Source organism: Adiantum capillus-veneris, chromosome 4 (assembly GCF_014529385.1).
Source record: "Adiantum capillus-veneris isolate H3 chromosome 4, ASM1452938v2, whole genome shotgun sequence".
In the NCBI taxonomy this organism is placed as follows: Eukaryota; Viridiplantae; Streptophyta; class Polypodiopsida; order Polypodiales; family Pteridaceae; genus Adiantum; species Adiantum capillus-veneris.
This window is the reverse complement of record NC_140934.1, coordinates 1,729,980-1,802,068: the sequence shown is the minus strand read 5'-3', so window position 1 is coordinate 1,802,068 and position 72,089 is coordinate 1,729,980. Positions and strand designations below refer to the sequence as shown.

Here is a 72,089-nt window from a genome sequence, read left to right as displayed (position 1 = left end):
AAGTTGTAGCCTAGGAAATTCTCCAAAAAAGAAAAAGCAAAAAGAGGACACCATTGACACGTTGCCCAGCACCTTAGACACACGTAGTCTCTGAGATTTCAGGCGCAGGTGCTTCCTAAAGAATGGTGGTTGGGCAGGGTGACGAAGAAGAGAAGCAGCAGCAGGAAAAGGAGCTGGCTGCATCAGTCCCCCCTTTCTTCTTCCTCTACAAAGATGGCTATGTGCAGCAATGCCCACTAGGACCCTTGCCTCCACCATCTCGCGAGCCCGGCCCCGATGGTGTTGCCTCCAAGGACCTAACCCTCGATGCCCGCCTTGGCCTTTGGGCTGATCAGGACACCTCCTAATCAGGAGTGGCATGACGTTGCAGGATGGTCTGAGGGAAACGGACACTTGGCGGCTCAAAGTTGCAGCTTGGCAGCTCTGTAAGAGTTGTTGTTGATCAGTTGCGTTGCTGGGGAACTTGGTCCGATCTGCCTGACGTGGTATGCAAGCTCTCTTTTGGCTATGGGCTACAGTCTGTTGGCTATTATAGCTGTGCGATTAGCTCCAATCTTATTCTAACACTCGCTCTTAAAGAAATCTGAATTCCGCTAGACCTTGTGAACTCGCATAATGCAGTCAGTGAGAGAGAGGTTTATACAAGAAACATGCATGTAGCCATCCACGCCGGCGTGGATGGCTAGAGGAAATTGATACTGTAAACAATAATTTCCAATAGAAACGTGCCTCTAGCCATCCACGCCAGCGTGGATGGCTACATGTAGTTGCATTTTATATCAAATAAGTATCACAGTTTGAGGTCATGTCACACACGTGCCAAGATGTGTGTGAGTTTGAGTCGAGAGTCGTTCATTGGCGCAATAACCTGTCCAATGAGAGGCAAGAAGTAGCCAGGATGAGTAGCCCTTTGTCCACATTTGAACTTCAAGTAGCTCAAAATGCTTGTGGATTTGAACATTAAGCATGGGTGACAAGATGAAGATCCTTATAGCTGCGCTAGTCTAGTTGGCTACTCAACTCGCACAAAATATGATTACAATACAGATAGTTGCCGCTCTTGTGACACAAAGGGCATTGGTCTTGTCTGGGTAACCGTGTTGTGTGATGAGGACTAAGTCTTACCCTTTAATTTGCATTGTTCAATGATAACATATTTATTGAACTTTTAAGTGCATGAAGACTTCTCTGTCCTTGACCCTTTTAGTTGATATTCTAATATAATTTTCTTACTAAGAGAACTTTTGCATGCAACAAGAGTGGCAATTTTGTTTACACGAGTAGTCTTGGTTGGCTTTCATGAGGTGCCCTACAAAAATTCTATCGTCTCTTCATTGCATCACAAAAGGATGAGAGAGCATGTATATATATATATATATATATATATATATATATATATATATATATATATATATATATATATATATATATATATATAGAGAGAGAGAGAGAGAGAGAGAGAGAGAGAGAGAGAGGAGATAGTTTTTCCAAGTTTACCAAACCTGATGGCTAAAGATATAACAATTGGGGAAAATTTTCATTAACACACACCAAAAATTATAAATCACATGACCTGAATTGACCTATGATGGCACTCTTTTATCACAAACAATTGCACATAGCCGTCCAGGTTGCCTTGAATGGCTGCTAGTGCTCTTCACCCAAAAATCAAAGCTAGTGCTCACAATCTCCTTTCTGTGTTACCTTCCATTACCTATACCCATCCCGTGTAAGCATACATGATGGCTACAACAAGCAATAGAAAGAGATGGAGATAGGATTATTAAATTTTATTTTTATGAGATACCAGGCATTGTTTCTCTCAAGTTTCAAGATATAAAAATGTGACATGCTCTCATTTTGTCATTGAAAACATACTAGAGAAGGGAAAGAAAATAATTGGAGATATGACTCTTCATGGGCATCTGCCATTGTAACATGGTGGCTATTCATTCCAATTTTTCAACTAAATATTTATTGATGTCTTGTTTGGAAAAGACATAGCTTGGTTACAATGAAAACAATGTCCTTGCTCTATTTCAAAGATGATGAAGTAGGGTGGGTGGCAAAGTTTACTCACTCATTACACTTTATGGTTTTTCACCATATTGTTGTTGGCTATCTTGATTATATCACACACGGGTACTACAATCCAAACTGGATTTTTTTAATGGATTGCATTGTCATTTACATCTGTGTGTGTGTGTGTGTGTGTGTGTGTGTGTGTGTGTGTGTGTGTGTGTGTGTGTGTGTGTGTGTGTGTGTGTGTGTGTGTGTGTGTGTGTGTGTGTGTTAGATTCCTCGCTTGGTTATTTTCTTGCTCAAAAATATTTGCTCGCCATATAGTAGGACTCGAAAGAATGTACCAAGAGGCTGAAGCTCTACAACTAAAGGAAGTGAAAGAAGCTACAAGGAAGCAGAAGACCAAAGGCAAGCCGAGGAAACGGCTAGCAAGAGAAAAGCCATGGATCTCCCCGACCCACCTCACCACCTCCGGAACAACAAGACTGTCCCATGCCTAGCCCACCACCATCACTAGCAGGCAAATATACCAATGAAAAAGAAGAGCCTGAAAAAGAGAAAGATTATGAGTCCACCCAACAAACAGAATCTACACAAGAAGCTGACCACCCCGATGGAAAAAAGGAAAAAGAAGCCGAGCCAAAACCGGAGCAGGCAGCAGAAGAGACTCAAAAACCAGAAGAGGAAAAGACCAAGTTGATCTAAACAAGAAACTGATAAGGAAGTAGATGCAAAAAAAGAGCCTACCACTGCACATAAGAAATAAACTAAGCCAGAGAAAGAAGAATGGTCGGCACCTGAGGAGACAACAAGGGTTGAGACAACACCCTCCACTTCTACTCAGCCAGAAACTGTCGAGGCATCAAAGCCTCAGGATGGCCAAGAAGAAGACTGACCATTTACCTCCACACAAGAACCACCAGCAATTACGACACAGCAAGAAGCAACACATGAGGCTGCAGGCACATCCCAGCAGGCAAGACAGGAAGAGTGGCAGTCAAATGATGAATTAATAATACAGGTCAATGAATATGCATGTTAGATGCAGGAAATGACGGAGAGACTCCGTTCAGCAGCTTTAAACCCCAGCACAAAGGACAAGGAACTGGAAATGGTGATCGACGCTCTTCAAGGAGAGCTAGAAGACAGGATGACTGTCATTACTAATCTCCAAAGGCAGGTGCAAGAGCTGAAGGCAGAAGCAGAACAACATCAGTTGGCCAGAGATAGGCAACAAAAAGAAATGGAGGAGTTAGGGTGATCTACTCACTAAACTGTCTGATGCCTACAAATCAAAAGACGAGCAGTTGACAGAAGTTACAATTGAACTTCTTACGACCTCTCTGTCAGCTCAAAAAATTTAGGTGCAGTTAGATGCTGCCAATGCTTCTCTACAATATTCTGAACAGAGAATCAATGATTAGGCCATTTTCTTACGACAAATCAGAGAAAATCCAGCCGTAGCCTCGATCAAAGGAACTGACAAAGTCTATAAAGCACTTGAAAAGAAAAACAAAGACCTAGAATTGGAATTAAAGCTCGAACAATCACAGCGCAGGGACCTGGCACTGATGCGGGTTCAAAGAGAGGAGGAGCTCCTAAAGGAGATAGCAGAACTCAAACATATATATCAACTTCTCAGAGATGGAAAACCAGACACGCAGGAAGAGGCAGGGCACTTCAGAGCCGCCAAGATAGACATACCCTCGGTCTCTTTTGCTGAGTTTGAGACGCAGTCCACAACAGAGCGGAGTGATGTTGAGGATTTTCAGGTTCAAATCACACATGCGGACACAATGCCAATGGTCCAGTTGTTAAAAGCTGAAGAAGACGCACTAAAGGAGAAGATCACCTTAGAGATGGATGAGCAGTGGAAGGCCGCTATGGATTGAGAGTTGAGAGTTTTACACTCTGTCAACGTCACTCAACTCACTCCCAATCAGATCAACGCTCAATGGCACCAACAATCCCTGCCGTACCCTCTCATGAAAGTAGAACTATTACAGGTGAAAGAAAGGCTGTACAAGGATATGCAAGAAGATGGTGCAGATAAAGACCACCCAAAGTGGAGGTTAAGCTAGCTGAACAAGAATCCAAGATACCTGATTCTGTTCACAAGAGCACTTGCAGCTCTTCAGAGAGATCCAACATTCTGTCATGTACCCAGAGTAAGGACATGGCAAGCGCATGAAGCACTGTAAAAGAAGAGGCCAACCTGGCTCAACTTCCCTAGGCTGCCAGCTCCAGAGAGGGGCCAAGCGACGGAGGAATACATGGTGAAAACCCTAACGGGCGCCATGTCTTTCTTCAAGAGTCTGCCAGATCTCTCATGTGCATTGTTATATAAGATCTGTAGGATGCTACTCACATGTATACAAGTTTTTAATGAGCCTGAGCAAACAAGAGCCCCATGGCTCTCATTTTTGGAAGGAAACAAAGGCTTACGCTACGATATAAGTGGGCAACCTTCAAAAGAGGTCCTTTACGGATTCTACGTCAGATGCATGTTCCTGCCATCGAATACTATGCTAGCCTTTGAAGAAGATTTCTACACTGGATTCTTCACCTGGCGAATGAAAATATTTGCGCCGGTGATAAGCAACCTAACATCCAGGTTTATAGGCTACTCATTGGTGGAGCTGAAGAATCAAGTCATAATGCAATTTCTGCAAGTGCCCAACAAAGAACGAAGAATCAGACACCAGAAGGCACTGGACGCGCTTAAAGACCGCCTCGCCAGCCGTCAACCCGAAGACTACTTCAGCCCATAAAATTGTGTCAAGGGACGACACGGGCGAGGAGGGGAGGAATGTTAGTAGCAAGCTAACACGGACACCATTTTTCGGAGTTCTCTTTGTAAACCAATTATTATTTTGATAAATTGAGAATATTGTAACTCCTATTTTCTCGGATAAACTTTGTAATTAATGAGCGGGGGCTACAAGCTTCCAGATTGTATCAGCCAGTCATTTCCCAGCTTTGGTAGAACTCCACATTATTAGTTTTGACCACCCAAAAACCTTGGCTAAGGTATAAAAGCCAATTTTTGTAAGTTTTTAATAAGTTTGCAAGGCTTTTATACCTTGGCTAAGGTATAAAAGCCAATTTTTGTAAGTTTTTAATAAGTTTTTGGATAAGAAATACACAACGTGAGCTAACGGCGCTCACTTCTCTCCTTCTCACGCTTCCTACTCTCTCTCCGGTTGTCACATTGCGATTGTGTTTGTTGCATTGCAACCGCAAGTAAGAGCTCTACGCATCGACGTAAGCATTTCACAATATTTTGTAGCTTTTGGCGTCGCCAACCTGTGGCCTAATTTCATCATAACTAGGAATTTATAGTTTTAAATAAAAAAAATAAGCATAGGCAGGGTATTGGGGCATCATTGCTAAGCATTTAGATGCATTCTGGGTCGAAAACGACTAGGTCAAAAATCCACTGCTGTTAATAATCGCGATTTTGGAACTTGACCTGAAGTAGGGTATGAGACCATAGGCATGTGTGCTTAGGTCTTATAAACTTGTCCTAGAAGTTTTGCTACGTTTGGAGGTCATTTGATGCTGTAACGGATGTGATTTGCTTGCCGATGAGCGATTGGCTTTTGGTGATTTCAGTCACTTGAGTATAGCTTGAGTTAGATGCGAGTTGTTAGTTGTTTTCCGAGAGATTGACAACCTCTTGTAGCCTCTATGCACTAGTCGAGTCAGCTTCGTCTCATGGTTTGACAAATTAATCGTGGTTCGCGCTAATACTGCAATAAGATAGGATGGTGAAGTTAGGCATGCATCCCACAGCAAGTTACTTTCATAGAAAGTGAAAAGCGGTACTCTTTCAGGTACATCTTTGTCGTGATAACTCATTTAGCATGCTCATGTGCGTTTTAAATGGAGTCTATACACTAGATGGTTGCAAATGGACAACAATGTGCAAAATCGAGATGTTATTCTTAATATCGTTGAACCTCCTACCTTACCGCATGAACCTAAACGTATTCTCGACTATCATGAGTTACATACGCATCATCATGTACGTCAACAAGCCTTAATCAAGTGGAAAGATCGACCTGAGGAAGATGCTACTTGGGAAAACATTAGTGTTCTTAAGAAGAAGTTCCCCACTTTTGTTTTTGAGGACGAAAACTCTTCTTTAAGGGGGGAGTAATGTAAGGACAACGGCAAGGTTGGACTAGACATGGGCAAGGCCGGGCTAGGCAGTGTAGAAAGGGAGTCCAACTAGGGCAAAGGGCTAGGAGCCATGCTATATAGTGGGTGGTTGGGAGGTGGACTCCTAGGTACTAGTTCCCCTTGTCCTTTCAATTCAGTTGCAAAGGCAGTTTCATGCTGATCTTTTGGATCAACCAAAAGTTGATTGTATCCCGAAAAATCATCTAAAAAGCTGTAAGCTTCTTTTTCTACAACTCGTTTAAAACATGCTCGATGATTAGAAGAGGGTAGTTATCTCTATTGGTGGCTACATTCACTTTTTTGAGATTGACACATACTCTTAATTTTCCATTTTTGTTGGGTACCACCACAATTGGAGACAGCCAATCTGTGTTTTCAATTTCATAAATGAATTTGAATTCCTTGAGCTTCTCTATCTCTTCTTTGATATTTTTGGCAATTGTTTCATTAAAGTATATGGCCGTTGTCTACTTAGTTTTGCATCATCTCTCATAGGTATGGTATGTTGACAAATTTTTGGATCAACACCCTTGAGGTCTTTATAAGACCAAGCAAAGATATCTTGGTATTCTTTCAGTAAGCTTAGAAAAAGATCTTCTTTTTCTTCAGTCAAGTCATTCACAAGGTAGGCAGGTCTAGGCTCTTATCTTGGTTCGGCTAAATCTATTTTATTTGCATTTTTAGGTCCTTCATATGACTCACGATGCTTTCTTAGTTCCCTTACAAGTTGTTCCACTATGATCTTTTGGTGTTGGAGAGTATATTTCTGTAATGGGATGGAACACTCATTACATCTTTATTCTCTTCCTTGGTTGTTTCCATTTTAGTGGTATACACCTCCTTTAGAGTTTTCTTCAACTCTTGATATTTTTTCTTTCGTTCAACCCGTGTCATGGATGATTCATCATCCTGGTTCTTAGGTTTTGATTGAGTTTCCTTTCTCATTTTCCTTGATGTTTTGATGTTCCTTGCTTGTTGTTTGAAGGATATCTACCCGTGATTTTAACTTTGACACAATCATGTGCATCTATCTACATCAAAAACTGTGTTCTGCTAGAAACTGATGGCATAGGTCTAGATTTCAAGTTTTTTGTTTCTCTTTTCCTTCTATACCATTTCTGTCTTCTTGGTTTATGGTTTGGAAAGTCAAAAAAAAATTCATATCCTCCTTTTAGGAGTAGTTGGGCTCTCACATGTTCTTTTTTTTCTCTAGAATCATCGGATGTAGCTGAATGTTCTTCAAACTCATCATCAGTAGCATCATAATAGAGGTCTTAAAAGACTTGTTGAGCTTTCAGTAATTCCTTGGGTTCTTGAACTTTATCTTCAATTTGAACGGTTGAGATCATTTGTATGGGAATTATGTCATAACCATCCTCATTGTAAAATTGAGTAGGCATAGACGTATTCACACACACATCCATTGTTACCAAAATTTGAGTCCATTCAAATGGCTCAAACAAATGCTCCAAAAAGGGTTTATGTATATATGCTTCATCTGTGCAATCCCTTTATAAGATACATTCTTCTCGTTTTAAACTCTCGTTTTCTGAGGCTCCACACATTCAAATAGGTGTATCTTTGTTTAACCAAGATGGAAGCTTTGATTCAGCTGAAGAGACTGAGTCAAATTCTTGAATGGGTATTTTCATTACATCTCTATAATTGTGATCTTTCAAATTAACCCTTGTGATTGATCTCACTTGCTTCAAGTACAGGTAATTGTTTCCACAATCTTAAATTAGCTATACTTGCCGCATGAATGGCCTTTCCAAAATGATTTCATAATTAAGTTTCTTTCCAAAGTCCACTTTTGCAAAAGTATATTGATAATCAATTCCATAGAAACTAACTATCACTTTTTCAAGCAGTCTTAGGGATTTTTCTATGTGTCCATCCGCCAATTGTAATTTTATTCGAGTTTGTCTAATGGTTGGTTTTCTCCATGAATTCCCATACTGCTTTGTGGCTATGGCTAAGGTTGCCTCACTGTCCAGTATTGCCATGGTTTCTACATCATGATAACTCATTGGAAGGGTTGTGTTTCTTTCTTCCCCTTCATAGTATTCTTCGATTTTGTTCATAGAAACGGATCTAATCTCCTTATTATCCAAGTCATGTTTCAATTAACCCAAATTTTTTGCAATTAGCCCTGTTATTCCTACCTTCTCTAGAGTTTTTTGTAAATCATTCCATAAATATGGTTTGATTTTTAACAATTCTGAATGGATATTCTCTACCTCTAGTGTCTGTTCTACTCTTTTTACCTGAGTGGTTTTGCACGCTATGGACCCATCTTTGTTGTCTCTTAAGTAAGAGGGTAGTGTTTTTAGAGTCAATGGTTTTAGACATTCCTGAATCTTCAAAACTGCAATCCCATACAAGGATTGTATATCAATGTCTTTATCAGGAGGTAAATTGTCTAACCAGACTTCCTCTATAGAAGCCGATTTCAAAGTTATGCTCCCATCATTAATCTCTCTCAATTTTTTCCAAACATGTCCTCGCCAACCTTTCTCCACAAATGGAATCCCATCTAAAGCATCTTCACTATCAGGCACTATGAGTTTTGGCTCTTTAGTTTCAAGGTGGAGTTCTACCACAAGCTCCTCAGGTTTTGCTATACTCTCAAGCTTGGGTTTTTGTTTCTCTAGAATTTCTTGAGTAATTCTTACCAAATTTTGATAAGCTTCAAGCCTAGATGGTTCCATATCTGGAGAAGGATAGTTTTTCCATTTGTTTCCCATATTTTGGCATACTTTAAGTCTTGCTTGGAAAGCTTCCAAGGCTGCATTGATAAGCTCAAAAATTTTGTCTACCACAATTGATCCTCTAGATTTTATTGTGGTTTCCTTGGTTTCACCCTCAGTTTCTTTCACTTTTTCTTGGAATAGATTTTTGGCTTTTTCCTCAATTTCTTTCTTTTGTTTCTGTTTTCTCATCTCATATCTTTGCCTTCTTCTTTTCTTGATCTTTTGCGCGAGGAATTTTTAGTATTCTCTGATTCATCAGAGGAGTTATGTTTCTTTATCTTAGCTTGGGCTCTAGTGATCACTTTGATTGGAACATGAGGTTCACTTTGAAGAGTTACTAGGTATCACTTGGACTACATTCACCGCTGCTTTTCCCTTGTTTAACTAATTTTTTGGACAGTCTTCAGGGAAGTGTCCTCCCTTTTTGCAACATTGTGTACAAAAAGCTTCAACTGGCTTAATGTTCTTGTCCCGTTTTGGGCATTCATTTTTCCAATGATCATCTGCACCATAATTATGGCAGTTTCTAGTCTTTGGCTTAATCATGGGTCTTACCATTGGAGGTCTAACACCTTGATTAGCTACAAAGTACATCGGTGTAAGTTCTGGTATAGCATAAGTCACACGCTCTTCCATTGAAGGTGGATGTGAATTATACCACTCTCCTTCTATCATTACAGTAGATGGCTAGGCTCAACATAAGGTGTAACAAGCATTAGAGCTTGTTCATCTATGACTCCTTTTGAATGCATGTACTTTAGAGGCACTGCATTATGTCTAGGAAATGAAGGTTGTTGACCCAACACTGATTGTGGTCTTTCCATACCCATTGGTGGTCTTTGTGATGGGGCCATATTAAGCTGATACCTGTACATGGGTTGTCCTTGTGGTCTCATAGGCACATATTGAACATTTCCATCATACTTTGGTCGGTAATAGCACTCATTGGTCTCATGGTTTTTTCATTTACCCTCAATAACATACCATTTTTGCGGCGTAAGTGGTTGTCCCTGTTGAGGTATCCCTTGCCCAGGTCCTCTCATAGGAGCTTTCTGCATATTATTCATCATTTTGTTCATCCTTTTGAGCATGTCTTCTATGGTTGTAAGTAGTGCTGCAACAGCTATTCCCACTTATGTTGGTTTTGTGGATGCTGTTTTCTCGCTTTGAGTATCCTTAGGGACATCTCCTTCATTGAAAATATCACAATTATCTCCCAAGTCAATAGCATCTGATGCACACTCTCCTAGGGTCGTATGCTTCTTGCTATGCAGTATAACATGAAGTTCCTTATTGACCAATCCTTCTAAAAACAATGACATTAAACTTTCATCTGTTGCTATTTTTAATTATGGGCATCTTGCAATGTATTGCTGCATCGTAGTTGCACAATCTCTAACAAACTCACCTTGTTTCTGTTTGAAGCTATAGATTTGAGCTACCGTGTTATGTTTGATCCTAGTTTTGCAACATGCAGCCACAAATCCCTGAGCTAATGTATTTAAATCCATGATTTCTCTTGGTGGAATGTTTTCAAACCATGTCAAAGATTTTCCTTCTAAAGTCATTCCAAATCCCTCAGAGTGAGTGTGGAAATCAAATATGCGTTTTGCTCTTAGCACCTGCTTAAAGCTAGCTAAGTGATCATATGGATCCCCAGATCCAGTGTATTTTTTGACCCATTTTTGAAAATCAGCTGGTCTGACATGTCTGTTTGGCTCAACTCCAACTCTTCTGGGAGTTGGTCCTATGTCAAGTCCTTCAAATCAATCTGTTGGAAATAGTGACTCACGTAGCCCTGCACTGGCTCTAATGTCACTCGATTTTCTCGGTGAGGTAGGTTTGGGTTTTTTAACATTGTTCCCAAAAGATTTCTCGTGAAGTTCCTCTTTTGGAATAGGGTCAGGTCCTTGCCCCAATATCCAATCTCTTATAGAGTACCCTTGGTATCTGATCTGTTCTACCTCTTTAGGACTCATCAAAACAAAGTTATTATTATAACAATTCCTAAATAGGTAAGTGGTAGATTTGCTGGATCCTTATCCTTGATCTTGAAGATATAGATGATCTTCATGGGTGTCAACTTCCCTGGCTTGGCATGAGAGGTCCATAAAAGATCATTGACATTCCTATCCTCCCAGCAATAGACTCCAATCCTAGGATTATCAGTGCTAAGCCATTTCAAAGGTTTCAGATCAACTAAGTAATCAAGTACTAATTTGGATCCGATGGAACCCAAACTTGACCAATGACTTTGTATTATGTTTCTCTAACACTATACAATCTCAAAAGTCCAAAATCTTGTCTCTGGATAATCAAGCATCTTCTTGCAATTTCACATCCCAGGAGCATGGATGCAGAACAGACCCTGTTGGATGACCACTTTGTAGAGTTAACGATGACTGATGAGGGATAGCAACAAACAAATCTCATAAGTACAGTTGAGAAAGGACAAGAGCAAGAGGAGGGAGGATCTTCTAAGAAGAGAAATGCTGCAGAGGGAGAGTTTGACAAGGAGATAATTTCAAATGAGGGGAAGCCCACACAAGAGCGAGATCACACAGATCAAGGGACTGACGAAGAAATAAATGTTGAAACTCCCTCTGCGCTTAGAGGGTTTCAGAAGGAAGAAGTTTATGCAGAGGGAGGGGCTGAGAAAGAACACCCTAATCCTCAAGCAAAGCACACCTCTATCACAATTCCACCTATTGAGCTTGAAAATCAAGAGTCATGGAGGCCTAAAACACAAACAAATTATAGCACATTAGAAGCTAATTCAGGTTCAATGTAGTCCTCAACACTGGAGACACAAGAGTCTCAAATAGCAAAAGAACAAGAGAAGAAGCTTGAGGATGTCAACATTGGAAAAGACAACCTCCACGGCAGGCAAACCCAATATGGACCTTTGCTAGATCTTGACATGATTGTTTTGGTAATAACCAATGTAAAATAATATGAAAGTCAACCTATTGTCTAACTACTTATTTGTTTACAAAATGTTTGCAAAAACTAATTATTTTGGACGTCAACGGATTGCTGTTGTTTCAGGAGCCGTATGATCCCCACGCAGAACTTGTCAACCCGCGCACCTTCAAGATAGGCAATCACAGAGCCATTGTGCATCAGAGAACCGAGGAATTTATACAGGTTCTACTTCCAAGGTTCGGGTTGCAATATGGTCCTCTATGCTACAGAGAAACCTCAATCCCCTTGTAGATATGGTTTGCAACATAGCGGGAATTGAACGTTCGCAATTTGATTTTTTGTATTCACAGAAGGAGTGTGGTTTCATTGACAGCCACTACCACCCTACCAAACTAGATATATTCCTATACTATAAACTTTTTTTTATAATCCATGTCCCACATGATGATATCAACACTTTGTTGATAGATGACACACCCCATAAGGGCTTGCTAAATCCACCGGGTACCACTCTCTTCCCACCCTCATTTGAAGGTCATGAGCATGAATTTTATCTAGAGGACATTTTGATCCCTTATCTCCAGAATTTGTATTTCAACCCATTGACTGTTTCAGAATTTGTACTTATAAATACTCTCGGAAATGTTGATTATGTACACTAATATGATTCTTTGTACTTCTCAATGTGGTGGCATGAAAATGTGTGTGTGTGTGTGTGTGTGTGTGTGTGTGTGTGTGTGTGTGTGTGTGTGTGTGTGTGAGAGAGAGAGAGAGAGAGATTATACTTCAAACTCTGCATATGTTGTTCAAAATATACACTGATCACACTTCCACCTAAAAAAGGGACAGAGGTAGTGAGACAGTTTCATGTTACAATTGAAATAAAGATATACCCAAATTGTGAGAATCATCTCACAATTGAAACAAAAGATTTAAATTGCAAGAAACATTGAAATGGAAGTTATGAATATAGATTTCAAGTAAAGAAGAAGTTACGCCCAATGGAATTCATTCAAGTTACATTGGCATGATTTGGACTCGGCCAATTAGTTCTCTACAGATAATCTATTTTCCCCTTCGTTGCATTACTTTGCGTCCATCAATTAAGAAATAGAATTGTGAGGGTTCGTTCTCTGCGATCTCGTCCACGATGTCGTGCCGAAGTTGCAGAAGGTTGCATTGCTCTCTTATTGTGACCACTATCACAAGGTCGAGCTCTTTGTCGAATACCTCCACATCTATGACACCATTGTTCTCCAGGCCTGCCAACTCTTGATCAATAGGAATAAACTTAGAGTAGCTTGCAACAATTTGAGAGCGCTAGTATCAGAAGGAGATGAGAAGAGATTATATGCCAATCATGTACTTGGCCACCAAAGTGTCCATTGCAACCTCGCAATGTATATCGTCAACCTATTTAATATACCACCCTCTATCAAGAAGCTTGTCACAAAAGCAAGCCTCTAGAGATTTACATACTAACATTGTCTTTGCAACATGTATGTGGCAAGTGTGAAATAGTTTCACAAATAAACTTATAGGACAAAAATTAGCAATCTTTATCAATTTAGTGGGCACTGAATTTCGTAGGGACCTGCACATCCCTAAACAGTTTGCTTCTGAGAGCTTCAGACATTGTGGTGTCCGGAATTGTGGCCAGTCAATACAACTCCAATTGGTAGGGAGAGGGAGTTTAACCAGAGTACCTTTTTTATTTTTGATTTTTTTGGTTGAGCTAGTAGAAATGCTCATAGAAGAAAATTCCCTCATTTGCAAGACTCTTGCTAGTTCTTCCATCATATGGTAAAACACCAATGTCAACGTGGATTACAGAGATAAGACCTATAATACACTCCACTGGCTCCCATTTCTTCAATAGACCACCTAGTTTAACTATTGAATAGAATTTAGAACTTTTGAGAACTTGATCTACCTCTGTTAATATTGTTCTATGTCTTCAAAAAGAAAAAAGAAATTAAGAGAACAACAAGGTCTGAAAGAAAGAATAGAGTTGGAAGGCTATGAACACACTTATGTTTGCATTGAGGATGATAAGTCAATGAAACCATTAGCAATCACATCGGAGTAACTATAGACATGCTGTACCAAAACCTCCTTAACAGTTTTCTTGCCCACCTCCACTTTGAAATCTAGCACTCGTGCTTTCCATGCTAAGTGAAATAGATTTGATGTTGAAGATATTTTCCTCCTTCCTGGTTGCATAAGAACTCAAGAACTTTGTATACTGTCTGTTGTTGCCATTGACTACCTATATTGATGGAGTTTGAGATAGTGATAGAGTTTATGGTGCTACTTTGCCTCCTTGGGAGACTAATGGCGAGGCTGGCTTGGGAGAGAGCACAACAACCCCTAGAGCTATTAGGGAGGGAAGAAGAAGAAGAAGAAACCTTGGCTCTTTCTGAGTGGTAGAAGAAAGCATTAACTTGCTTGCAATGGAGGGAAATTCAATTTTGAACGCTTGGATAATGGAACAAGAGCTTTTGGTGGCAAGAGTATGATACATTATCGTAGCTATCTTTCAGTACCTTAACTACATTGAGACCTAGGTCCCACACATAGATACCTTAACACCGTAAAAAAGAGGTTTTACCTAATGTTTTTCCTGTTTCTTTTGCATGTTTTGATTTATTTCTTCCTATTCCTACGTTAGGTTAGCTTTTTGTTCATTGGATGCTCCTCCTTTTCTCTCTCCTCAATAAGGCCCTCCAAATGACGTCCCAAATTCCCTAATGTATTGACACATTATGGATGGATTACAATGATGGATTTTTATTCCATTCTAGTATGATTTTTTTTTCTATGTAAACATTGGTAAAAGGGTCTCTATGGATAGTATCGCAATAGTGCAAGAATCAAGAGCATGCGTAACAACAAAAAAAACTCGTCATCGATATCAAAAATATGTTGCACGAGAAGAAAATGGAAGCTACCATTTTTTATAGCATAAAATAAAATAACTGCTTCCATACCAATCATCACATGCATCATGATGATGAACCTACAAACGCTTTGTGAGACCTAGAAGTCCTCGTTAGAGATGGTTCTTATTTGGTGAAATCACCTCACTTGCTTCTCAAATGATTCCCACTATCTCTTGGAAGCACACCTTCAGAAGTTCCAGCATCTATTGGAGCTTCTATAGTTCATTACAAACAAAGCAATCAATTCATATCCATATCAAGCCCAAGACCCCCAACTATCTAATTGGTGCTATTAAGCCGTTGATTATTCAAACTGGGCCAAATTTCCAACTAAGCAACATGGTAAGCCCATGGGAAATACCTAGAACAATTTGACTATTACAACAACAATTGGCTCAAGATATTGTGAATTTAGTGTTACACTAAGACAATTGATTGAAAATATTGCCTTCATTGGAATCATACCCGTAGAGATTCAACACAACCAACACAAGACATTCTCAAATAGCATGCTACTTGGTAACTACAAGGTGACATTCACATTGGACAAAGCTTTTCTACCATCACAGTTTCCTATAAGTGCACAATGTCTATGACAAAATCTTTTCTCCATTTGATTTATCGTACTCAAAGATCCACTCTTCCATCCAAAGGCTCCACAAGCTGGCAAATAGCAAGTTTCTTCGTTTGGATGATTTGTCAATCTCTACATTTGCTTGAAGGGTTTTCCCTTGACACTGAAATACAAACAAGCCATTTTCAATTCCCTTTGTGCAATCATGTGTGTCAATTGTTTTGGTTGTCTACTTTGATAGCTACTTCATTTCGTGTCATCTTATGCCAAACACATGAAGCAATTGCAAAGAGCCAAATAAATTCTTGAAGGACACCCAAAGAGAAGCACCAAAAATTTAACAATCATCTTCAACATCAAGAGGAATTTCATATTGAAATTCACAAGCACCAATGGTATGCAAGTCTTTCAATCCCTCAAATCGAATGTGGTTGAACTGCAAGAATCTTTTGTTTTACTTTTTGTTTGGGGTAATAACTGTGTTGCTTTTCTTTTACGCGGACAGTTCTGCCAAGGGTGGCTTGGAAACAAGCAAGCTAAGTATAAGTTTAGCCATTTTGGCCCTTAGAAAGTCCTCTCAACTTAATAGTGGCCCATTTAAAATCTTTTGAAGCGGTGGTGTTTTGAAGAACAAATATTTTCTTTTGTGAACCAATACCTCTTGACTTTTGGCTCCATTTCTGTGGGTTTACAGTCACCCAGGCATGTGTGGTGCTCAAAAATCTAGGCAAATTTAAACCCCTCTTCTGAAGATTTGAAGGTGCTGCTTTCTATGTCTAAAACTTTTAATAAATCCCAAAGTGATCTTTTTTTTTTTGGGCTGAAGATAATGCAGCAATATGTGCAAGCAAGAGCCTACCCCTTCACATTCTTGTCCCAATCCTCCCTGTTCATTTCTTAATCAATGCTTTTCTCCTGCAGAGGCTTATGCCTTCCTCTGCCCTGCTCCGAGAAATTTCTTTAGGTAAATGGTTTCTATGTGAGCTTGATCAAGAGGAATACTCCCATGTTTTTTTAGGCTCAACCACCACTTAATATAAGCTTTAGGTCCAAGGGAGAAACCCACTTCAGATACTTGATAGTCAAGTGGAGTGCTTTTGAATTCGTGCACTTGCTGCCAGTTACACGTATTTGTACCTATAGCAACCAGCGAGGTCCATCAGTGCCCATTCTTATCGGCACTTCAATCATTGGGTTTTTTCCCTTCTCCATCAAGTTACCTAAATGTTTGATTGACAATTCCCTTTTATCAGCAAACGAAGAGTAGATACAAAACTCTGATAAGACCATTGATAACAGTCGTCCCAATCTTCTGACAATCCCCATACTCAATCTTAGTCATGGCCCCATCCCTAATCTCAGCTTGAGTGCGGGTCACATGTGCTATTGCTGAAATGTACCATAGCCCTCAAGCATGCAGCTTCCTCAGACATCATTACACTTAACTCAAGAAATTCTGTCAGCTGGTATATAGCGTACATATCTATCTTTTGGAGTTGAAGATCCACAATTCCTCTCAATTTTCAAAGAGCTCATGTTGCTTACATAATGGAACATGCCAATCCTCTACCAGTCCCCATACTCTGAAGCAGTCTCAGTCAGGGTTGGTCAAAGTCATCCATAATCTCCCCATGCGCGTGTGTTGCATGTGCTAACTGCTGTAAGCTATTACACATGCACCTTCCTCAAAAAATCGCCATTGCACTTGACAGAAGAAAATTCGCCAGCTGGTAGTTAGTGTACATATCTTCAAATTTACATACTAAGGAAGACATTGTCACAAGAGAAGGATAGTGTATACATCTTTTGATATCAGAAAAAGAGGATCGTATCAAGGGCATTATCAATCACTAACATCATAACATCTGCCATCCTTCCTCTGAGCACATAATATGACTATCGTGTACCAAAGACTTGCCTTTGTTGCTTTGTGAAATGGTAAACATCGGAGCCCCGTCTCCCTTTCTTTCCAATTCCAGGGCTCTCTCACACAGGTCCCTGAAATCTTCTGCATTATCCCAAAAAACAAATCACAATTCCACGATTTATATGCTGACTTGAGCTAAGCTTAATCTTATATGCTGACCTTGGTTCCGACAATAAAAGCCGAGTGCGAGAGATGGATCAAGAGCACCCATTGGCATTCGTTTCACATTCCTACGAAGGTGGTACATCCATCAAGAAACCGTGATTAGCTTCTTAGATAAAGAGCATACAAATACCAACCTGCACTGGTATGTGCTTGTATCAGCCTTTGGATTATCTGGTGATACTAGACAGACCTGTGGCAAAGTGAAAAGTAAAATTGAAGCTGAACAAACAAGATCATTGGAAGCCTTGAATGAGAAGTGACCAAAGAAGATGAGCCACTAGCACATCATTTCAGCAACAAATTCATTTTCCTCTGGTAAGACATTATACAAAAGCCATGTTTCACATAGACTGCCCCATGGTACTTGAAATTTTCTGCTGCACTATACGCTCACAAGATTAAATAGAAAATTATGCACAAAAAACAATCAAGTGACGCATAAATCTATGAAGAAAGAAGATGATACGTAGACTATTCTACTTAAAAACAACCGCAACTCCGATGGAATACGCAAAAGATTGGCATTATGAATTGAGCTTGATAATTTGGGCAAGATAAATTACATACATGAAAGGGAATGATCTATTTTTTACCAAAACTCAATTTTACTCTCCTTCACACCAAGAACAAAAGATAGAACAAAGACTGGGTCCCTAAACTTACTAACACTCATAACCAGAAAGACATAGGACAAAAGTTCAATTAGTTAAAATGTAAAACAAGCTATTACCTATAATGACAATCTACAATGTAAGGGCTTCAACTGAAACATCAGACGACAACTTTAAACACAATCTTCGAAACTTGGACAATATACAACCTTTACTTCACAATTTATCAGTGAAAGGTCGTCACTTTATCACATATAGCTTGGACATTAGCTATATTATCTCCAATCACTGTTAAAGGTGGCAGCGGAAGATAAACAGCTATGGCTGAAAACAGCAACAACAGGTGCACCACCTCTTTACCCGATGGCGGACACTTTTCAGCGACATCCGTATCTGGAATCTCCGAGAGAAACCACGTCGCCGAGATCTCCTCAATTTGCAAAGACATTGCAGGTGTGGAGTCATCTAGGGCAGGAGAGAGAAATGCTGTGAGAGAGAGAGAGAGAGAGAGAGAGAGAGAGAGAGAGAGAATCACGTGCACATCTACCCAATGTGCATGTGGACAAGCTACTTCAGGTCTAGGGTTCAGGTCAGCTTAGGAAGTGTTCTGGCACCTTTGTGAGTCTGTTCACAAACCGTGCATGCCCAAGCACTTAGAGAGTTGCATATCCTCTGGTTGCACACAGCATGATCATCAGCATTACAATCAGTAGTTACCATGAGCATTTTACAATGCACAGAACGCATTTTTCCTATTTTAGCCATTTTTCACTTATTATTAACAAGTGACTTTGTTGGGAAACTGGGTACGGCAAATTTGCTAATCTCTATAAAAGAAACCTAGCGCTAGCACTTTCTGGCAGAAGAGGCAGCAGAAGTACCTACACTTGCAGTGACCTTCTCAGCAAGACCGGCAGATTTCCTTAGCGTTTTCAGCCATCAAGACCAGCCAGCGTTTTTCTACAGCAGATCAGCCTTGGCATTTCTATAGCAGATTGACTGGCGTTAGCAGATCACAGAACCAGCCTAGCGTTTTTGCAGTTTGCATATCACTCTAGCGTTTTGCAGATTCCCGGCGACAGAATCAGCCCTAGCATCAGTGTTTTCTATTTTCAGCACTTACTCCGCAAGATCAGCCCCAAACCTCGCAGATCTCACCTACCCGCAGCAGATCCTCGCCGCACGGTCAGATCAACCATTGTTCTCAGTTTCAGCCCGCTGTTCGCAGATTTCAGCATCTGCGTTTTCAGCGCATCGTCATTGCGTCGTCACCATCGCCATCCTCGCCGACACACTGTCAGAATTCAGCAGATTTGCAGATTTCAGCCCCTAGCGTTTTCAGTTTTCAGCCCGTCTCGCCGCCGTCATCATTGTTGTCGACATTGTCGGCAAGTCCATTGCTTCTAGACCATTGTACCAGATTTGTTCAATCAATAGCATAGACCTCTCTCGCCATAGAGAGCGGGGCCCTTGGAGGAGGGTTTGACAACATTTTGGTGTCGTATTCTTCTCTCTCTCTCTCTCTCTCTCTCTCTCTCTCTCTCTCTCTCTCTCTCTCTCTCTCTCTGCACCTTCATTCACAGTGTCATTCACTTTGTTTGTCATCATTTACACTCTCTCACTAAAGGAACGGAAGGCTCTCCATTCCGTAAGTAAAAGGAACCCTTGAGCACAATTTGGAGCACTCATCTTGAGCAAAGTTCAACATTCACTTCCGTTGCACCTTACAAAGAGATAGATAGATAGATAGATAGATTCCATTATCGTCCTCGGAGGTCAAATGACCTTTGGGACCAAGAAAACGTATACACTAGAGGCTCCTCTATCTAAGAGGGTACGATGCCTGCAATGGCACATATAGATGTAGTGGGGAGAGTGGCTAGGGGGGTGATACTAAAAAATTGTAACAAATGTTGCTTATGGGGTAGGGGCTAAGGGGGGAGGAGGGGGATGTCGGGTGGGTTTGTCACAAGGCGGGAACCACGTGCCAATAGAAAAGAACAAACTGAACACACTTTTAGCACTTCAATAACAACTGAACTGAAAGAGAGAGAGAGAGACAACACGGGACACAGAGTGGCGGAATTCCACCCCAGAGAGTATTGGCCCCAAACCTTGGCGCCCTTTTCGGTATTCTTTATATTACTGCCGATTCACAAAGTACAACAGCCGAGGAGCACCTGCTCTGCAATCTACGCGCTAAAAAGTGCCAGAGAGGGCCCCCAAGGCTCATATTTAAAGGCCCAAAGCCTAAAAGCATCAAATATGAAAAGATGACCCCAAAAAATCACTTTCCTAAAATTTCCGGATTTCCCTAAAATCCGCCGCGAATTCGGGGACGTCCGTACAGGTGCCACATCATCATATTTTGATGTGCAAAGTCTTTTGAGTGTGTTTTGTAACCGGCCTGTTCAATCCAAAAAGGGCAGTAGACTTTACTTCAAACCTTGATTTAGCTTTCACCCATTATTAGTCGTCTATTTTACCTGTACTTTCAAGACACAACAAAGGGGAGAGGGATACAGGCTGCTAGATTGCACCTGTATGAGTAGACCGACACCAGATTGGCCCCTAACTTAGGCGCCCCTTTCGGTATTTCTTTATTGTTCAAAAGAGGGAATAAACACTGTGGATCCCTAAAGGCTGCCCCGCACAAACTCGGCTGAATTTCCACTGTTCCAACCCGATTTCGGTAGCATAACTGTACTACAACCCTTCACAGTCAGTATTCTCACCCATTGACTGACTTTCCCGACGCATACGGGCACTTTGCAAAACCTGGCGAGAATCTGCAGCACGCTGAATTCTCTGTTTTCAGCCCTGAAAATGCGCCAGATCGCCTGTACAGCGGTCCCCTTGCGTCCCCGAACCTCCTGGGGGTATTAGGGTCCGTTTAGGGCCAAAACCCTAAACCTGCAAAAATACATAGCAGGCTGTAATTCACTGTTTCGGGCTCCGTTTCGCGTGCCGGTCGCATCCGTAGCAAGTCCTCGAGCTCCCGCACCTGTAGGGCTACTTGCCCTTTGAATCGGACGAGATTTATGGCGTGAAACCTCTCCGAATTCACCTGTACCTGCGGGGGGATTAGCCGCTAGCTAATCCAGTACCTGTGCAAGAGGCTCTTGCCTCGGCAATCGCGCATGAACCCACACAATTGTACATTGGTCAAATGAAGAGCCCACTAGAGGGGCATAACATACTGCCAAAGGGGAGAGAGAGGGCAGTGCGTAGCGTGCAGGGCATCACTCCTGGCACCGCACTTTACATAGGAGGGAAAGCAAGCACTCCAGAGCTCTTAACCTGTGACAAATTCTGAAAATCAGCCTCCTCTCTCATTTTAGGTGCCCCCTCTCTGGCCAGGAGTAGCAGAATGCTCACAGAGTGCCACATGGCACATTTTCCGACTTTGGGCATTCCCGGCTAAAAATATCTCAACTGGTACGTCAGTTGACTTTGCAGCAGAGCAAGAAAATGTTCCCCTTGTCATTCCGGAGGTAATGACGCCAACACATTTTCAGGTCCCAAAAGAGCAGTTTCCCTAAATTTTAGGAGATGCTGCCATTGTATCTTTCTAGGTCATCCGACCCTCTTTGTACACTGCGGCCACATCCAGAACTGAAATGTAGCCTCTGTAGCAAAGGATTCCACTTTGGCTAGTCAATGACCCCACTTGGCTAACCATAGTCCTTGTCCAACCTTAGTGCTCTCTTGCCCTCAGGCTTGGACTCCCTCTGGACAGTTCCACACTAGCTATGCAATGCAGGGCAGTTAGATTTCCCGAGGGGTGTTTCCAAAAAGTGAAAGTAAATAGATAATAAGAAAGAAATCAACAAAAAGGATAGATAGTAGTCACACGCTGGTGACATACCCCCCTCTTGAAATCTCAAACGTCCTCGTTTGCATCTATGTCGTACATGCTCCTAGTCAAACACTGATGTATTCAACACCTGTCGACACATGTACGACACATACATGCTCATTGTCAACCCTAGTGTATTCAACACCTCGTCGACACATGTATTGCCTGCATGTGAACCCTGTCCCAATGACACAGTGGTAGCTTCGCACTCTGCCATTGCTTTCAGTCACTAACTTTCCAATGACAAAATGGTAGCTGCACATTTTGCCACTGTCTTATAGTACACGTTGGATCCCGTAACACTTTCGAGCATACCCAAACCGACAGTTTAAGAATGCAGTTACACATGTACTCTTTAATAGAAGCAACTACTGTATCCTTGACAAACTGACAAGAAATACTCACTTCTATGGCACTAACCAAACTTTTGGACATTCCATAAGAGCAATTGCCAAACTGACAATCTGTACAGCTCTAACATTCATGTAACAGGTATTTCATTTGAGCTCAGTTTAAATACCATGTACATCATTTGTTTCAGAAGCCATTGTCACACTGACAATCCATGTAGCTTTGAAACTCAAGGGGTCAAGGTAGGTTGCAAATCGAAGGCTTCAAGGTAAAGTGATAACATAGTTGGTGATTCTGCAAGTTCACCTTCTTCCATCCACTTAGCATCCATTGGTGGATAGTTTCTCAACTTTACTACGTAACGCCTAGCAACCTTGCCTTTCACTTTCCTTTCTTTGTGTGCCAAAATCTGTTCAGGGACCAAGATCTCGTCAAGTTCCTCGACTTCCGGCTGATCTTCAGCTGGCATATCTTCTGGCACATCACCCACATAGGGTCTGAGAAGACTCACATGAAACGCATTGTGAATCTTCCAACTGTCAGGCAATTTCAGCCTATATGCAACATCACTGATTATGTCGCACACATGAAAAGGCCCATAGTAACGCATGCTGAGCTTTGGAAACAGTCTTTCCTTGCCCTTCATCTTCTTTAACCTTGCCTTTTCAAAGCGTAAAAGCACCCAATCACCAAGTGAATATACCACTTCACGACGGTGATGATCAGCTGCTTTCTTTTGCTTTGCCTAAGTCCTTTCTAAGGCCACTTTGACCTTCTTGTACATTTCATCCATGTCCTGAACATACTTATCTGCTTCAAATATCTTGTCCTTTGTATGCAGTATGGGAGGAACTTTCTTACCACCTTCAACTATCTCAAAAGGTGCCTTGCCAACTGATGAATGCATTGTATTATTGTATGCATACTCCACCAATGGCAAATACTGCTCCCACTTTCCTTTATGCTCTGAGACATAGCACTTCAGCAGATCTAGGACAGTAGAATTTGCCTCTTCTGACTGCCCATCTGTTTGAGGATGAGATGACGAAGAGAATTTGAGTGTGGTGCCCATATTCTCAAACAAGCCTCTCCAGAACAAACTTGTCATGCGTGGATCACGGTCGCTAACAATCGACTGTGGCATGCCATGATACTTGAAAATATTGCTCATAAACAAGCGTGCCATCTGATCTGGCTTTATCTTCTTCCTGACAGGAATAAAATGAGCCTATTTGCTAAATCTGCAAATAATGGTCCAAATACCATCGTTTCCTGTCAGCGTTCTCGGAAGATCAAAGATAAAATCCATAGCAATACTTTCCCATGGTTTATCTAGAATAGGTAGTGGTTGCAATAACCCTGGTGCCTTTTGCCTGTCAAACTTGACCTTTTGGCATATTAGGCATTCTCGCACAAAGGCATCCACATCTCTTCTCAATGTAGGCCAATAGAAGAATGTCTCAACCGCTTTAACTGTAGCATCGATACCACGATGCCCTGCATACGGTGGGACATGACTCTCTTCCATCACTTTGCGTCGTAATGGCTATGTGACACACAATCTGCCATGCATCATCATGAACCCATCTTTGAGAAGATAGTGTTCATGACGTTGTCCATCCATTAGCTGCTCGAAGACCCTTGCAAAATCTTCATCATTTGCATACTGTTCTCTCATATCATCAAGTTCATGATGATAAGGAATCGACACAGCTGAAATTTGTGGCTTCCTTGACAAGGCATCAGCCACAACAGTCTTCTTGCCTTCCACATGCACAATCTGAAAATGGAACATGGACAAGATATTTGCCCATCGCATATGCTTCTCAGATAACTTTGTCTGTGTCAAGAAGTATCGCAAGGTCTGATGGTCCGTTTGGACAACAAAGTCTGCACCTAGCAGGTAGTGTTTCCAACTTAAGAGCGCATGAATCACACCCAGAAACTCTTTCTCATAGACCTGCATGGTCATCTCTGGCCCTTGCAAAATTCTGCTCTCATAGGCTAGTACCCTGCCATCTTGCATTAGCACTGCACCAATGCTACTACCACAGGCGTCGCATTGGACCACAAATGACTTCCTAAGATCTGGCAACACAATGACTGGATCTGAAGTCATCTTTTCCTTTAAGAGATTAAAAGCTGAAATCTCTTTCTGTGTCCATCTAAAGGTGACTGCCTTCTTTTGAAGAGCATGTAAAGGTGAAGCAATCTCAGCGAAATTTCGGATAAACCTTCTCTAATAGGAGCATAGTCCCAAGAAGCTTCGGACATTGTGCACCGTCTTCAAATTTGGCCATGACTTGATCGCTTCAACTTTTGCAGGATCCATTCTGACACCATCCTTTGAGACAATGTGTCCCAGAAAGTGAATCTCTTCCAGAAAAAACTCACTTTTCTTTGCATTGATGAGCAACCTATGACTGCATAGCTCTTCGAACACAATGGCCAAGTGATGCCTATGCTCCTCTTCATTCTTTGAGTAGACTATCATAACATCAAAGAATGTACCAACAAACTGCTGGTGTGGACGGAAAATTATGTCCATCATCCTATTGAACGTAGCAGGAGCAATTGTGAGACCAAAGGGCATCACTAAAAATTTGTAAAGGCCAAACGTTGTTCTAAAAGCAGTCTTGTGTACATCCTCTGATCTAATGCGGATGTGATGGTACCCACACTTTAGATCTATCCTGCTAAACATAGCTGCTCCTTCTAATTTGTCCATAATATCATCAATTCTAGGTATAGGGAACCTATTCTTGATGGTATTCTTGTTCAGTGCACGGTAGTCTATGTACATACGCCATGAGCCATTCTTTTTCTGCACCAACAACACTGGAGAACAGAATGGAGATGAACTGGGCTGAATCAGCCCCTTTTCTAACAGCTCCTGTACTTGGCCCATTATCTCTTTCTGCTGAGCCGCACTAACCTTGTACGGAGGCTGATTTGGTGGGCTACTGCCTGGCACCAAATCGATCGCATGGTCCTCGGGTCTCTCTGGCGGTAATTGAGACGGTAATGAATCGGAAAAACAGTCACTATACTGTTGTAAAAACATTGACCTTTCTTTATCTAGCATAGATAAATTTGATTCATCACAATCTGACACTTCACGTGCAAAAACCAAGTACACAGAAAGATGCTTTTTCATTACAGAAGTAATAGCAAAAGCTGATACAGTAGGAATAGACTCCCCTTTAAGCTTTACATCCAGAATGTGAGTCTTTCCCCTACTCTGTACAGTGATCTTTTTGTTGTAGGCATCCATGATTCCCTGTACACGAAACAACCAAGGAATACCTAACAACACATCACATCCGTCCAGTGGCATGATGTAAAATTCTTCAGCATCTACATAGGACTGGATATGTAGACGCAACTTTCCAATGATGGGCATCACGGCCTCTGTACGGCCAGGACATGCCAAACCTGCCTCTGCTGTATACCCCATCTCTTCACGCCTGATTCCCAACTTTGAAGCCAATTCTGGGGAAATAAACTTGGCTTTGGCACCTGGATCAAAGAAGATAAGCACTGTTTGATCCCTGACCTTTCCCCATGCTCTGCAAAGCTCACTTGCATCTGAATTTGGCTTGTCGCCCACCATATCCGGCACTAGACCAGGCATGGGCTTCTTTCCTTTCTTGTCTTCCTTGTCATCAGAATCAACTTGCCTTTTCTTTGTAGGACAATTGTAAGCAATGTGGCCAGGCTGCTCACATATGAAGCATTTGTTCTCTGTCCTCAGGACCTTCTTTTGCTCTTCTGACTTGCGAGGAAAACGTCTTTTCCATTTCTTTGCTGGTCCTTTTTCTGATTCAGCTGTAGCTTTATCTTTCCCTGCGTTGGCTGACTCCTGAGTCCCTTTAGGAGCCTCATTGGGAACGTGCTTCTTGGCTGAATTTTTCTTGCCTGATCCTGCCTTGACGCTAGTGTTAAATTCACAATCTTCTCCCTTGAGCAAACCATTGCCAGTGTTTGCTACCTCGATGAGCTGCGTCAAAGTAGTGACTTTTGTCTTCGTACAGTACTTTCTCAATCCTTTAGGTAGGCCACAACAGTATTTTTCAATCTGTTCTGTCAATGGCACAAACCTATAGGAAGTTACTAGAAGTAGAGCTTTCCAAAACTTCCGATTGTAATCATCCAGATTTCTGCAAGTGGCAGCATTAAGCTGGTGCCATTCTGTCATGACATCTGCTTCAAAGTCATCAGATAACCATGCTGCTGCAAAAATCTACTTGAAGTAAATCCATGTGGACGGAGCTTGCCCTTGAAGCAATAAAGTTGTCCACCATTGTCCCACATTCCCTGTCAAGAAAGTGGCTGCCTTGCGGACCTTTGAAGCCTCTGTAAAGTTTCCCCCTGCATAGGCCTTGTCAAACTGCTGGAGGAATGAGAGCCTTCTTCCTGTCATAAAACCCTGTAAAGGTCGTGAAAGACACACCTTTGCCATCTTCTTTGTACGGAGTTGGCCTCTCCAGCGGCGTTAAATTGTCATATGGAAGTGACTGAAACATGGGAACAGTGTTAGGGTTCATTTGTGTTCCCTGACCGCAATTAAGTTGACCTGGAAACGCCATATTTGGCTGCTGATTTGTAATTCCAGCCATACCAAAATTTGCTTGTGGCATCCCAAATTGGCCCTGAGTGCTTTGAAAACCTGGTTGCATACCCATGACATTGTACATGGGGTTAGGCATCATCGTTTGAGCACCCCCGAACACTGTTCCTGGCGTGTAAAACTGATTTCCAGGTGCATGACCAGCCATGCTCTGGAATACCGATCCACCTCCAAAATAGCCAGGGTGTACTGAAGGTGGTGGGAAGACTTGTTGCATAGCCTGTAGGTTGCTTCCCTGCCCATTAGAACCAGCTATAGGTTGCTGAAAGGTGGCGGGCTAAACTGGTACAGCTTGAAAGACTGGCATCTCAGCCACCTGTTCTTGCACCTTAGGCATAGGTTGTGGAGACTGCATGTTCTCCGTCAAGTGTACAGGTGTTTCCATTGACTGTGCAGTATGAATCACCTATGCTCGAGCCTTAACAGGCTTTTGAATATGATCCAGTGACCCAACTTGCTGAGACGGAACAGCAGGTTGCAGAAAGGCTAAAAACCTCAGATTCTGCATTACTTGTGTGAACATAGCCACAGCAGTAGCCAACTGGGTCCTGAATATATCATCATCCGTCTGTGGTGGTCTTGAGGACTCGCCCACTTCATGTGTCTGTTGACCCTGTGAAGAGGAAACCTCTTCAGTCACATCATCTGGTCTGTCAGCCATAATTGCTATTTGCTGTGTCTGGTCTATGATCCCCTGTGTCTTCAAGCCCAATCTGACCAAAGCTCACTTCTATGGGAAAAAGTGATTTAGACCCGTCGATGGAACCATGTAACCGGCCTGTTCAATCCAAAAAGGGCGGTAGACTTTACTTCAAACCTTGATTTAGCTTTCACCCATTTTTAGTCGTCTATTTTACCTGTACTTTCAAGACACAACAAAGGGGAGAGGGATACAGGCTGCTAGATTGCACCTGTATGAGTAGACCGACACCAGATTGGCCCCTAACTTAGGCGCCCCTTTCGGTATTTCTTTATTGTTCAAAAGAGGGAATAAACGCTGTGGATCCCTACAAGCTGCCCCGCACAAACTCGGCTGAATTTCCACTGTTCCAACCCGATTTCGGCAACATAACTGTACTACAACCCTTCACAGTCAGTATTCCCACGCATTGACTGACTTTCCCGACGCATACGGGCACTTTGCAAAACCTGGCGAGAATCTGCAGCACGCTAAATTCTCTGTTTTCAGCCCTGAAAATGCGCCAGATCGCATGTACAGCGGTTCCCTTGCGTCCCCAAACCTCCTGGGGGTATTAGGGTCCGTTTAGGGCCAAAACCCTAAACCTGCAAAAATACACAGCAGGCTGTAATTCACTGTTTCGGGCTCCGTTTCGCGTGCCGGTCGCATCCGTAGCAAGTCCTCGAGCTCCCGCACCTGTAGGGCTACTTGCCCTTTGAATCGGACGAGATTTATGGCGTGAAACCTCTCCGAATTCACCTGTACCTGCGAGGGGATTAGCCGCTAGCTAATCCAGTACTTGTGCAAGAGGCTCTTGCCTCGGCAATCGCGCATGAACCCACACAACTGTACATTGGTCAAATGAAGAGCCCACTAGAGGGGCATAACATACTGCCAAAGGGGAGAGAGAGGGCAGTGCGTAGCGTGCAAGGCATCACTCCTAGCACCGCACTGTACATAGGAGGGAAAGCAAGCACTCCATAGCTCTTAACCTGTGACAAATTCTGAAAATCAGCCTCCTCTCTCATTTTAGGCGCCCCCTCTCTGGCCAGGAGTAGCAGAATGCTCACAGAGTGCCACATGGCACATTTTCCGACTTTGGGCATTCCCGGCTAAAAATACCTCAACTGGTGCGTCAGTTGACTTTGCAGCAGAGCAAGAAAATGTTCCCCTTGTCATTCCGGAGGTAATGACGCCAACACATTTTCAGGTCCCAAAATAGCAGTTTCCCTAAATTTTAGGAGATGCTGCCATTGTATCTTTCTAGGTCATCCGACCCTCTTTGTACACTGCGGCCACATCCAGAACTGAAATGTAGCCTCTGTAGCAAAGGATTCCACTTTGGCTAGTCAATGACCCCACTTGGCTAACCATAGTCCTTGTCCAACCTTAGTGCTCTCTTGCCCTCACGCCTGGACTCCCTCTGGACAGTTCCACACTAGCTATGCAATGCAGGGCAGTTAGATTTCCCGAGGGGTGTTTCCAAAAAGTGAAAGTAAATAGATAATAAGAAAGAAATCAACAAAAAGGATAGATAGTAGTCACACGCTGGTGACATGATCTGCTTTATTTTTTATGCTTTTATGTCACTTGGGGCCCCATCGGACGGGGTCCCCACAAGTTGGTAGGGCTTCTTCTTCTGTTGCTTGTTCTTCTTAGGGTTTCTAGAATTAGGGTTTGCAAGTTTTAGGGTTAGGGTTTCCATAATTAAGGTTTGCAAGTTTTCGGGTTAGGGTTTGCAAGTTTTAGGGTTAGGATTTTTGGCAGAAATTAGGGTTAGGGTTTCTGCTTCCGGGCAACCACATCATCTGTAAGTTGGCTCCATTCTTTAGGCCTTGACACGTCAGCAGTTTGTTACATCTCCCCTTCTTGAAAGAAAGTAATCGTCCGCGATTACAGCATATCTGCAAAACGACTCAAGTTAGCTCAAAAATTTCCGAGGGTCATTCCGAGGGACATTCCGAGGGACAATCAGTTTGCTCTTTTTATTAAGGAGTTAGCTTCTCCTTTCTGCTCTGTTGATCAAGGAGTTAGCTGCTCTTATCGGCTGTTTTGATCAAGGAGTTAGCTTCTCCTTTCGTCCAGATCGGAACTCTTGATATTCCGGAGTAGTAAAATTAGCCATCACACCCAGACCGTACTAATCTTCCACGGGTGTCTTGATGCACTAAAAATACATACCCAGGCAATCTCATCCAATTAGGAATATTCAGTGGTTGGCACATCACAATGCAACACAAATGCTCACATATGCATGTTACAAGACATAGAAACATAAAGCCGCCGATGAACACTCCTCTCGCATAACCTGACAAGGTCCGGGTCGGGAGATATTCAACGACTCCCTCATCACTCCTCCCGCATAACCTAAAAAGGTCCGGGCCGAGAGATATAGAGGCCTTTTACAACCAAACGCCCCCCAGACCGCAACTTGCGTTGTTTGGAGGTGCTGAGAGTAACCACTGCTCAGACTTCTTAATACTCCTCCCGCATAACCATCCAGGTCTGGGCCGGGAGTCACAACAACAGTTATTTTACAAGCATACAACGAAACGCTCCCCAGGCATCGACCTGCGTCGTTCGGAGGTTTTCAAACATACAACGAAACGCTCCCCAGGCATCGGCCTGCATCGTTCCGAGGTTCAAACAATACCAAAACAGTATTTCTCACTTCTCCACCTGGGAGTAAAATCACCAATCATTGAAACCAATATCAAACCAGAGTCAAACAATTCAAATCGACACCAAAACAGGTTCAAAATAGATAGCATCCATTTCAAACAAATTCCAAACAGGATCACCAAACAAGTTCTCAAACAAATTTGAAACTTAGAAAAGCAATCTCGACATCAGTCGAGCTCGAAAAGTCGACCGACTTTCCATCCTGGAACCTGCACTAAAAATTAGGGTTAGGTTCATTCCGTAAGGTCGTAGCTGAGCACAGCATGGTCCATCAGCTTTTGGACAGACAATGTTTCGTTGGCGGCGATGGTAGTCCCAAGATAGCAATCGCACTGGATCTCCAAGGTCATCTGCTCGTGAAGAGACATCTACTGAAAGATGTCGAGAAATTTCAAGTTATAATCTGCTACGGTTTCCATGGCAAGCATTTCAAGACACCCAACTCTGCCAGAAGTTGCACTTCGAAGGAAGATGTCAGAAACCATATAACTTCGAGCAAAAATTTTCTTGAAAGCTTGCCAAGTACTTGGAGTATGCTGCTTGGTAGCTGTAGACATCAACATCTGCATGGCACTACTTCTGAGAAAAAGACAGTGACTTGAAAGAAATCTGGATCCTTCTCTTACACGTGATCTTAATTGGCTTATGCCCTCTAAGACACTGCGATGAAGACAGGAGCGCACCCGATGCGCGATGAAGTAAGGGTGGAAGTCGCTAATAAGTCTGGGTTGGAGGGCGAAGATATCCCGAATAAAATTCCAATACCTTTGTCTGCTCTTTTGTAGGACCGGTATGCTTTCAGAAAAGCACACGCCTGATGCTCTGATACCACTGTCACAAGGCGGGCACCACGTGCCAATAGAAAAGAACAGATTGAACACACTTTTAGCACTTCAATAACAACTGAACTGAAAGAGAGAGAGAGAGAGAGAGAGAGAGAGAGACAACACGCGACACAGTGGCGGAATTCCACCCCAGAGAGTATTGGCCCCAAACCTTGGCGCCCCTTTCGGTATTTCTTTATATTACTGCCGATTCACAAAGTACAATAGCCGAAGAGCACCTGCTCTGCAATCTGCGCGCTAAAAAGTGCCAGAGAGGGTCCCACACAAGGCTCATATTTAAAGGCCCAAAGCCTAAAAGCATCAAATATGAAAAGCTGACCCCAAAAAATCACTTTCCTAAAATTTCCGGATTTCCCTAAAAATCCGCCGCGAATTCCGGGACGTTCGTACAGGTGCCACATCATCATATTTTGATGTGCAAAGTCTTTTGAGTGTGTTCTGCTTTATTTTTAATGCCTTTATGTCACTTGGGGCCCCATCGGACGGGGTCCCCACAAGTTGGTAAGACCTCTTCTTCTGTTGCTTGTTCTTCTTAGGGTTTCTATAATTAGGGTTTGCAGGTTTTAGGGTTAGGGTTTCCAAAATTAGGGTTTGCAAGTTTTCGGGTTAGGGTTTTTGGCACAAATTAGGGTTAGGGTTTCTGCTTCGGGGCAGCCACATCATCTGTAAGTTGGTTCCATTCTTTAGGCTTTGACACGTCAGCAGTTTGTGACAGTTTCTATGTTCGAAACTCCTTAATGATGGCTCTACCACCACGATAGACGTCGTACTTACCTGCGGCCCGTGCATCTCGTACCTTCTTCAACTCTTGCTTCTATATCTTGAGTTGGGTAGGGGTTAGAGCATGGCTAATCCATTTGGTTGGGCCCTTGAGAAGATGCGTTTGCTTTAAGAGTGCCATGCGGTCCTCTTTGGTCTTGAAAACAAGGCTCCCTTGATTGGTGCGGGGATCCCAATCGACGAATTCGATGTTGGGAATGTCAAACTTAATTTGGTTGGATAGCCTTGTTGAGCTTGGTTAGGGTAGTAGGAAAATCGTCATTCTCTTCCACCAAGAGGAGGGCAAGCCACCGATGCGTACGGTCAATCAATCAATCAATCTCTCTCTCTCTCTCTCTCTCTCTCTCTCTCTCTCTCTCTCTCTCTCTCTCTCTCTCTCTCTCTCTCTCTCTCTCTCGTTTTTTTTGGAAAAGTCAGGGCTTTATGCATTGGCCCTTGGGCAGCAGCTCTAGGTGGATTTACTACTATTTGGAGAGGGACCAGCCTCTCAGATCATTTACCCATCTCATTGTTTCTCTCCTTCACTAGATCCTCTGCACAGAGACGAGGCTGCCGCATCCCTAACAGTGTTCTCACAACCGAAGTTTTACAGCAGCAGATTCGTGACTTATGGTCCACAGGTGCTTGTTATTCTGGTCCCCCTGGAGAGTTCCTTGCTCATTGCATTACTCAGTCTAGTATTTACTGCCGAGATCAAACGGCTCTTATTCATCGTCAGTTGAGAGTACGCGAGTCTGATCTACACATTCCTCTTGGTTCCACTCAGCGCTTGCTTGAGGAGTGGCCTCAGGATGCTTATCTCGCTGCTAGACAGACAGAGCTCACAGGGGAGATTCGTCGCGTACAGGAGGCTAGGTCTGAGTTCACTCATCATGCTTCAGTATCTCATTGGATAGCTAAAGCTGATCTAATGAATAAAGACTTCTTCGCTGCGCATAAAGAGCGCCCTCCTGGCACCACCCTTCGGACTTTGTGCGATGCTCAGGGGACACTACATATGCATCCTGATGTTATTCTTTGACGCTGACCACGTGGCTGAGCATGAGTGCCACGAGCCGGCTGTTGTTGCCGCCGATGGCGTGGCAGGGTGGGGCATTCTCGCGCCAAGTGTCCCATCTCGTGACAGCGTAAGCACTGTCTTGGGCGGCCAGTGACTACCATTCCGCAAGAGTAGTCGCAATCGCGCACAGCCACAGTAACGGTATCTGGTAATGAAGTATCTCAAACATCAAGACCTGAATGCAAGGTGGACCAGATGAGAATACGCAGGATCCTGGAACTACTGTGCCAAAATGAGCAGCAATCATCTGAAGGAGATGCTCATCAATAAAATGGAGAGGCATATCCAGGAAGGAGAGCGTCAGAGGGAATCTGGGAATAAGGTGTCGACTGTCAAACTCCTCAGTAGTAAACTCTGGATACCACCTCATCAAGTATATCATCCTACGATCAAAGAGTATCGGAGAGCGAGCCAGGAGAGCTGAGGCAGTGGCGGGATCTGAAAGACGTACCATGAAGATGACTCTACCAAGGAATGTAAGATCGGAGACCCTTCCCTGAGTAGTGCCCAATGCAGTCTGACACCAATCACGTATAGAAGATCGAGGTGGAGACTGTCCAATCGTCCGACCAACCAAGGCATGCTGTGCCAAGTGTTGTATTTTGGAGTCAATGCGTGTCAACAGGTCGCCAGTACAGTCCACGCGACAGGCAAGTGGTGATGGAGCGCCGTGTAGCACTCGAAACCGGCAAAGCCGCCATGAAGAACGGGCGAGACTGGCAAACGGGAAAAGCAAGACCCGAAACGAAGGTTGTACTCTTTCTCTTTCTCTTTCTCTTTCTCTCTCTTCTCTCTTTCTCTCTCTCTTGCAGGTGGTAGAAAGAAGTGCGCTATTATGGTTTGGGAGCAGTTAGGGTTTTGAAGCAGTTAGGGTTTGTCGGCTTTTAGGGTTTCGCAGAATTAGGGTTTCGTAGATTCGGGATGCTAGGTTTTGGCGCTGCAGCAGTAGGTACACGCAGTCCGCTGGCGAATTTTAGGGTTTGCGCAGGCGGATACGTGCAGTGCAGTCAAAACGCGCAGGGTAGGCAAAACGCGCAGGGCAGCCGAATTCGCACAGGCAAGCAGGGACGCGAAGGCAGCAGGTGGTGCGCGCGCGACAGCTGACAGGAATCAGAGCAGGCCGACAGCTAGGGCGCGCAGGACAGATTCGCGCGCAGTCGCGCTAGGGCTCGCGCAGGGCTCTCTCTCTCTCTCTCTCTCTCTCTCTCTCTCTCTCTCTCTCTCTCTCTCTCTCTCTCTCTCTCTCCCTACCATCTCATCGCTACCCTAGGTTGGCCCTTGAATCATCCTGCCAACTAGCTTTGGGAGGCGACTCCAGATATTGGTATGCACAGATATCGGTATGGTTTCAGTTACATGGTTTCGCGATGGACAGATTGCCACCTTTTCTGTACTCCTTGGACGCAATATCGCTCGCATTGACTCGCCTGAAGATTAGCAGGATAGTCAGATAGGATCTTACGCAGCTAGATACACAGAGGACCTGGCTGAGCCTCCCTTAGGAGTTGGAAAAGAAAATGGCTTTTTATAGAGCACTTTCTTCACACTTCCGAGGATGGTTTCGTTGTGCCGCCGTGATACATGGACTCACACCTCTCGCATAGGCTCCAATGCGTGATAGGTCAGCTTCGCACTTCCTCTCATCAACTACACATAGAGATAGACACCTGCGAAGGAGCGGATATGCGAGCTATGTGACCTTGAGCCAAAGACGGAGGAACACTATATCTGCCAATGTCCATGGAACGTTTTCAGTGTCTCTTCAGAGATGGTTTTGGGCCCTTGTCTAGGGTGATTGAAACCGGCCTGTACTTTCAAAAAGGGCGACTTAAACCTTATTTGCTTTCACCCATCTAATTTGTCGCCCACTTTACCTGTACTTTCAAGACACAACGAAGGGGGAAGGGATACAAGTTGCTAGATTGCACCTGTATGAAAAGACCGACACCAGATTGGCCCCTAAACTAGGCGCCCCTTTCGGTATTTCTTTATTCTTTAACAAAGGGAATAAAAGCTGTGGTTCCCTACAAGCTGCCCCGCACAATCTTGGCTGAATTTCAACTGTTCTGGCCTGATTTCGGCAACATAACTGTAATAGGACCCTTCACAGTCAGTATTCCCACGCATTGGATGACTTTCCCCGACGCATACGGACACTTTGCAAAACCTGGAGAGAATCTGCAACACGCTGAATTCTCTGTTTTCTGCCCCGAAAATGCGCCAGATCACCTATACAGCGGTCCCCTTGCGTCCCCGAACCTCCTGGGGGTATTAGGGTCCGTTTAGGGCCAAAACCCTAAACCTGCAAAAATACACAGCAGGCTGTAATTCACTGTTTCGGGCTCTGTCTTGCGTGCCGGTCGCATCCGTAGCAAGTCCTCGAGCTCCAGCACCTTTAGGGCTACTTGCCCTTTGAATCGGACGAGATTTCGCACATGAAACCTCTCCGAATCACCTGTACCTGCGGGGGATTAGCCGCTAGCTAATCCAATACCTGTGCAAGAGGCTCTTGCCTTAGCAATCGCGCATGAACCCACACAACTGTACATTGGTCAATTGAAAAGCCCACTAGAGGGGCATAACATACTGCCATAGGGGAGAGAGAGTGCAGTGCATAGCATGCAGGGCATCACTCCTTGCACCGGACTGTACATAAGAGGTAAGCAAGCACTCCGTTGAAGCTCTCAATATAACCGGCCTATACAACGTAGAGGGCGGTACTATTTCAATTACCTGTTAACTTTACACAGAGCATTGAGAAGGGAAGAGAACACAGTTGCATCCAACGACTAGAATGTCACTGCGCACACGAGACCGACACCCTATAGGCCCCAAAGATTGGCGTCCCTTTCGGTATTTCTTTAATTTAGAGAGGGGATTACAAAAAGAGAGTCCCTGGAAGATAACACCTGCATCCAGCTAGTACGCTCCAGATTCGGCAGAATTTCGATAGCATAACGGCACCGAAATTAATCTGAATCAGTTTCCAAGCTCAGGACTCTATCCCACTGGCGTTATCCCTCAGTCGGGAGCACAAAACAGCAAATTCCAGGTCGCTGTAATTTCTGGTTCAGTCCTGTTTTTGACCTGATTTGGGCACATGACGGTCCCTACACTGTTCCCTGCACCTTGGGCTTGGTGCCCCTTGATTCTGGAAGCATCCCGGGCACAAAACAGTCTCAAAACAGAGTAAAAACAGCAAGCAAACAGTGCTGAATTTACTGCGCAATCAAGAGGTTATCACCCTCTCGTGGACCTGCTTTGGTGCAGCAGCTAGCTACACCGGTTCCTGTGCAAAGAGGCTCTTGCCTCGGCATGAAAGCATATTTCCCCACAGCTGTACATAGGTCAAATGAGAAGCCCACTAGTGGGACTAGTGGGGCATAACATGAGAAGCCCACTAGTCCGGTCAAAAATAGCAGTTCCCTAAATTTTAGGAGATGCTTCCATGGCGTCCCTATCGGTCTCCTGACCATCATTGAAGACTACCATTTGACCAACATCTACAATGTGGGTTAATTTACTGGCCCCTTTCGACTTATAAAGTTGCAGTGACTTGACGAGTGGCCCAAATTCCAGTTTGGCGCACATGAGCTTCCATACTCATCAGAATTCAGTGCTAACTGGCCCGGGCAGTCCCTGTCTGACCGACCTAGATCCCCGATGTGAGAAACCCATTTGGCTACAGCTGTTTCACACTGGCCATGCAATGTCCACTTACACCTTTACAAGGGTTTTGGGACAAACAAGTAAAAATAAAATAAATATATCTAATACTTTTTTAGGCAACAGGAAAAATACACCTCCTGGTGACACTCAACCTGTGACAGACTGAAAATGAGCCCTCTCCTCTCTAAAATCAGTGCCCCCTCTTCATGCATGAGGAAAGTGCACAAAAATGTGCCACTTGGCACATTTACAAGCCATTTCCCGTTTCGGGGTTGCCGCCTAAAAATCTCCCGACCGGTTGCCTAGTTGGCTTCACGGCAGAGTAATAAAATGTTCCCCTTGTCATTCCGGAGATAATGACGCGAACACATTTTCAGGTCCCAAAATAGCAGTTCCCTAAATTTTAGGAGATGCTGCCATTGTATCTTTCTAGGTCATCTGACCCTCTTTGTACACTGCAGCCACACCAAGAACTGAAATGTAGCCTCTGTAGCAAAGGATTCCACTTTGGCTAGTCAATGACCCCACTTTGGCTAACCATAGTCCTTGTCCAACCTTAGTGCTCTCTTGCCCTCAGGCCTGGACTCCCTCTGTACAGTTCCACACTAGCTATGCAATGCAGGGCAGTTAGATTTCCAGAGGGGTGTTTCCAAAAAGTGAAAATGAATAAATAATAAGAAAGAAATCAACAAAAAGGATAGATAGTAGTCACACGCTGGTGACATACCCCCCTCTTGAAATCTCAAACGTCCTCGTTTGCATCTATGTAGTACATGCTCACAGTCAACACTGGTGTATTCAACACCTGTCAACACATGTACAACACATACATGCTCATTGTCAACCCTGGTGTATTCAACACCTCGTCCACACATGTATTGCCTGCGTGTGAACCCTGTCCCAATGACATAGTGGTAGCTTCGCACTCTGCCATTGCTTTGAGTCATTAACTTTCCAATGACAAAATGGTAGCTACGCATTTTACCACTGTCTTTTAGTACACGTTGGATCCAGTAACACTTTCGAGCATACCCAAACCGACAGTTTAAGAATGCAGTTACACATGTACCCTTTAATAGAAGCAATTACTGTATCCTTGACAAACTGACAAGAAATACTCACTTCTATAGCACTAACCACACTTTTGGACATTCCGTAAGAGCAATTGCCAAACTGACAATCTATACAGCTCTAACATTCATGTAACATGTACTTGATTTGAAATCACTTTAAATACCATGTACATCATTTGTTTCAGAAGCCATTGTCACACTGACAATCCATGTAGCTTTGAAACTCAAGGGTCAAGGTAGGTTGCAAATCGAAGGCTTCAAGGTAAAGTGATAACACAGTTGGTGACTCTGCAAGTTCACCTTCTTCCATCCACTTAGCATCCATTGGTGGATAGTTTCTGAACTTCACCAAGTAACGCCTAGCAACCTTGCCTTTCACTTTTCTTTCTTTATGTGCCAAAATCTGTTCCGGGACCAAGATCTCGTCAAGTTCCTCGACTTCCGGCTGATCTTCAGCTGGCATATCCTCTGGCACATCACCCAGATAGGGTCTGAGAAGACTCACATGAAACGAATTGTGAATCTTCCAACTCTCAAGCAATTTCAGCCTATATGCAACATCATTGATTATGTCGCATACTTGAAAAGGCCCATAGTAACGCATGCTGAGCTTTGGAAACAGTCTTTCCTTGCCCTTCATCTTCTTTAACCTTGCCTTTTCAAAGCGTAAAAGCACCCAATCACCAAGTGAATATACCACTTCACGACGGTGATGATCAGCTGCTTTCTTTTGCTTTGCCTAAGTCCTTTCTAAGGCCACTTTGACCTTCTTGTACATTTCATCCATGTCCTGAACATACTTATCTGCTTCAAATATCTTGTCCTTTGTATGCAGTATGGGAGGAACTTTCTTACCACCTTCAACTATCTCAAAAGGTGCCTTGCCAGTTGATGAATGCATTGTATTATTGTATGCATACTCCACCAATGGCAAATACTGCTCCCACTTTCCTTTATGCTCTGAGACATAGCACTTCAGCAGATCTAGGACAGTAGAATTTGCCTCTTCTGACTGCCCATCTGTTTGAGGATGAAATGACGAAGAGAATTTGAGCGTTGTGCCCATATTCTCAAACAAGCCTCTCCAGAACAAACTTGTCATGCGTGGATCACGATCGCTAACAATCGAATGTGGCATGCCATGATACTTGAAAACATTGCTCATAAACAAGCGTGCCATCTGATCTGGCTTTATCTTCTTCTTGATAGGAATAAAATGAGCCTGCTTGCTTAATCAGCAAATGATGGTCCAAATACCATCGTTTCCTGTCAGCGTTCTCGGAAGATCAAAGATAAAATCCATAGCAATACTTTCCCATGGTTTATCTGGAATAGGCAATGGTTGCAATAACCCTGGTGCCTTTTGCCTGTCAAACTTGACCTTCTGGCATATTAGGCATTCTCGCACAAAGGCATCCACATCTCTTCTCAATGTAGGCCAGTAGAAGAATGTCTCAACCGCTTTAACTGTAGCATCGATACCACGATGCCCTGCATACGGTGGGACATGACTCTCTTCCATAACTTTGCGTCGCAATGGCTTTGTGACACACAATCTGCCATGCATCATCATGAACCCATCTTTGAGAAGATAGTGTTCATGGCGTTGTCCATCCATTAGCTGCTCGAAGACCCTTGCAAAATCTTCATCATTTGCATATTGTTCCCTCATATCATCAAGTTCATGATGATAAGGAATTGACACAGCTGAAATTTGTGGCTTCCTTGACAAGGCATCAGCCACAACGTTCTTCTTGCCTTCCACATGCAGAATCTGAAAATGGAACATGGACAAGATATTTGCCCATCGCATATGCTTCTCAGATAACTTTGCCTGTGTCAAGAAGTATCGCAAGGTCTAATGATCCGTTTGGACAACGAAATCTACACCTAGCAGGTAGTGTTTCCAACTTAAGAGCGCATGAATCACGGCCTGCAATTCTTTTTCATAGACTTGCATAGTCTTTTCTGGCCCTTGCAAGATTCTACTCTCATAGACTACTACCCTGCCATCTTGCATTAGCATTGCACCAATGCTACTATCACAGGCGTCACACTCGACCACAAATGACTTCCTAAGGTCTAGCAACACAATGACTGGATCTGAAGTCATCTTTTCCTTTAAGAAATTAAAAGCTAAAAATCTCTTTCTGTGTCCATCTAAAGGTGACTGCCTTCTTTTGAAGAGCATGTAAAGGTGAAGTAATCTCGGTGAAATTTCGGATAAACCTTCTGTAATAGGAGTATAGTCCCAAGAAGCTTCGGACATCGTGCACCATCTTCAAATCTGGCCATGACTTGATCGCTTCAACTTTAGCAGGATCCATTCTGACACCATCCTTTGAGACAATGTGTCCCAGAAAGTGAATCTCTTCCAGGAAAAATTCACTTTTCTTTGCATTGATGAGCAACCTATGGCTGCGTAGCTCTTTGAACACAATGGCCAAGTGATGCCTATGCTCCTCTTCATTCTTTGAGTAGACTATCATGTCATCAAAGAATGTACCAACAAATTGCTGGTGTGGACGGAAAATTTTGTCCATCATCCTATTGAACATAGCACGAGCATTTGTGAGACCAAAGGGCATCACTAGAAATTCGTAAAGGCCAAACGTTGTTTTAAAAGCAGTCTTGTGCACATCCTCTGATCTAATGCGGATCTGATGGTACCCACTCTTTAGCTCTATCCTGCTAAACATAGCTGCTCCTTCTAATTTGTCCATAATATCATCAATTCTAGGTATATGGAACCTATTCTTGATGGTATTCTTGTTCAATGCACGGTAGTCAATGCACATACGCCATGAGCCATCCTTTTTCTGCACCAACAACACTGGAGAACAGAATGGAGATGAACTGGGCTGAATCAGCCCCTTTTCTAACAGCTCCTGTACTTGGCCCATTATCTCTTTCTGCTGAGCCGCACTAACCGTACGGAGGCTTATTTGGTGGGCTACTGCCTGGCACCAAATCTATCGCATGGTCCTCAGGTCTCTCTGGCGATAATTGAGACGGTAATGAATCAGAAAAACAGTCAATATACTGTTGTAAAAACATTGACCTTTCTTTATCTAGCATAGATAAATTTGATTCATCACAATCTGACACTTCACGTGCAAAAACCAAGTACGCAGAAAGATGCTTTTTCATTACAGAAGTAATAGCAAAAGCTGATACAGTAGGAATAGACTCCCCTTTAAGCTTTACATCCAGAATGTGAGTCTTTCCCCTGCTCTGTACAATGATCTTTTTGTTGTAGGCATCCATGATTCCCTGTACACGAAACAACCAAGGAATACCTAGCAACACATCACATCCATCCAGTGGCATGATGTAAAATTCTTCAGCATCTACATAGGACTGGATATGTAGGCGCAACTTTCCGATGATGGGTGTCACAGCCTCTGTATGGCCAGGACATGCCAAACCTGCCTCTGCTGTATACCCTATCTCTTCAGGTCTGATTCCCAACTTTGAAGCCAATTCTGGGGAAATGAAGTTGGCAAAGAAGATAAGCACTGTTTGATCCCTAACCTTTCCCCATGCCCTGCAAAGCTCACTTGCATCTGAATTTGGCTTGTCGCCCACCATATCTGGTACTAGACCAGCCATGGGCCTCTTTCCTTTCCTGTCCTCCTTGTCTTCAGAATCAACTGGCCTTTTCTTCTGAGAACAATTGTAAGCAATGTGGCCAGGTTGCTCACAGATAAAGCATTTGTTCTCTGACCTCAGGACCTTTTGCTCTTCCGACTTGCGAGGAAAACGTCTTTTCCATTTCTTTGTTGGTCCCTTTTCTAATTCAACCGTAGCTTTGCCTTTCCCTGCGTTGGCTGGCTCCTGAGTCGCTTTAGGAACCTCATTGGGATTGTTCTTCTTCGCTGAATTTTTCTTGGCTGATACTTCCTTGACGCCAGTATTAAATTCACAATCTTCTCCCTTGAGCAAACCATTGCCAGTGTTTGCTACCTCGATGAGCTGCGTCAAAGTAGTGACTTTGGTCTTCGTGCAGTACTTTCTCAATCCTTTGGGTAGGCCACAACAGTATTTTTCAATATGTTCTGTCAATGGCACAAACCTGTAGGAAGTTACTAGAAGTAGAGCTTTCCAAAACTTCCGATTGTAGTCATCCATATTGTTGCAAGTGGCAGCATTAAGCTGGTGCCATTTTGTCATGACATCTGCTTCAAAGTCATCAGATAACCATGCTGCGGCAAAAATCTGCTTGAAGTAAATCCATGTGGACGGAGCTTGCCCTTGAAGCAATAAAGTTGTCCACCATTGTCCCGCATTCCCTGTCAAGAAAGTGGCTGCCTTGCGGACCTTTGAAGCCTCTGTAAAGTTTCCCCCTGCATAGGCCTTGTCTAACTGCTGGAGGAATGAGAGAGCCTTCTTCCTGTCATCAAACCCTGTAAAGGTCGTGAATGTCACACCTTTGCCACCTTCTTTGTACGGAGTTGGCCTCTCCAGCGGCGTTAAGTTGTCATATGGAAGTGACTGAAACATGGGAACACTGTTAGGGTTCATCTGTGTTCCTTGACCACTATTAAGTTGACCTGGAAATGCCATATTTGGCTGTTGATTTGTAATTCCAGCCATACCAAAATTTGCTTGTGGCATCCCAAATTGGCCCTGAGTGCTTTGAAACCCTGGTAGCATGCCCTAAGCATCATCATTTGAGCACACCCCCGAACACTGTTCCTGGCGTGTGAAACTGATTTCCAGGTGCATGACCAGCCATGCTCTGGAATACCGATCCACCTCCAAAATAGCCAAGGTGTACTGAAGGTGGTGGGAAGACTTGTTGCATAGCCTATAGGTTGCTTCCCTGCCCATTAGAACCAGCTATAGGCTGCTGAAAAGTGGCTGGCTGAACTGGTACAGCTTGAAAGACTAGCATCTCAGCCACTTGTTCTTGCACCTTAGGCACAGGTTGTGGAGACTGCATGTTCTCCGTCAAGTGTACAGGTTTTTCCATTGACTCTGCAGTATGAATCACCTGTGCTTGAGCCTTAACAGGCATTTGAATATGATCCAGTGACCCAACTTGCTGAGACGGAAGAGGAGGTTGCAGAAAGGCTAAAAACCTCAGGTTCTGCATTACTTGTGTGAACATAGCCACAGCAGTAGCCTACTGGGTCTTGAATATATCATCATCCGTCTGTGGTGGTCTTGAAGACTCACCCACTTCATGTGTCTGTTGACCCTGCGAAGAGGAAACCTCTTCAGTCACATCATCTGGTCTATCAGCCATAATTGCAATTCCCTGTGTCTGGTCTATGATCCCCTGTGTCTTTAAGCCCAAACTGACCAAGGCTCACTCCTATGGGAAAAAGTGATTTAGTCTCGGCGGCGGAACCATGAAACCGGCATGTACTTTCAAAAAGGGCGGTAGACCTTTAGACTCAAACCTTATTTGCTTTCACCCATCTAATTTGTCGCCCACTTTACCTGTACTTTCAAGACACAACGAAGGGGGAAGGGATACAGGTTGCTAGATTGCACCTGTATGAGAAGACCGACACCAGACTGGCCCCTAAACTAGGCGCCCTTTTCGGTATTTCTTTATTCTTTAACAGAGGGAATAAAAGCTGTGGTTCCCTACAAGCTGCCCCGCTAAATCTTGGCTGAATTTCAACTGTTCTGGCTTGATTTCGGCAGCATAACTGTACTAGGACCCTTCACAGTCAATATTCCCACGCATTGGATGACTTTCCCGACGCATACAAACACTTTGTAAAACCTAGCGAGAATCTGCAGCATGCTGAATTCTCTGTTTTCTGCCCCGAAAATGCGCCAGATCACCTGTACAGCGGTCCCCTTGCGTCCCCGAACTTCCTGGGGGTATTAGGGTCCGTAAACCTGCAAAAATACACAGCAAGCTGTAATTCACTGTTTCGGGCTCCGTTTTGCGTGCCGATCGCATCCGTAGCAAGTCCTCGAGCTCCCGCACCAGTAGGGCTACTTGCCCTTTGAATCGGACGAGATTTCGCACGTGAAACCTCTCCGAATCACCTGTACCTGCGGGGGATTAGCCGCTAACTAATCCATTACCTGTGCAAGAGGCTCTAGCCTCGGCAATCGCGCATGAACCCACATAACTGTACATTGGTCAATTGAAAAGCCCACTAGAGGGGCATAACATACCGCCATAGGGGAGAGAGAGGGCAGTGCGTAGCGTGCAGGGCATCACACCTGGCACCGCACTGTACATAAGAGGTAAGCAAGCACTCCATTGAAGCTCTCAACCTGTGACAGACTGAAAATGAGCCCTCTCCTCTCTAAAATCAGTGCCCCCTCTTCATGCATGAGGAAAGTGCACAGAAATGTGCCACTTGGCACATTTACAAGCCATTTCCCGTTTGGGGGTTGCCGCCTAAAAATCTCCCGACCGGTTGCCCAGTTGGCTTCACGACAGAGTAATAAAATGTTCCCCTTGTCATTCCGGAGATAATGACGCGAACACATTTTCAGATCCCAAAATAGCAGTTCCCTAAATTTTAGGAGATGCTGCCATTGAATCTTTCTAGGTCATCTGACCCTCTTTGTACACTGCAGCCACACCAAGAACTGAAATGTAGCCTCTGTAGCAAAGGATTCCACTTTGGCTAGTAATGACCCCACTTTGGCTAACCATAGTCCTTGTCCAACCTTAGTGCTCTCTTGCCCTCGGGCCTGGACTCCCTCTGAACAGTTCCACACTAGCTATGCAATGCAGGGCAGTAAGATTTCTAGAGGGGTGTTTCCAAAAAGTGAAAATGAATAAATAATAAGAAAGAAATCAACAAAAAGGATAGATAGTAGTCACACGCTGGTGACAGTGATGGATTACACTGATCAGAAATATCTTGGGCTTTTCCTGCTAGAATTACGGGGCGATACAAAGAGGACTTAATACAAAGGTTGAGGTTCTCCAGGCGGGAGCCCATCCAAAGGCCAGTTGTAGACTACTTCTAGAGCAACCCTCCTCACGTAGCAGACTACACGACAGCCCGCCCTACATCACGTGGGACTCTGCTAGAGAGAGCCACAAAGATCAGCAAATCCCCACGCCCATGGCCTCCCCGCAGATTACGACGCCGATCTATTTTCCACCGACGTATCCAGGCTATCATTGAAAGATACAAAGCAACTCCTACGAGGTTCTTCACAGAGAATGAGATTGATATCTTATCATGTGATGACAGAGGACAGGACCAAGCCCAATAGGACACCCCCTATACCAGTCACCTTGAGCTCAGCGGGCTGCCCTTATACAAGCCCCCCCCCCCCCTCCTTTTTTAGTGGTTCAGTTTTTACTTCAGTACATTATTTTTGTATTGGACACTTTGACACACCTTATGAGAATGTGATGTATTGGTCTCATAGGTCTTTTCGGCCTTTTGTAGGCGTTAATAAACATTTCATTTCTCTCTCTCTCCTAAGTGACATATGTCACAATTTTGTTGTATCCACATTAGTCATGACTCTCCATGTACTCCTCTAAAAGAGGTCCAGCCATGTATCTTTTCTTGGTCCCATAGGTCATAATTGACCTCCGAGGACGATAATGAAATCTCTCTCTCTCTCTCTCTCTCTCTCTCTCTCTCTCTCTCTCTCTCTCTCTTCAAAACCCCTTATAAGGGAAAGTAGCTTGTGGATTGCCTCAACCTATCTTTTTTTTTAATAATCATAACGTCATAGTGTTAACAAGCCGAAACTTCAAATGTAACCTGTTGTACTTGATGAGGATCCAAATAGATGACTTGATCTCCTTGCACCCCCAATCAGATACGTGGATGCTCCTGGTTTTCCACCAAGTATTCCAAGAGTTTGTGGAAATGTGAAAGTCTCAGATAGTAATGGGAAATATCTGTAGTAACAAAAAGACAAGATCACATTGAATCGAAGTCTTTAACATAATATTCCACACCCAATTCAATGACAAAACAAGCATGGTAGTACCTTGGGTTAACTTTATTCAAACCAAGAACAAGCGGAATAAGTAGCAGCAAAGCACATGCTTCTCCAGCAACCCCTCCCCACCCGCTGCAAATTTCTGAGACAACGTCAATGCAGATGCATGGAGCTCCACCTCTTTCACCTTCCACATTGCCAGATACAACATGAATTGCCATAGGAGAGGTTGTTTTATCATTGCTCCTCACAAGACGATATTTTCCAGCCCAGCCAACAAGGACCTCTAAAGATCGGCACATAGCGTAGGGGCCCAGCCAAGAACCTGCTACCAATCCATAAGGAGCTCCATTTCTAACAATGTTGTGTATTGAGTACGGGCAAGAGGGAATATCTCCAAAGCATTGCAAAATCTCCAAGTAAACCCGTAAAGTGGACTACATCACCAAAATGGGACCAACTCTTATAAGCTTATCCCTGCAAGAATTCAAAACACCATACATTACTCCCTTTTCAAGCTTCCCCCATCTACTTCTTCCCCAAGTACTCCCATAATTTTGCTAGAGTACCCTTAGAAGAATGATACTTGCAAACCCAGATTGTTATTTTGTAAATCATCCACTCATTAATAGAAAATGACATGAGTGACATAAGTTGCGACACCTACATCAGATCTTTGCCAGGTCCTGCCTAGATAGTGGCAAATGAGGGCCTACAAAAAGAGATTGCAACATTGTCCATCATTAGAACCTAGAATGTGAAGGAGAACTTAAGCAAATTCAAAGTTAAGCATTAATCACCTGAGCAAGCAGCATTTGCCCACTTCGGATCATGCACCCCCAGCCAACATCAGTAGTCAGTTTAGTGCCCATAATTGCTTGAAAACCTGGAAATTTATGAGAAAAACTGCAAGAATAAATAGGTTGCGTAATATCATTATTGTGGCAAAAACTAAGAAAATGCCAATTTTGTTTCAAACCTTTTCTATAAGAAATCCAAATGCAAGAGTGATAAACTGCTTCAAATTGCTTGTAGATTTCAGCATGCTCTTCTGCATTAGATAGAGGATAATAGACACCAAGTAGCCAAATAGAGTGTATGGATGACGAGGTTGAAGGGGCCCAGCGACAGCCAAACACTTGTTCTTGCAGGCGGCGCACTGGATCCATAGTCGATGCCCTCCTCAGGGCTGCATTCCACCGGACACGAATATTCCCTCTCAACCCGCAATCACTACTACATGCCATATGGCTCTGGAGAAGTGCCCATGCACGATTAGTGATCGCAGACCAAACTGAAATGGAACTCCCCGCGCTTTCGCTCATCTTCAATCGAGGTCCATTGTCAACGTTTCCGATGGGCAACATATCGTCTGCTATTGCAAACCCATTATCAAGAATGCAAGATCGCTCTGAAGTATCGATGGGTCTTTGCAACGATCTTCTGGTAACATGCACACTTGCACTACGATCTAATGTCAAAACGCGTTGCTGGTTGGGACTTGGAACGTGTAGCCGTAGAAAACGTTCTTTCTAACATTCAATAAATGCAGAAATTCCATCATCGAAATATGCAGGCACAATTTTTTGTAGCAAATCGCACATATCCCGTGCGAGGCGATACAAACGCTGCGAGCGTTACCAGGGTCGCTTGGCCGCACTCGAGCCCATGAACCAAGTCATGGTTGTGGAGTGCTCAACCAACCAAGCTAGCTACTTTGGACAACATGCAGGCACGATTTTAAACAAGGTGAGGAGTCCTGTTGGAGTTAAGGAGCAATTAAAGTTATGGGGAGTAGGGTAAAGGGGCAAGTAAGGGAACGCCTAACTTGGGGAGCTTCGATCTTTTTTCTTGGAGCTTAATTTTGAGCACACAGTAGCTCATTGCATTAGTCTTGCCATGAGGTTTCATGAAAATAATTTTTGAGTTTGTTGAGTCCGGATCCGAGATTTAGGGCACCATTTTTGGAATCACATGTAACAAAATTGGGGGCCAAAGAGAACATCCACCAGAGCCTAAAAGAGTACATTGCAGCACGAAGGCTTGAAACCACACGCTAGCCAATAGAACAATGCATTTTTAAACAAGGTAGCCGTTTCACCTTTCCTTTTCCCCAAACAATACAAATCTAGGGGTTAGTCTGTCTTAGTTTTGGGGGCCGTCACGTTACCTGCATGTTTACCCTAGATCTTAATTAATGCTTACAATCACATGTCATTTTATTTTGTATTGTCCATCATACATAGTGCACATATAATCACAAATGCCTTATATGTTATGAAGGGCTCCACTTAAAGAATAAGGTGAAAGGATAGGGCTTGCCAAAAACCTTTTTCTTAATCGAAGGAAATAAGGGTAGACTTAAAACTTTTTCGATCTTTAGGTCAAAATTTGAAGCCTTTGCTAGTAACTACGTTAAAACTCATTATACTTCGATGCAAACTCAAAATCTAGTCTTGATTGTGCAATTTTGGCCAGTTAAAATGCAATACATTCCATTTTTTGGCTTGAAGAAGGCCACAAGGGGGTGGTGGAGAAATGGTGCACTTTATGAGCCGTTGATACAGAGGTTGTTGATGGTGGACACATGTCCTCTTAGCTTAAAAAGGAAAGTATTATAAACAATATATCTTCTTTTTAAATTGTAAATTGGTCCTTTTATCTTGTAATATGGCACCTTCATTTAAAGCTTTCTTGACTTCTTTGTTTTTTTTGTATTTATTTATTTGGACTGTTTAAAAAAGCCTTTAAAAACAAAGCATTAGAAGTACATACATAGAATTTTGATCCTATGATGTGAAATAATGTAATATTTTGATTTGTGAAAGAATTTTTTCAATTAAGACCTCTCAAAAGAACATTTCACCAAAAAAAATTACTCTTATAGCCTACCTTTTCTTAAGAAATTATTTTATTATTATCTATGCTTATTAAATCTACTTTTTAGTTTGTAACGGGGTCTCTTTATTTTGTTGTTTTATTTTATTGTTTTTATTTTATTTTATTTTTAAATGCCATTGTGATCTTTTCACCTTGTTTAAGGGGGCCATCGTACAGACAAGGCATGATCTCTACTACTTCTTTATGGAAAAAATAAGTGTCATCTTAAGGGTAATTCAACTTTTTCATTTTGAAGGTAATTAAAAAACTCCCCTTTTCTTTCTACATTTACACAAACTTTAACCGCACTATTTGTTGACCATTTCACATCTATGTAGATGTGTGTGCATTTGTGTGTGTGAGACTTGGGACAAAGGAAAAGTGCATTTCTCATATCCATAATCCATCGTCGAAGGCAGGTGGGGGCCGTATCGATCAGTACGTTGGTTTGGAACCGCTAATTTCTAACACCTACGTCACATTGGGGCATGCAAACAACATTTATTATCTTCCCAAACAATCAATGATTGTGCCGACGGAGTCACTTGTCACACCGAGGCGATATCCATGTTTCCCTAGCTTAGTTGGTCGTCCAGCTCAGCGGCACACTTTTTCCAAGCGTGTTTCGGTCTCCCATGCCCACCCAACTTCAACCCCAACACTAATATGGTAGTTTGATTGGATGCGTAGCAACTTTTCCAACTTCTTTCTTCCCCCTCCCCCCTTACCTTTAGCAGGCCATCGTGACTCCTCACCTTGTTTATGAACATAGGAAAGGATCACATAAAACAAGATAACATGAAAGGGAAGTACAATAAAACAATAAAATAAAGAGACTCGTTGACAAACCAAAGCATAAGAATATTTTGATGATTTCATAAGAAAAGGTGAGTTTCATAAGCATAAGGAATTTTTTTTAAAAATGAAATAGAGTTTTATGAGGTTCTTAAATGAAAAGACTCTTTCATATATCAAGAAAATTTTCAGTGAGGTCAATGTTTCACATCATGGGATCAAACTCCTATTGTTCTTTAAGGCCTTTTTAGTGGGTCATAAATAACAAGAAGTCTTGTTGTCGTGGAGAGCATCCATTGGGGTAATATATAATAATTAATATATATATATGTGAGCAAAACATGGTAAACAAAAGAAAAAATGATAAAATATGTAAGAACTTAGTTCAAAAATCTTGTAGATTTCAAAAAAATTGCTAATATTTTTTGTTTTCTTCTTTGCAAGGAGGAAACTCGATCGCTTAATAAATGAGACATTTCAGTACCATGCTTCACCTTCTATAATTCTATTTAAACTCAACCTAATGATTTTGTTGCTCTCTTATTGTTTTAGAAAGCCATCTTGACCCTTTCACTTGTCTTTTTTGGCATAGTCATATTTGTGAGTCATGATGTTATAATATTCAGCGATGAATGTACAACATCCCTCAAAAACTAAAAGTATGCAAAGCTTTGAAATGGAACTTGATAGATTGAGAAATTGCAAAACTAGACAAAAGAAGGTTTCAATCATGCACATAAAAAGTTAAGTCCAATCAAAACTATGAATTTATGAGTATTGCACTTCTCCTCTAAAGCTTCTCTTAGAAAACCAAAAATCCCACATGTTCATGTTCATAAACTATCTGCGGCCTCATAATAAGCCACTCTCATAATAAGCCACTCTGAGCCTCAACTATGACAAAAGGTGAGGACTTACGATAGCCTACACAATGTCGATCGCACACGTGCGTGCGTGCATGCGTGCACACACACAGATGATTGACTCTCAAATATTCTTTTTTATATTAGTTTATAGCAATGCTCACAAAGTGTGAGTTGTATCATATTAAGCAAACTAGAAAATTACAACCTCGTGCACATGCAGTTCCATGAGTCCCAATCCTTCTCAAATACCACATAACAACCATAAATCTACAAGTACAAGGGGCTTTACAAGCATCCCATACCCTAGTACATCAACATCCCATAATAATAAAGCTGCAAGTAGGAAAGAAACAAAAACCTGGCCTCTATGCACCACCACCAAGACCAAGGTCGCCATCATCGACCAAGAGTCGGCCTTTGCAAGATGTGTGCTGGTGGCATCATTGATTCTTAACTCTCAAATATTCTTAACGATGTGTTCATGATGCATCACTGTGTGTGGATATGTTGGGACTCGAATTAAACGGAGAGGACGAAGAGATTTTGGTCAAGCTCAAGGCAAGCACGAAGTCTTGTGGGGGAAGGGAGGCCGGTGGCGACCATCACCAAATCGCCATAGGTGGGCTTGATTGATGTCGCAGTCTCTAGGAGTCTTTTTTGTTTCAGTAGCAGCCCCGATTGAGCACTGTATTGTGTGATGTGACATCGTCTCTCTCCTCTTTGAGCTTATGTCGTCGCCGCCATGGTTGGATCTTTGTGTGTACACACCAAGGTGCCCCAAAGGTTGGGCACCCCAAAATTTTAGAGCTCAAAGGCATGTGCATACCCACCGGTCATCACAACAAGCTTGAGTCCATAAGCTTTTTTGACGGGAAGGTATTGGCACCACGAAGGTTCTTAGGCACAATTTTGTGATTTCTAAAAATTCTCTAGGAAGGTTTGAAAATTCCAGCAAGTTTTTGCTTAAAATTTTTAAAGCATTATTCAAGACTCCTTATCAAACAAGAGACAAAAGCTGACGGTTTTAGAACATCATACTTAAAGTAAGAAGTAAATTTGACAAGTTTTTTGAGCGCATGGTGAATTTTGGTGTTCGAGATCAGTATCGACAATTAATTACAAATTTATGGTTTCAATTTAAGAAGGCTAGTTGATTTTTATTGCAATTGCCAATTATTGTTTGATTTTGTCTGGTAAATTTTATCACAAGGTACTTCTTTTCTCTTGCTATAGCATAATACATTACGCCATGGATTCGGATGTTGACATGCAGCATATAGTTGATTTTCAAAATCCTACCCCAATTTTGCATGTTGCTGCCTTGTGGTTGGCCACTCTCATGGAGCGTGCTTGCGTAGAAATGGGGTTGGATGATAGCATTGAATTGCTTAACATCCAAGAGTTTAGAGCACTACAAACACGTATGACTATTTTAGAGTCTAATTTTGCACAATTGAATGCGAATGTCACTAAGATGTCTGGTATGCTTGTGCAATTCCTGCAATAGTCGTCCAAGGGTCAAGTTAATGAGTAGACTAGGGTTTTTGAAACACATGTGCCTAGTGTGAGCATCGTTGTTTTCCAGGTGAAAGGCTTTAAATTGGAGGGGTGGCATCAAAGAGGTTGATGACTTGTTAAAGAATACAAAGCTATCAATTTTTTTAGGGGAAGAAAAGGAGTTCACCAAAGATACTGTGAATATATTCATGAGAAAATGGAATGGTATTCACGATCTTAGACAAACTCCAAATGTAGCCAAGGCATTGCAGCAGACAAGTCTATAACACTAGAGGGTAAGGCCCACAAATAGAGGATGTCTCTCAAGAAGAAGGGCATCATACCACAGACTTGGCAATCTTCAAAGATGGTAAGGCCCACAAATAATGGATGTCTCTCAAGAAGAAGGGTAAGGCCCACAAATAATGGATGTCTCTCAAGAAGAAGGGCATCATACCACAGACTTGGCAATCTTCAGAAAGGATTTTCTGCTTACAAATGAAGCGGACAGAAATTAGTCTACATGGAACAAGTGCTATGTGCATCAACATAAGACATTGTTGGAGTATATCTCGCACTATCGTGATGTGATTCTCAAGCTAGAGGGTTTAAACACCTTTCAAAAAGTGTGTGGGTTCATTCTTGGGAAGTTAACACTAGAGCTTAAGAAGCATGTTAAAACCCAAGACCCCAAGACGCTTGAGGAAGCTATAGTGCAGGTGCAAATACACAATGATCCCAATGAAAAAGCATTGCATAACACTCGTGTGCCTTACACTGCACATGCAAATGCACGAACACCTCATTGGGCATAATAAGAGAAAATTTATAGTAGTTGTATCTGATGTATCCAAGAAGCCCAAGCGGCCTAGGTGCCATCTGTCTAGTGAAGAAATTGAGAAAGCAAAGAAGAAAAATCTATAACTGCCTTGAGAGTGGACACGACAAAAAAGATTGTCCCAAGGGGAAAGAGAAAGTGATGCACCTGATGCAATTGCTGCCTCTCAAGTCCTCCTCTTGCTTTTCCAATGTGGAAGTAACACACAATGAAGTGGTGTGACTTGCACATTTTCTATCTCTATGTGGTAATAGTCTATGATACTTCTTAATTTGCGCACCTCGTATAGTGCCATAATAGAATGCTTGCAATAATATTGAAGTGTCATAGTAGAATGCCTTGTATAGTGCCATAAGAGAATGCTTGCAAAAATATTGAAGTATACAATAAAGATAACAACCTTAGTGGTCTAAAGATATGTTTAATGCAGTATCAATTCAAGTTCAAGCTTTACAAACCTACATATCTCAAAGTCCTCGATAATGCAAACTATGTCCTGTGAGTAGGCGCATGGCCCCTCCACAATGGAAGATCTAAAAAGAAACTTTAAACCTGAGAATATGGAGAATAAAAATTGACTTATCATCTAGCTAAAGTAGATAAATCCAAGTTATTGCACCCTTTAAATATAAAATGGTGCATCATTGAGGACATCATTGAGGGTATAGGAAACCATAGGGTATCATGCCATCCTTGACTATACATGCTTTGGTTGTATATATCAATATGTTGGTTTAAATGTTTCATAACTATTAACTTATTCTAATCTATCTTCTTGTAATGCAAAGATCAACTAGACCTCGACAAAAAGTTTATGATTGCCCACCTAGAGCAAGCTTTTGGGATGGGATGCAACCAAAAAGTACTAAAATAAATGGCCAGGCTTTTACAACATAGATGAGACAATGCACGGTTAGTACTCTCTCTCACACACACACATCACACTTACACACATAGAAAGAGATGAATGATATATATATATATATAGATAGAGAGAGAGAGAGAGAGATGAATCAATAAGAGAGAGAGAGAGATGAATGACAAAGATAAATAAAATGAAACAAAATGTACACACTGTGTCTGCAAAAGACCAAAGTGACCTATGAAATGCCAAATTTATACGACCATCATCTGAGTGATACATCTGGTTGTTACAAAAACTAAGTACCAAATCAAATGAAATTGGAATGAAACTAGAAACAGTATCTCTGACATGGATGATATGTAATACTGAAAAGACATATATAAACTTAGCAGCATAATGTCCCTATGTATCAAGCAATGAGATCTGCAATGGAAAGTGAAAATATGAATACCCAAGCAAGAATTAGCTACAACCAAACGAACAAAAAATGGAACATAGAACCATATGATACTTAGAATTATAGACGCTTTGGAAACATCGTAGAAACTATAGATACTTAGTATTTGAAGAGCTTGAAACATCATAGAAACATAATTCTGATTGGCTACTTGATGAAGAGCTTGAGAAGACTTGTTCTAAAAGAAAAAATTAAGTCTATGGGGAGTCAAACCCCAAGTAGCCATACAAGGCTATCACCATGAGACTCCCCACACAATCCACATGGTGTTAGTAATGTTTAAATAATCAATGAAAAAAATTAGGCGAGTTCATTCTTACTAATGGATCTGAGTACTCATTCTTTTGAATGGATTAGAGTGCTCATTCTCTTTTGAGGTACTCTATTCTTTAGGGTTCAATTTGAGAAGAGATCAATGATCAATTTAATCTCTTTGTTGTCCTTCATTGCCTCTTGAAGCTCTTTAGTTGTCAGGTATGCATAGAGAGAGAGAGAGAGAGAGAGAGAGAGAGAGTATGTCTACCAAACCAATCAATGGTTGAGACTCTCACAAAAGGCTCAATGTCCAACTCTAAGGCAAGATCTTCTGTTTTATCATCCATTGCATCAGTGTTGCTCTCTTCTTCACTACACTAGCTGTCATGTGCTAATGTTGTAAGGGATGGAAATACGCAAAAGTCATGTCATTCTTAGTAAGATTAAATGCAACCTATGTGCATCGACAATAGACATTCAATCATGTGGTGAGTAAGTGTTACCATTTTTTTTTTGACACTAAGAGTGTAGTTAATAAACTCTCCCATGCAAGGAAACTTGAATGATTATTATTTTTTGAAACATAAAATGGAACAACAAATAATTGATGGATGTCTTGTATGATCACAGACATTGAGCTTGACAGAACTCTAACCCTCCTTGTGTTTTTCTGTGAGGTACATCTCTGAAACACAATGATCAATATCCCAAACACACTCTCAGGTAGAAAATCTAACACGTTTTGATGAAAACTCTCTCTCTCTCTCTCTCTCTCTCTCTCTCTCTCTCTCTTCCAGGTTAAAAAATATAACATGCTTTGATGCAAACTCTCTCTCTATGTGTGTGTGTGTGTGCACGCGCGTGTGCACGTGTGTGTGTGTGTGTGTGTGTGCATTTTGATGTCTCTCCTCCCAATTGATAAATATCTAAGACATAATTAATAGCATAAAATAATAGAGCTTATCAATGTTTTTCATTTGAGAAGTGTTGAAATGACATATACAATTTCCAATACTTTGCTCAATCTCAAATTGATGTTAATGCAGCTAACGGAGCACTCTAGTTCTTCACCAACAAGATGGGGGAGGCCCATGGTGAAGAACTGGGTTGTATAAATGTGGGACGCATGTCTAACCTCATCATCCTATTTTATTGCAGTATTAGCGAGAACCACGATTAATTTGTCAAACCATGGGACGAAGTTGACTCAACTAGTGCATAGAGGCTACAAGAGGTTGTCAATCTCTCAAAAAACAACTAACAACTCGCATCTAACTCAAGCTACACTCAAGTGACTGAAATCACCAAAAGCCAATAGCTCACCGGTAACAAACCACATCCGTTACTGCATCAAATGACATCCAAACGTAACAAAACTTCTAGGACAAGTTTATAAGACCTAAGCACACATGCTTATGGTCTCAAACCCCACTTTAGGTCAAGTTCCAAAATCACGATTATTAACAACAGTGGATTTTTGACCTGGTCATTTTCGACCCAGAATGCATCTAAATGCTTAGCAATGATGCCCCAATACCCCGCCTATGCTTAGTTTTTTATTTAAAAGTGTAAATTCGTAGTTATGATGAAATTAGGCCGCGGGTCGGCGACTCCAAAAGCTACGAAATACTGTGAACTGCTTACGTCAATGCGTAGAGCTCTTACGTGCAGTTGCAATGCAACAAACACAATCGCAATGTGACAAGCGGGGAGGGAGTAGGAAGCGCGAGAAGGAGAGGAGTGAGCGCCATTAGCTCACACTGTGTATTTCTTATCGAAAAACTTATAAAAAACTTACAAAAATTGGCTTTTATACCTTAGCCAAGGTTTTTAGGTGGTCAAAACTAATAATCTGTAGTTCTTTCAAAGCTGGGAAATGACTGGCTGATACAATCTGGAAGCTTATAGCCCCGGCTCATTAATTACAGAGTTTATCCGAGAAAATAGGAGTTACGATATTCCCGATTTATCAAAATAATAAATGTTTTACAAAGAGAACTCCGAAAAATGATGTCCGTGTTAGCTTGCTGCTAACATTCCCCCCTTCCTCGCCTGTGTCGTCCCTTGACACGGCTTTATGGGCTGAAATAGTCTTTGGGTTGATGGCCGGCGAGCGGTCTTTGAGCGCATCCAGTGCCTTTTGGTATCTGATTTTTCTTTCTTTGTCTGGCACTTGCAGAAATTGCATGGTCACTTTATTCTTCAGCTCCACCGCTGAGTAGCCTACAAACCTGGATATAAGGTTGTTGATCATCGGTGCAAATATCTTCGCTCGCCTGGTGAAGAATCCAGTGTAGAAAGCTTCTTCAAAGGCCAACATATTATTCGATGGCAAGAATATACATCTGGCATAGAAGCCGTAAAGAACTTCTTCCGAAGGTTTCCTACTCATATCGTAGCATAAGCCTTTGTTACCTTCTAAAAATGATATCCATGGGGCTCCTGTTTGCTCAGGCTCATTAAAAACTTGGATGCATATGAGCAACATTCTGCAGATCTTATATAACATGGCGCAGGAGAGATCTGGTAGACTCTTGTAGAAAGACATGGCACCTGTTAGGGTTTTCACCATGTATTCCTATGTTGCTTGTCCTCTCTCTGGAGCTGGCAGTCTTGGGTAGTTAAGCCAAGTTGGCCTCTTCTTTGTAAGTGCTTCATGCTCTTGCCATGTCCTTACTCTGGGTACATGGAAAAATGTGGGATCTCTTTGCAGGGTTGCAGGTGCTCTTGTAAACAGAATCAGATATCTCGGATTCTTGTTCAGCCAGCTTAACCTCCACTTGCGGTGGTCTTTATCTACTCCATCTTCTTGCATGTCTTTGTACAGCCTCTCTTTTACCTGTAGTAATTCCACTTTGATGAGAGGGTATGGCAGGGATTGTTGATGCCATTGTGCATTGATCTGATTGGGAGTGAGTTGAATGACGTTGACAGAGTGTAAAACTCTCAACTCCCAATTCATTGTGGCTTTCCACTGGTCATCCACCTCTTGGGTGATCTTCTCTTTCAATGCGTCTTCTTCAGCTTTTGACAGTTGGACCATTGGCACTGTGTCTGCATCTGTGATGTTGATCTGAAAATCCTCGTCACCACTCAGCTCTGTTGTGGACTGTGTCTCAAACTCAGCAAATGAGACCGAGGGTATGTCTATCTGTGGCGGCCTTGAAGTGCCTACCTCTTCCTGTGTGTCTGGTTTCCCATCTCTGAGGAGTTGGTTAACTCTCTTGAGCTCTGCTATTTCCTTTAGGAGCTCTTCTTCTCTCTGAACCCGCATCAGTGCCAGGTCCTTGCGTTGTGATTGTTCAAGCTTTAATTCCAACTCAAGATCTTTGTTCTTCTTTTCAAGTGCCTTGTATACTTTGTCAGTCCCTTTGATCGAGGCCACGACTCGATTTTCTCTGATTTGTCGTAAGAAGATTGCTTGATCATTTATTTTCTGTTCAAAGTATTGCATAGAAGCATTGGCAACATCTAATTGCACTTGAATATTTTGAGCTGACAGAGATGTCGTAAGAAGTTCATTTTGTCACTTTTGTCAATCGCTCGTCTTTTGCTTTGCAGGCATCGGATAGTTTGGTGAGCAGATCACCTAACTCCTCCATTTCTTTTTGCTGCCTATCTCCAGCTAGCTGATGCTGTTCAGCTTCTGCTTTCATCTCTTGCACCTGCCTCTAAAGATTGATGATGATAGTCATCCTGTCTTCTAACTCTCCTTGGAGAGCGTTGATCACCATCTCAAGCTCTTTGGCCTTTGTGTTGTGGCTTAGTGCTGCTGAACGGAGTCTTTCTGTCATGTCTTGCATCTGTCTCGCATATTCGTTTACTTGCAGTATAACTTCGTCATTCGACTGCCAATCATCCTGTCTTGCCAGCTGAGATGTGCCTGCGGAAATATGACCACTCAAGGCTTTCCCACAATTAGGTGGTTCCATCCCCTTAGAGTTTTGACACAACACCTCATTAGGGGAAGGTTTTTTTTTTTTTTTTTTTTTGGGTGGGGGGGGGGGTTGGGGGGGGGGGCTTTTTATTTAGCATTCACTTGCAGAAATTATTTAAGGCTAGCAAACCTTGGATCGTTTGCAAAAATTAGTGCAAGAACTTTAAACATCTAAAATGAGAAAACAAGATAGATAACATTGTCTACGACGTTTGAGACACAAGGAAGTTAATTAAACATCATCTTCTTGAGTCGTTCACAAAAAAATTTGTTTCATTACCATGACTCCATTCAGTTCAAGTGTTGGTTACTACTATCAAAGAGATCCTTTTAAGTGCAATTCTCAAAGATAGCCTTTTGCAATCCTTTCAACGTGCCCATGTAAGTGTTAAATTTTCAGCTCCCATTTTCTGGCAGATGAGCTTAGCTATACCACCAAACCAATTTAAAGATCCAAATGCAACTAGTTCAGCTAGGCCATTAACAAGATACCACAAATAATAATCAATGCTCGTCTCCAAGTACTTGATTAATGAAGCCCACACATGATTCTTCTTTCCTCTTTTCATCATAAAGAAACAAGATTAAATATATTAGGAAGAAAAGGAGACACCCCAAATGTTCAAAACAACAACTCATATCAAGCCAGCCCCACATAAAACAGGTACATCTCGCAAAGGCAGAGGCACATGGTGAAACAGCCTAGCGGGGGACCAATAGTGAGTTTGCATAGGAGGATTGCTTGTTCTTGTACTCCCCACTAAATACAAGGATTCTCGTATACTCTCTGCATACTACAACATACATACACAGGCTTTTTAACATGATTCGACGAAGGCAAACCTTTACTACCTTACACTTGATCAAACCACAAAACAGAACGCTTGATCAAACCACAAAACTTGAAAAAGCTCAGGATCGATTAACACATAAATCACTCAATGCTGAAGAGGGCAAAAGATTTCCAACAGAGATACACACATATTCAAAACCATGCATTTTCCAACTCAGGATTTTGAACCCTTGATTAAGCAAGGAGTGGACTGAAACATGCACACATTCATGCACCATGGAGTTACACAGAGATCAACCCCTAAAACTTTGAATCTTTTAAAGGTGCCAATCAAAGAAATTTAGAAGTAAACCAGATGTAATAGTAGGTAAAAGATTACAGCCCCCACACTGGGGGGGGTTCAAAAAAATAAGATAAACCAATAGACTAAGAGTTCAAGATGATGTAGACAAACACTAGGGAGTGCAAGCACCCACTAACTCACAGATGACAGAAGGGATGAAGGGTAATGAAATCATGATGCAATAGAAAGCATACCGAGAGAGATCTCTCACTTTGGCGTTTTCTTGTGGTACTGATCCTTGATCCATTGAAAGCCAGAGGTGGTGCCAGACTTGACCTTCTTGGCACCAGTAGAAGCCGCTACCTTGGCCTCGTCCATGCCTGTGCTCGCCGCCGACTTCATCTTCTTGTTGTAGTCCGCCAACTTGCTGCTCTGCTTGGGCGGCGACTTCTGCTGCTGCTACTTCTCGTCGGGGGCAGCATGCACCCATTGATCCCCCCAGTCGTTGCTCTCAAAGGGCGTGGCCATGGAAGCCAACAACGCAGAGAATTGAAACCCTAACAACGTAGCAGGAGAGAGCGATGCAACAACGTCTACCCAAATTGTGGAAGATCCTTCACGCTTCAACCAGAAAATCTACCTAAATTAGGCTTCTCTGGTGCGTGGCCAAGGTGGGAGATCCTTACAAGAACTTTTCTTCTAGTCTTTGCCCGACGTGGTGGGCTCAAAAATGTAACGGAAGGGCTTTATTTCCTCTCGCCTCAAGCCTAGCGAGCAACTCCATTTAAATGGAGCTATGGAAAAGAGCTATGACTCATGCAAGAAGTAATAACAAAATTCCCATTAAATTTTCAAGAAGTCAGATCCCCTCTCTCTGTGCTCTAGAGTCTACCCTATATCCTTTTCTCTCTTCCTTTCCCGTCAAAGGCGTAGGTCGATGCATTCTGCACCAACCCAATCAATTTTGACCACCCGAATTGGTAAAATGTTCTGCATGAGGTTGACTTGGCAGCTTATGATTGTGGAATAAATTTGACCCCGTGCTTGCGATGTAGAATGTTGACGTGTTGACTGTTGATTGGAGAAGGTAAGCACCTCCCTACACTTTTGACATTCAGTTTTTGAAAAGAGCTCTCACTTGCACCGGTTGCCCTTTCTAGAAACCGGCTCCCAAGGTACCATTTGTTCCTCCATTAAAACTTCTCACTTTTTTCTCACACTAGCTCTCGCTCTTTGCAATTATATAGTCTCTCTTAGTTTTCATCGATAGTAGATACAATCACCGATGGTCTCATTTAACATGTCATACATATTTTGCCTTATGAATGAGAAATACATGTCCCATCCATGCACAAGGACCTTGGAATGACAAGGGACAACGAAAGACAGGGGTTGAAAAATTCTAGCCTTACATATAAATTATTCTCCATTCATAGAACATGAGGAATCCTTTAATGCTATTGTTTTTACTTCTCCCTTTAGACCTTAGGCCAAGGACTATAATCTTGATTGGGTCTTTGGTTGTCACTCATTCAACACTTGATTATTTAGTATTTTCTAAAACAAATAATTCATTTCTTTGGCATGCCATAGGCAAGGAGTTAGTGTTTGATAATTTGTTTTTGCCTAGGGGAACTTTCAAGGCAATCTATTCCTATCCCAAGTGAAATGATGATTTTTTTTTTCTCCCCAGTAAAATGAAGATGAATATATTTCCTTTCATAGTTTCCTCTCTAGTTTATATATATTTATATATACATATATATGTACACACATACATACATACATACATATATATATATATATATATATATATATATATATATATATATATATATATATATATATATATATATATGTGTGTGTGTGTGTGTATATATAGACACGCACACACACACATATATAAGTATATGTGTGTGTGTGTGTGTATATATATATATATACATATACATATATCAATTATACATTATCAGCTTGGGGAGGGATACTTTGTGAAATTGAAGCCGAAGATCCTATTATTTGCCATGGGCATCAAGCAGATTTACTGATACAGAAAAACAGTATCACTCTATCCAAAAGGAACTACTTGTTGGCGTCAATAATGTATTAGCTTTTCGATTGTTTCTAATCGGACATGCTTTCATCCTAAGAAGTGATTTAAAGAACTTCGATAAATTTCTTAAAGAGAAGAATGCAGGAAGAGTAGGCAATGCCAGGATTTATCGCTGAGATTATAAGCTGAGTCATTTTGACATCACTTACGAATATGTCCTAGAAATAAAAAATAACATTGCCGACTGTTGGACGGATACTCCACGATGGACGTCAGCACAACGAGAACTCACCTAACAAGATTTGTCAGCTAAGGACGAAGCTCGACCCGCAGGCGCATGGAAGCAAGCATAGGGTGTCAACCTATACTCGACCGACTCCTAACTAATTCCTACAGAGGTCTCTACCCAATGTCGAAGCTACAGCCTTCAAGAGTGCATAAGAGGAGATTTCCTACAACGCTTTCTAGAGCCGAATACCCATCAAACGATCTCCAAACGCCACAGAACTTGAAGGAGACCCTACTAACACCAATAGGTCGCTCTCCCTAAGGTCTATGAACCAAAATCCCAACCCAAAACACCTGGTGCAAAATCACGTAGGATGTCTAGCCGAAATTTGTAGGTCGTCCTTTCCGAAATCTAAAGTGCCTAATGTGTAGCTCTATTCAATGCGAACGTGTGGATATGCTGAAATGCGAAAACGGATAACGTATGCTCACTGAATCACCAGATGAAGCTCGTAGGTGGAGCTCGCAAAACCGGACCGTACGCGTGCAATGTAGGTATTGGTGCGTAGCTCTTGTCGGGGGCAACACGCTGCACTTCTCCGCACTCGATTCCGACCACCGGTGCGCATGTAGCGTCAAGATGAAGCTCTCGCTCTCTCTCGTACACAATACTCTCACTCACAGACTTCAAAACTTTTTAAAAAATGACAAAGGGATTTTCATTAAGGTCAAAAAGTGGTATAAATACCTTACAATCTCAAACCCTAATGTTCCAATTTAACCATCTACTCAATCTAAATGTCAAAACTGGGATACAATCTGGAAACTTCTATAAGCCCCAATAATTACAAAGGTGAAAAGTCGATTTTCTCAATAAATGAATAATTACAAAAATATAATCTTCCGTCGAGCAGTCATTTTCCGTAGGGTGTGTCCAGCTTCTAACACTCCCCCCCCCCCCCCCCCCCCCCCTTCCCCTTGTTCATGTTGTCCCCGACATGGCTGTTGAGCTGCTTCTTCATCTTAGGCTTTCTCTCATCTTGAGCAGTGACTCATATCTTGCATGTTGAGCTAGTAGCATCGGGCCAAATATATATGTGCTGATTGTGAAGAAGCCGGTGTAGAAAGCTTCTTCAAAGACCTGGAGGTGATAGGATGGCAAAAACATGATCCTTTGATACAATGCATGTATCACCTCCTTGGAAGGCTGACAAGACAGATCGTATGCACATCTGTATGTATCTTGAGAGAAGAAGATATTGTCTGTTGCCTAGCCTGGTTTGAATGTCTCGAAGAGTGCCAAAAGCGTTTTGTAAATCTTTCTCATCATGATGCAAGATAGGTCAGGCGAGCCAGTGAACAATTTGATGGCGCCCGTTAGGGTTTTCACCATGTATTGCTCACTTATTCTCTCGCCTACCTTCGAGCCTGGCAGCTTCGAGTAATTTAGCCAAGTAGGTTGGCTTCTTTGCAATAGCTCATGGGCCTTCTACGTCCGCATCCTTGGTAGTGGGCAAAAACTTAGGTTATCTCTGATGACTTTAGGTGCCTCTACCAGATGAATTAGATACTGTGGATACTTTGTCAGCCATGCCTTTCTCCACCTGGGTTGAGAGTCGACTATCAACTTTATCCCTTCAGGCTTGGAGATGTCTGCTTTGTACAGTGGCACTGTTGGCTCTTCTCTGATTCGCTTGTTGATTGTGGCAGCTTCATATTTCAGCAGAGGATATGGGAGAGAGGGCTGTAGCCATTCACGTCGAAGGTTGCTGGCATCTATCTTCTAAATAGTCATTGATTTAAAGACCCTCTGCTCCCATTCCAAAGCTTCTCTGGCTGTGTCTTTGACTGCTGCTTCTATTGCCTTTTGCAGCTTCTCTTCTTCTTCTTGTGTCAGATCTTGTGGCTCTTGAGAGGGTCCTACAAGGATTTCCTCTTGCATGGTGGTGTCCACTGGATCTGCCACATTCTCTAAGTCTATTCCCTCCAAGACTGCTGGCCCGGTGCTAAACTGCTCTTCTGTTTGCTGTTGGCCTCTCAGCTCGTCTATTTGCTTTTGGAATGTCTTCTTTTATGCTTCAGCTTGCTCTCCCATATTCACAAGGAGGTCATTTAGATCGGCATTTATCTTTTCTGCCTCTTCGAGCTTTTTCTTGATGGTTTCTAGCTCATTCTGCATTGCTTTGTGCTCTTCTTCCATGCGGGTTTGCATGACCACTGACCCCTCGGCCATTATCAGCCTCTGCTTTCTCTCTAAAGTTAACACCTTTTGGAGCTCTTTCAATTGTTCTTCACAAAGCTCCATCTCTGAAGTGGTGTGAGAAGAGCTAGCAGCTCTGACTCTGGCAGAAGATGCTCGTAGCCATTGGATGGTTTGATCTTTGTTACCATATACATGTGGTAGTGATGTGTGTGAACACACTAGGACCGCCGGGGGCATTTTTTCCCTCTTTAGGAGGTTTTTTCCCCCGAGCATTGTATATACACCCATCACTCTAGGGCTATCTATCTTTCCATTGCACACTAAGTAATACACTCTCTATTGTGTGCCTTGAGCTTCCTTCGTCTTCTCCAAGCTGTGTGCGTTTCTCTGCAACCCTAATTCCAACAATTGGTATCAGAGCAGGTTGCGCCCTCCCGGGCTTAGTCGCCAGCTGCTCCAGTACACGCCTGCTCACTTTCTTCGATTTCAGTGAGCTTTGGCAAGCGTTCGTAGGTCAACAAATACTTTCGGAGAGCTTGTAGAGCCTGGTCTGCTCAGATTTTTGATTTGGGCTCATTTCGACCTCGGTTTCCACTACATGCAGGTTTGCACAGGCAATTTTGTCATTTTGTGCATAATTTTTGTCAGTGCCATTTTCTGCATAACAGGTGCCCTATAGTCTTCTGCGGTTTGTGCTATATAGCACGTGTTGTTCTCGCTCCATTTCTCCTATTTTCGGGTAGTTTTCACATCAGGTGCAACATTTACCATGGCTGACAACAACAACACAGATGTGTTCAAGATGTTTTCTGTTGAGGACAGGTTGGATGGGGACAACTACCCTATGTGGGCTTATATGATGCAACATGTTCTTGTGTCAAAGGGCGTCTGGAACATTGTGCAGGGCATTGATGTACGTCCTGGTTCTGAGGATGTAGGCGATGTTGAGGATGTTGCAGGTCTTGTTGCAAGGATTGCAGCTGTTAGAGTTGTTTTGCCTACGGTAGAACAAGCTTGTTGGGATGTTAAGGATGCGCAGGCTCATGCATTGATTGTGTTGTCTGTGAAGCACACCATTGTTCCTCACATCCGTTCAACGAAATCTGCAAAACAGGCTTGGGATATTCTAGCAGGTCTTTATGCAAGCCGCAATGAGGCTAAAATTGCTTTGCTGCGTAAAGAGCCGGAGTCGAAGATTATGCATGAGGAAGATGATATGGACACTTTCCTTGCTAGTGTCAAGGATATCAATGAGCAACTTATTTCTGTAGGTGAAGTTATTTCAGACAGTTCCCTTGTGCAGACTGTTCTTGATGCCTTACCAGATTCTTACCAGACTTTTGCTAGTACTTGGAGACTTATGACCCAAGGAAATCCAGAAGTTGTCAAGTTTGATGCATTATGCACATTGCTCTTGCAAGAGTCACTTTCCAGAAAAAACAGGACTAGACAGCGTGCAGTTGAACAGGCTTTTATTGCTTCTCAAAGAAAGGGTGGTAACAACAATGCAGCCACTTCTTATGGTTCTGCTGCGAGTGGCAAAAATTATGTTCCTAATGCTTCTACTGGCAGCAATTCGTCTGGAAATTCTGGTGATAAGGGCAAAAAGAAGATGCGTTGCCATTATTGTAAAGCCAATGATCACTTGATCAAGTCGTGTCCTAAGTTGAAGGCCAAAGAGGCTAAGAAGAAAGAGGGTGGTTCCACTGCAAATGTTGGTTCCACTACAAATGCAGCCATTGTCGAGTCTTCTGTGAAAGGAGACTGTGTTGCTGATGTTGATGCAGAATGGGCTTTTAGTGCAGAGTGCACTTACAATCCTGCTGTCCATGATGCATGCATGTCAGTTGCTGCAGATTCACATGTCTGCTATTTCGACAGTGGTGCTACAAAGCACATTACCTCACATCGTGAATTGTTTACCTGTCTCGAGTCTGTCCCTCATGGGAATTCAGTCACTTGTGCCAACAATGCCTCTTATCTAGTTCAGGGAGTTGGAAAGATTGTGCTTACTGCTGCTAATGGCAGTTCTTTCACACATGTTGATGCACTTTATGTACCTAGGATCAAGAAGAATCTCTTGTCTGTATCCGCACTTGCTAGACTTGGACTTGTAGTCAAATTTGTGGATGACAGATGTACAGTTCATGATCTCAGTTTTGGTGATGAAATTGTTGCATCTGGCCTTTTGTGCCGTGGGCTGTATAAGCTCACTTTGTATGACAAGTGTGGATTTTTTTTTGCAAATGCTGTTGCAGATTCAAGGGCTATTTCAGATGCAAAACTTTGGCATGCACGTTTTGGTCATCTGAATTTTGCCAGTTTGCTGCATTTGCAGAAATCTGATATGGTTGCTTCTTTGCCACCTCTTGAAGCACCTGTCAAACATGTTTGTGAAGGCTGTATTTTGGGTAAAATGCAGCGTTCTAAGTTTCCAAAGGATGGTTCAGTTCGGGCCACATGCAGGTTGCAGCTTGTGCATAGTGATGTTTGTGGGCCCATGCAAACTCCGTCCTTGGGCAATTACCTGTACTTCGTGACTTTCATGGATGATTACTCCAAGCATGCATGGGTATTTCCGCTTAAAGCGAAGTCCGAAGTTTTTATGTGTTTCAAACAATTTCTGGCTATGGCTGAAAATGTCTTGAAATGTACTATGGGCAGCCTCCGTTCCGATCGAGGGGGGGAGTATATGTCTCATGAATTTAATGCATTTTTGGCTAGTCGTGGGATAAAACATCAATGTATAGTGCCTTATACACCTCAGCAAAATGAAGTTGCTGAGAGGAAAAACAGGTCACTGACGGAAATGGCACGATGTATGGTCAAAAGTCAAGCTTTGCCGCATTCTTTTTGGCTTGAGGCCATCATGTGTGCCACTTATGTACTTAACAGGTGTCCTACGAAAGCTTTGTAGTCTATTACTCCATATGAAGCATGGCATGATAGAAAACCTTCTATTGAGCACATGCGTGTTTTTGGCTGTTTGGCATATGCTTTGGTGCCACAAGTGCAGCGCAAAAAATTGGATGATAAGGCTGTCAAATGTATTTTTGTTGGTTATAGTGCTGCAAGAAAAGGTTACAGGTTGTATCATCCGCAAACAAAATGTATTCTGGTTTCTCGGGATGTAGTGTTTGTGGAAGATTCTGTTCAGCCCTTGCTGTCATGTACTAGAGACAATAATGTAAGCTCACAGGACATTTATGACACTTTGTTGCCTCTTTTCAGTGGTGGAAATATGAATGTAAGTTCCAATGAGGCAAATGTATGTACAGCCTATGGGGGTTTCTGAAAATGTTCTAGATCAGCCTATTACTGATGCAGATGTACATGATGTACTTGATGAGGAAAGGGCTGAAAATGAGCAGGCTAGAGGTATGCCAAAATGGCTGGTGCACACTTTGCGTGACAGTAAATTGGATGCACCTTTGTCTAGTCGTACTCGTTCAGGCTCTTGCCATGCATCTTATGCATCAGATTGTTATGCTTTGGCTGTGTCTAGCTTACATGATGTTGAGGAGCCTCTGTCTTTTGATGAAGCACAAAATTCAGAAAATTGGATGGCTGCCATGCAATCCTAATATGATGCACTCATAGAAAATGACACATGGACTTTATGTGATTTGCCTCCTGGCAAAAAGGCCATTGGTACGAAGTGGGGTTACCAGTTGAAACGCAAGCCGGATGGTGAGATTGATCGCCATAAGGCTTGACTTGTTGCAAAGGGTTATGCACAGCAAAAAGGCATAGATTATGAAGAGACTTTTGCTCCCACTTGTTGTATGACTACTGTACATTTTCTATGTGCATTGGTAGCTCATTTTGGTTGGGATGTACATCAATCAGACATTGTTACTGCTTTCTTGAATGGTGACATATTTGAGGAAGTTTATGTAACGCAGCCTCGCGGTTTTGTCATAAAAGGACAAGAGGACAAAGTGTGCAGATGTAAGAAGGCTTTGTATGGGTTGAAGCAATCTCCTCGTGCTTGGTATGAGAAAGCTGACACTCATTTGGTTAAACGAGGCTTTCGTAACAGTCCAACAGAAAGCACATTGTATGTAAAGCGTGAGGGTGATGTACTTCTCATTGTGGTTCTTTATGTTGATGATTTGTTGATCTCTGGACCAAATGAGAGACATATTTCTGAATTTAAGGCTGATTTGAATGCTACTTTCAAGATGAAAGATTTGGGGCTGTTGCATCATTACTTGGGTATACAATTTAAGCAATGTGATGGTGGTATTGCCTTGTGTCAGAAAAGTTACATAGAGACATTGCTATGTAAGTTTGGACTTGAGGATTGCAAACCTATTGCCACTCCCATGGAAACAGGTTTGAAGTTGAGTCTACATGATGCTGGCGATCCTGTTGATGTCACTCTTAACCAAACTACTGTTGGCTGCCTCATTTATGTATGCAACACGAGGCCGGATATTCAGTTTGTAGTCTCACAGGTCAGCAGATTTATGCATAGCCCAGGGTCTAAGCATTGGCAGGCTGTCAAGAGGATTTTCCGCTACCTTAGTGGCACTTTACATCTTGGCTTGTTTTATCCCAAGGGGGGATCATTGCAGCCAGACTTATATGCTTTTTCGGACTCAGATTGGGCTGGTTGTTTTGACACGCGAGTGTCCACAAGTGGTTTTTGTTTCATGCTTGTCAGTTCATGTATATCATGGTTGAGCAAGAAGCAACCTACTGTGGCCACTTTGAGTTGTGAGGCTGAGTACAGGGCAGTCTTCACAGCTACGGTTGAGTGTGTATGGCTCAGAGGCCTTATGGCTAATTTGGGTGTTGGACAGGACACTGCCCACACTATCTACACTAACAGTCAGAGCGCATTGGCAGTTGCGAGGAACCCAGTTTTTCATGCTCGCACAAAGCACATTGAGGTGCATTACCGTTATGTCAGGGAGAGGCTCTCAGTAGGAGAGATCAGCTTGGCTTATGTGCCAACACAGGACAACCTTGCAGATATTTTCACAAAGGCATTGTCTCGTCAGAAGCTTGAAGCTTTTCGCAAAGCTTTGGGCTTACTCCCCTTTGTGGACTGATCATGTCCTCAAGGCATGGCACTTCCCTTTACTCATGTGCCAGCTCTCGTTCACTGCATCACTTCAGGGGGGGTTTGTTACCATATACATGTGGTAGTGATGTGTGTGAACACACTAGGACCGTCGGGGCATTTTTTCCCTCTTTAAGAGGTTTTTTCCCCCGAGCATTGTATATACGCCCATCACTCTAGGGCTATCTATCTTTCCATTGCACACTAAGTAATACACTCTCTATTGTGTGCCTTGAGCTTCCTTCGTCTTCTCCAAGCTATGTGCGTTTCTCTGCAACCCTAATTCCAACAATCTTTGACTTTAATATGGTCTTTTAGCTCGATGACCTCATCCTGGCTAGCCTCGAGCTCAATCTCCGCCTTTTCTTTGGCATTTTTGAGTGCTTCCACTTCTTTGGATTCTTCAGCAAGTTGCAGGGTTAGGTTGTCCCTTTCCCTCTCTGCATCTGTCAATGAATTGCTGATTTTTCTGTATTCTTCTTCAGCTCTCTGAAGTCTCTGATCTGCCGCTTGGTTCTCTCGTTCCATCTCCTGGCATCTTTGCAATGCCGTGGCCAGACTGGCTTGCAGCTCTGCTTCTTTCTCTATATTCCCTTGGCTTTGTTTTTGGAGAGAGTCAACTTCAGCCTTGATCTGAACTTCATTGGCTTTGAGAGAAGCAATCTCACTTTCCGTGGCCAAGAATGCCCTTGGCGTGCAATGCCCCACAAATCACTTTCGTTATCAGCTCACCCAGCACAATGTAGGTGGGGTTCTTGTTGCCCATCTTCACCACATTGTCATGGATATAGGCAGCATAGTTGATCACCTTTGGCTTGCTCTTCTGCATTGCCCAGGTGAAGGTTGTGGCAATTGCTCCCGGCGGCATTCTGTACTTTTGTGGCCACTTTGTACACATATGGAACTACTGGTTATAAAGCTGGCTCATGATAGCCACTTTAGGGTTTGCAATGTCTTCAAAGGTATAATTGCTCTTCTTTTCGGTGTACACCTTGACTTCATCTCGGCGCTTTGTCACACTATCCCCTTTGTTGGAGAGGTCTAGTGCGACTGCCACTACTCTCTCTGTGATTACAATCACAGTGTCTGGCTTGCCCTGCAGATCAGTAACTCTGGCCACTCCATCTTCTTTGATAGTGGTCACAAACTCCCATACTCTTTTTATGTAAATTCCAGCTGGCACACCTTCAAAATAGTTATGGAGATCTATCTTCTCTAGGTACTCTTCCATCTTGCTTCTGACAAACTCATTGAGTTACCGAGGTAGCATGGGTAGCTCTATTACATTTCCTTCAATATCTTTGAACACGCCTTGGTAGATCTTCAGATCATTTGACTCTAGCAAATCCTCATGAATCCACGTGCTGGTTGGCTTCAGAGTTTCTTCTGGGATGACAAACGGCTCTCCTTCTTCCAAGTAATCTTTTATGGTCATCCTCTTCTTCTTTGCCGGTGATTTTGCGGCTGCCATAGATCCTGTTGCACTCAGTTGTCTGAAGTTAGCGTTTTTTCCATATTAGCTGAGAAACTGAGTTTTAACTATCCAAATGACTTGAAAATTGAAAATAAAACTTAAAAGGAACTTGGGAAACCGTGCATGTGCTCACAGTGTCATTCTAGCCAAAATTTATCATTTAGACATCCTACGCGTAGGATGTCTTTTTCATCAGTTTTTGGTGATACTTGGCATGCTGGTGGTCCTTGACCTGTTGAACATGGCTATGTGATTGGAATTGGGTTTGGGCATGAAAAAGTGCATTTTTGGGCAGATTCAGGCTTTAGGCTCACAAATTGGGTAGGATGTCCACAACATGTGGCAAATGATGTTCAAATGGGTTGAAATTTGATATATGGGCTCCTTGCACCATGGTAATGGCTCTCATGATGCCATTTCTTGCATAGAAGGTCAAAAATCATGCTGGAGACATCCTACGCGTAGGATGTCTATTTCATCAAAATTGCGTGGGATTTGTTCTGTGGGTAGCTCTTGGCATGTGGAACATGGCCCTGCACTTGGATTTTGATTTGGACAAGAATTGGTGTTGGTAAGACCATGTGTAGTGTTTTTGGGCTCAAAAAGTGTATCTTGGAGGTGTTGGAGGCCAAAAGTGATGGTAATGGCTTGAAACTTGATATATGAGCTCTTGATGGTGATATGAATAAATCTGGATTTGAAAAACACCATCTGTGGGCCAAAATTGTCATTTACACATCCTATGCGTAGGATGTCTATTTCATCATTTTTTGCATGTGACCACACAGATTGGTTGGCAATGTGCCTATGAATGTATTGTGCTAGTTTCATGTGATTTGGACAAGTTTTGGTAGGTCTATGGTCCATTATTGCCTCTATGCCCTGACTTTGCGTTTTTTCATGCATATGAGGTCAATTTTTGTCCATATGTGATGAAACTTGGTGGCTAGCATGTAAAGGATATTCAAAAAATGTGTGTGATGAGAGTTGTTAGGTTTGGTACCCAAATTTGGCCTTGAGACATCCTACACGTAGGATGTCTCCTGATGAAATTTTTGTGGAGACTGCTCTACTGGTGCCTGCCCTTAGTCCCCCTGAGTCCCTTTTAAGCCCTATTTCAACAAAAAAGTCAAATAGATAGAAAGTAACTCCCTGTGTAGATTTCAGAGCCTCTGAGCCATTTTCTGACTTTTGGAGTGCTTTTCGGTGATGAAATTTCTTGATGTTGGTTTCCATAGCTTCCCGATCCCTTGGGGATCCTTGCCATATAGTTTTTGTCGACTTTGGCTTCACCGGAGCTCCATTTGGCAATTTATCGCTCTAGAAGCACCCGTGGTTGCGTTTACATGTCTTCGATGACTTGTGGTGGTTTACCACCATAGGACTTGGTTGTTGATGGTCTAGGAAAGCCACTTGTGAAGTTTGGTGGCAAACGGACATGCGGTTTGGCCGCGAGAGCTATTTGACGCTTTGTGTGTCTGATACCGTTTCTGAGGTTTAGTGCCGCTTTGGGTCACCTTTTGGTCATGTGGGTTACCTAGACTTGTCGAGCATGCCGAGATGCTCCTACCCATGAGTTTTGGTAGCATTTGGGTGCCTCTCCACCGCTTTCCCATTTGGTGGCCTCTTGCGGGGCTCTAGGAATTAGGGTTTTTCCCTATGGTTTTCTACTGCCTTTGGGCATCCAAGACTGGTCTCCTATGCTAGGGTAAGCTGCCAATGAAGTCTCATTGCTTTTGGGTTAGCCGTTAGGTGGCCACTTCTACTTGTAGGTCTCTACTGCCCGCTTTCTGTGTGAACCCTACGCTAGTTTCCGCGATAAAACGACAAACATGGGCGAAAAGCTCAAGGTGGTGAGCCTACCTCTCATATTTGGAGCCTGCCGGGTAGTTGTGGGCGTCGTACAAGCTACTGAAAGTTCCGTTCGCTCTAGGTGGCAGAAGCTCTCTCAAAAGTCAATAGTGGAAAT

The 72,089-nt window shown here is 42.7% G+C and overlaps 1 protein-coding gene and 1 pseudogene across 2 annotated transcripts; both read right to left on the bottom strand.

The window, feature by feature from the left end:
* Positions 1-15,129: 15,129 nt before the first annotated feature.
* On the bottom strand, positions 15,130-45,937 carry LOC147458608 (cysteine protease ATG4B-like; annotated as a pseudogene). Its single transcript, XR_015187759.1, has 6 exons — positions 45,674-45,937; positions 45,442-45,581; positions 17,628-17,683; positions 17,488-17,558; positions 17,320-17,409; positions 15,130-15,564 (listed from the first exon to the last, which is right to left on the bottom strand). The product of XR_015187759.1 is annotated as a cysteine protease ATG4B-like (transcript).
* Positions 45,938-45,963: 26 nt separating this feature from the next.
* On the bottom strand, positions 45,964-47,857 carry LOC147458607 (cysteine protease ATG4-like). Its single transcript, XM_086510059.1, has 4 exons — positions 46,605-47,857; positions 46,426-46,511; positions 46,293-46,337; positions 45,964-46,102 (listed from the first exon to the last, which is right to left on the bottom strand). The coding sequence occupies exons 1-4, from the start codon at positions 46,990-46,992 to the stop codon at positions 46,097-46,099; spliced, it is 525 nt and encodes a 174-aa protein (XP_086366185.1). The 5' UTR covers positions 46,993-47,857; the 3' UTR covers positions 45,964-46,096.
* Positions 47,858-72,089: the final 24,232 nt, after the last annotated feature.

Coding starts and splice junctions, on each gene's coding strand:
- LOC147458607 (XM_086510059.1), bottom strand. CDS start 46,992: ATGTTGCCCATCGGAAACGTTGACAATGGACCTCGATTGAAGATGAGC. Junction 46,512..46,604: donor TTGGATTTCTTATAGAAAAG/GTTTGAAACAAA, acceptor ATAAATTTCCAG/GTTTTCAAGCAATTATGGGC. Junction 46,338..46,425: donor GGCAAATGCTGCTTGCTCAG/GTGATTAATGCT, acceptor CTCTTTTTGTAG/GCCCTCATTTGCCACTATCT.